This window comes from Phocoena sinus, chromosome 4 (assembly GCF_008692025.1).
Source record: "Phocoena sinus isolate mPhoSin1 chromosome 4, mPhoSin1.pri, whole genome shotgun sequence".
NCBI classification, from domain to species: Eukaryota; Metazoa; Chordata; class Mammalia; order Artiodactyla; family Phocoenidae; genus Phocoena; species Phocoena sinus.
In genome coordinates, this window is record NC_045766.1 from 29,248,393 (window position 1) to 29,320,481 (window position 72,089).

The 72,089-nt window shown below is 40.9% G+C and overlaps 2 protein-coding genes across 3 annotated transcripts; both read right to left on the reverse strand.

Moving 5' to 3' along the window:
• Nucleotides 1-851: 851 nt before the first annotated feature.
• TM4SF18 (transmembrane 4 L six family member 18) lies at nucleotides 852-28,793 on the reverse strand. Its single transcript, XM_032630636.1, has 9 exons — nucleotides 28,676-28,793; nucleotides 27,325-27,454; nucleotides 22,608-23,715; nucleotides 16,369-16,467; nucleotides 16,085-16,278; nucleotides 13,304-13,393; nucleotides 5,876-6,018; nucleotides 2,005-2,185; nucleotides 852-1,236 (listed from the first exon to the last, which is right to left on the reverse strand). Exons 5-9 carry the CDS (start codon nucleotides 16,259-16,261, stop codon nucleotides 1,222-1,224), a joined length of 606 nt encoding a protein of 201 aa, XP_032486527.1. The 5' UTR covers nucleotides 16,262-16,278; nucleotides 16,369-16,467; nucleotides 22,608-23,715; nucleotides 27,325-27,454; nucleotides 28,676-28,793; the 3' UTR covers nucleotides 852-1,221.
• Nucleotides 28,794-58,076: 29,283 nt separating this feature from the next.
• Nucleotides 58,077-66,412, reverse strand: TM4SF1 (transmembrane 4 L six family member 1). Of its 2 annotated transcripts, XM_032631447.1 has the most exons (5): nucleotides 66,095-66,407; nucleotides 64,489-64,578; nucleotides 64,252-64,397; nucleotides 61,661-61,841; nucleotides 58,082-59,838 (listed from the first exon to the last, which is right to left on the reverse strand). In XM_032631447.1, exons 1-5 carry the CDS (start codon nucleotides 66,269-66,271, stop codon nucleotides 59,824-59,826), a joined length of 609 nt encoding a protein of 202 aa, XP_032487338.1. In that variant the 5' UTR covers nucleotides 66,272-66,407; the 3' UTR covers nucleotides 58,082-59,823. The 2 variants fall into 2 exon arrangements, with proteins under 2 accessions (XP_032487337.1, XP_032487338.1); XM_032631446.1 differs by having other exon boundaries at nucleotides 58,077-61,841; nucleotides 66,095-66,412.
• Nucleotides 66,413-72,089: the final 5,677 nt, after the last annotated feature.

Sequence of the window (72,089 nt, forward strand, 5' to 3'; positions counted from 1 at the left end):
TTTTACTTTAAAAACTTTTTTAAAATAAATATTTAGTGGTAACTCTCCATGAAACAGGTATCAACTGGTCAGTGGTCACTTTCTATAATCCACTGAGCATGTCCTCAACTGCTCATTCATTTCAAGTCTACTTCTTGTAGCTCATCATACTCACCACCAGGAGTAAAAAAATAATGTCAATTAGCACAGGGAGATCAGCTTGGTGGTTTGTGACCACCTAGAGGGGTGGGATAGGGAGGGTGGGAGGGAGGGATTTGCAAGAGGGAAGAGATATGGGAACGTACGTATATGTATAACTGATTCACTTTGTTATAGAGCAGAAACTAACATACCATTGTAAAGCAATTATACTCCAATAAAGATGTTAAAAAAATTAAAAAAAATAATGCCAAGAGCTCAATTAGATTATATAAATTTGTGTACAACATTTTGTGGCTTATCTATCTCACTGCTTTCCCCACTGAACATTGATTGAAGTGTTATTCTGTGATGTTTACAGATAGTCAATGTTGGAAAACATTTGGAAAAAGTGTATTCCTTTAAAAGTTGGAAAAATAGCAAACCTTTTAATAGTAAAAATATGTTTTTTTAAAAAAGTATTTTAATAATAAAACATAATAAAGAAAACTTGGAAAATATAGACAAGTAGGAAGGGTCACTTATGACCAAAATCAACCACAGCTGACATTTTTGTGTAAATCCATCTAGATTTAGTTTTTATTCTGTATTTTGGTTATTTGGTTTTGTTTTGTTTGTTTTGGATAGTTACGCTTATACTGTAAACATAAATTTGTAATCTGCTTTTTCACATAGTACTACTCATAATCTTTAAATCATCATTTTACATAATATTACAACCAAAGTACCATGTTTTATTTAATCTTTCCCCTAAAGTTAGACTTTCTGGGTATTTCTAATTTTCCAGAATATTAAATAATTTTCAAATATATGTAGTTGCATAAAGTTTTATCTCATATTCTTATTTATTTTCATAGGATAGGTTATAGAAATTGGATTTATTTGATCAAAGGGTATGAATATTTCTGAAGATCCTGACACATATAGCTTTAGAAAAAAATTCTAAATGGAAGGCACTTCCAGTGAGGACAATAAATACCAACTGGAGAAAAAAGCCATCATCTGAATATGGCCCTCAAGTCCAAACAATAGACACAAGGTAGATGACCATATCTTGATAAAGAAAAGCATTCTTGTTCTTATTCAAATGATTCCAGGCTATAAAAAAAAAAAAAAAGAAAGAAAGAGAAACAAGGTGAGTAAACTTGACTTGATTAATAATCCATAATCCAAGTAGCAACTTAAACTTATAGTTTATATGCAAAACATGATAGAATAGGAAAATATCTACTTGAAACTACCAGGAAAGGTCTTATACATTATATGTTGTTAAACAAGGTATAAGATGTCTCATTCGTGATTTCTCTTTACTCTGGACTTGCTGGATAGGTTTAGCAGTTCCCACCATAATTAAATTAACGTTAATATTTTAGCAGATGAAGCAGAAGTAATTTCAATAGGATAAAGACATATTTCTCTTCTTCAAAACCACTCACTAATGACTCAATATAAAAAAGGATTATTTGAATGTAGCAGCATTCAAAAGAGAAATTATATCACTGGGATTAGGTTGTGAGCCTTCGACTATTTTATGAACAGGGACATTCTCAATAAATGGTAAGATTTCTTTGAGCTTTGAGTTATTTCTACATAGAAACATTGCTCATTTAAAACACCTGTGGTGTTTTCACCATACAACATGGAACGTGATTTTATAGTTATTCCATCGATTCAATCCACTTAGATAAGCCAACAGACACATCGGAATATTAGAAAAAATTGAGGTATTAGAGGTTGAGTAAACATGAGGGCAGTAGGAATAGAAAGAAAATGATGGAATTCTATAATCCTTCCAACAAGATCCATTGAGTCCTGGACAGTGGGGGTAAAATGGAGGAGGTACAGGTGCCAGTGGGGTTCTGTTACCTGGATGATGACTGAATAGGTTCCACACAGTATCTTGGACAACTGAATGACTACTCTGACGAGGCAGACAATCACTTGAAGACCACTGAGAGCTATGAGAATAGAAAATAAGATGATGTTCCACTCCACTACATGTGCTGGTTCCAGGCACTGAATCCATACGCTAGAATCTGTAAGGAAACTGAGAGAGAGGAAGGAAATGGTCAACATGATGTATGGCCAAGCCTAAAGACTTGGTCCAAGGAAGAAGGCTACAAGTTTTCATATGTTTGGGAAATTAAGATACTGATATATGATTAAAAAACAATATTATTAAATGTGAATGCATATATAAAATTATTCAGGCACACAATTGAACACGTAGTATGCACAGCACAGGGCTATGCTTATTAGGAACATGGTGCCTGCCTCAGACAATTCTAATTCACTTAGGAGGCGAGATGCATACTGAAGAGTTTCAACAGCAATGAAAGGCCTCACATGTCAATACCAAGAGAGGTAGAGATTGCCCATTTCCCAGGAGTCCAAAGTTAGCCTAGGCTATCAGGGACAGGGCTGAGCTAGCACTGGATATAAAATCACACAGGTGGTAAAAGAGCAAAGAGAAATGATGCTATTATTCTTAGACTCTGTCCCAAAGCCTTTTAGAACAATGGTTCTCAAATTTGAGCATACATCAAGATTATCTGGAAAGCTTGTGAAAATGCAGATTGCTGGGTCCCAGCCTAGAGTTTCAGATTCAGAAGGTCTGGATGGGGTGGAGACTTTGTGTTTCTATGTTCCCAGGTGATGTTGATGCTGCTGGTCTGGGGTCCACTGTGTGTTCTGCAGCTCTTAAAAAGATTGAGATTATGAGGTGGAAAAGCAAAAGACTGAATGGTTTAATCAGTCTAGCGTAGCACAGGATTTTGAGAATTAAACCACCTCCACGTTTAAGATAGTCTTAAAACCATGCTGAATTATCCTGTCTTTTGCCCACTTCCAGGTCAGCTATGGCCCTTAACATTTCTCCAAGAGTGACACTCTCTTTGTTGAACTAAATGGAAAGTAAAAACTGGTCTCCTCAAAAAAAAAAAAAAAAAAAAATCCCCCCCCACAAAAACAATCAAGCCCAGTTACAGGGCAGAGCTGTTTGTAAATATCTTGTTGATAGCAAGATGTCTTTTTACAAAACAGAAATTCAAGCAACCTTGGTGCCAGCCAAGTGGTCCTTAACTCTCTCTTTCCTCCCTTTCTTTATTTCTTATTCTCTATGCTCTGGGACATTCAGAGGCACTCTGAGAATTTCTTGGTATTGTTAACGGACCTTAGGTCTCAAGGGATAAACAGCACTGAATATGGAGTCAGAACTCCTGGATCTGTAGGATCTGGGGCCAGGGATTTTACCTCTTTGATCTGGGCAATGGGTATAAAATATCTAACCCTAGGGTTATTGTGAATATTTGATGAGACGTATGTAAAAATGCTTTGGAACCTATAAAGCACAATACAGATGTAATTTCCTGTTATCATTTCCTTAGACCCACTTCATACACCCTCCTACTCCTAACTCAGTCTCAGATCCTTACTCTAGACTGTTCCCAGTATATACTCTGCACAGATCATCCAACACTTTAAAGCAAGATGCCTTGCAGGATTTCTCTTTTTCTCCTAGGATACGGTCCTATTTATTCTTCTTGTATCAATGGAATGAGTCATAAATGCACTATCAGGGTTCTGGAAAGGAATAGAGAAATTTGCCCTGATACTCATTCTCTCCACAATTTCTGTACATCGTTCTAACAAAACATATACTTCGTTATGTTGTAATTCTATCTATAGCTATATCTGTATATCTGGTTCCTCACTACACAGTGTACTGTGAGAACTCTGTTGTGATTTATGCATCTCTAAATGGCCATGTCTAAGGCCTAAGGCAGTGCCTGGGGCATTGCAAAGATCAACAAATGCTGGTTGAATGAAACTGATGCAGGATCCTCGCTGGTCACCATGCCAGTGGCTGAACTTAATGGCTGAACTTGCTGTCAACTTGGCAGATGGAAGACCATCATGTGGTATAGAAGGTTATGCAAAGTAATGATTTTAATAATAAAATCTGGCATGTCGAGAATTTATTAAATCTAAGCTGTGCTTTACTTCTGTTTAATTTTCAGTTCTGTGAGGTAGGAATGATTATTATCTCCAGTTTACAGAGGCTCAGAGATATCCAGATATTTGTCTAAGGCCATACAGTTTGTAAGTCGGAGACGGGAGACTTCAGCCCAGATCTACAAGCACTGAAGCTCTGTGCTCTAAGGGCAATGTTCATTCTAAGGCTTCCATCTCAGCAGAATGTTCTGTCAAATCTGTGTGAGTTTCTAGAGGGAAGTGAACCTGTGTAATTTATCTTTGATTGTCTAGCACCTAATCCAAGTCAGGGACATAGTAGGCGCTTAATAAATATTTGTTGAATAAATGTACACATGAAGAGGTGATTTGGGCAATTTTCAGCTGATTTGTTCAACATTAACAGCTGTTCCACCTTGCATTCACCAAGCCTTGGAAACTTCTTTAGGGGCCCAGAAACTTAGCTTCCCTTCATGGCCTCCAATTTTTCACCTCTAAACACTTTTATAGAGCTGGAATCAGGTGAATACAAATATCTAGGGCAACTTTAAAGGAGGAATGAAAAGGCATGTGGGCAGCCTGAGATTCCTGCATTGAAATTGGAGGCTTACTTGTTTTGGGGGTGGGGAAAAGTTCAGGGGCTGGTGGCATAAAGAACGACTCTTTGTACACAGTGGGACTTTCTACATTAGGGTCCCCTTTCCTGAGCCCTTTCAATCCCAAAGGAGTGTCTCCTTCAAGTGTTCAGAAAGACCTGAATTAATTTTCTAGGTTCTCCTGACCTGAGGGAGAGCTCTGCTCACAGCATGGGGTACCTCGTGGACACTTGAGAATAAAGGCAGCTATGGGCACAGAAGCAGTTGTGCTGTGCAGGCTGAGGTGAGCAGGTAAAACTCCAAATGGATGTGGGCTTTGAACAATAGAGCCAGCCATGGGGATTTGAGAAGAAAGTGTAACTTCCCCAGGGAATGGTACCGACACTCCTTCATTTTATTCCATTGGAATTGTCTGTGCAGTACAAGACAGGGAGAGATTGAGTAGATCTTCTTGTATCTCTGTCTGGGCCCTGCTCCCTCCCGAGCTGGTAGGGCCATGAGCCAGCACAATGCCAGTGTGAGGCATTCTGTGATCCAGGACTGGGTCCCTCAACGCTTGACTGAACTACCAGCCTTCGGAGCAAGGCTACCCTTAGGACTCTTGTTCAGTACATGCTCCATAAGCTCTTGGCTCCTTCCACAAAATCCTGCACCTACTCATGTCCCTGGATCTCACTTGGCTGCCCACCTTGCCTGGTTCTACCTCCGCGTGACCCCAATTGTATAGCTCCGGATGGCACCATCCAACGGCATTGTGATTCTCTCCCAGCCAAGCCCTTTCACATCTGTAACAGACTCCATGTCCAGCCTGGCCACAAAACAAGACTGACTTCCCAGAGCCACCCAAGCCCCAAGCTCCAGCAATTACCAGACCCCAATAACGACGAAGCCCTGTTCTGCAGTACGGCAGAAACACGCCTTTCATTCGGAAATGTCCACGACAGCCTTAAAATAGTGAATGCATGTGACATTAAAAGACTGGAGAAAAAAAAGATCTAAACAGAGTTCAGTGTAGGAACCAACTGGTCTGGACATTAGTAAACTATTAGGAACATTCTGGACTAAGGTAGACACAGAACCGCTAAGTGATCATGGAAAATAAGTATAGGCATGCAGCCAGGTGTTTCTGACTTTCAGACCTCCTCCCAAATCAGGGAATTATTCCTTACCGTCCTGCAGTGCCTTCAAAGGCATACTCCCAGCCATCAGGGGTGCGGCAGTAAGGGCCCTGAAGAAGGCCCAAAACAGATATGACCAGGCAGTATCCAGAGAAAGCAATTCCAAGGGCAGAAAAGATCATCGACAGCAGTGTCTAAATTAAACATAGAAGGAGGTTAGTGCCATAGAATGAGACAAGGGGATATTGTGAATACGTGATCAGATAGGTAACTTCCCCAGTCATCCAAGCCTACTGCAGCCTGTGTAATAACAAATGCCCACAGAAAAAAAGGAAACATTTAATCCAAACCCACTTGATCTTAAAAATAAGTTTTTAAATGATATTTTTCTTTGGCATTCCATAGAGAAAATTAGTTGATTTACTAAATTTCTCCCCTTTTTTTCTGGAGCTTTGATATTGAAATAATGATCAACTCATACATAAATGCAATGAAAGGATGTGATCAATCAATCTATACTTCTTTATTGAAGACAGGTTATTTTCTAGGTAGGGTGGGTTCTCTAAGAATCAAAATCTATGATCCTTGTTTTTCTCTTATGAAGATGATATTTGAATATGTTCTCATGCAGGAATATGTGGGGAAATATCATGTGTTAGCCTAGATGGTCATGTTTATACTCAAGTGAGCATGGGATTGAAGGGGAGGTGGGTATTTTCATTTGAGTAGAAAGAATGAGCAATGTTCACCGCCAGATCCGTACAAGCTAAGTTGTGAGACTAAGGAGATTGATCTGATCTAAAAGGGATTCCTACAGATGAGTAGAGGGGAGAAGCTTGGCATGGTGCTAAAACTGAGAAAGCAGGGCTAAGGGATAAGACACAATCCAGCCCTTATATCACTTATAACATGAGTGTAACTTGGGAGATCCAGGCAGAAGGTGGCCTTGGATGCTGGATCAAGGAGACTGGACTTCATCCTTCAGAGTAAGTGGATTTTTCTCCCACAGCCTTGGATTAAAATTTTTTTTCAAATCTACAAAAAAGTTGAAAGTATAGTACCTTTTTCTTAGACTCAACTTTTGTGACTATGCTACCATTTTTGCTTGCTCTCTCTCTGTATGTATATGTACATCGACAAACACATATATTTATTTACATTTTTGTCGCTTAACCATTTGAAAGTAGGTTGCGGACATTGGGATATCTCACCCCTAAACGCACCAGCACTTATGTCCCAAGAATAAAGATATTCTATTATTCTGCAATTGTTATTCCTTTTTTGTACAGGATCCAACGAAGGTTTAGGCACAAGTTTACATCTCTTTGGTTTCCTTTAATCTACACTAGTCTTGCTGCCTTTTTTCTTTCAGGATATTAAATTGTTTTTAAAGAATCCCAGCCAGTTGTCTTGTAGAAAGTCCCACGTTCAGGGCTTTTCTGATTGTTTCCTCACAATTGGACTTGGATTAAACACTCTGACGAGAACATGTGGGGCTTCCCTGGTGGCGCAGTGGTTGAGAGTCCGCCTGCCGATGCAGGGGACACGGGTTCGTGCCCCGGTCCAGGAAGATCCCACATGCCGTGGAGCGGCTGGGCCCGTGAGCCATGGCCGCTGAGCCTGCGTGTCCGGAGCCTGTGCTCTGCAACCAGAGAGGCCACAACAGTGAGAGGCCCGTGTACCGCAAAAAAAAAAAAAGAACATGTGATTGGCATGGGTACATTATGGGCCTCTCACTTCTACTGATGATGCTAAATTTGATCTCTTGGTTAAAGTGGTGTCCTTCAGATCTATAAATGTCCATTTTCTACTTTGCTATTAGGAAGGCATTTGTGAGGTAATACTTCGAGACTGTGTCATATCTTGTTCCCTAAAGACATGTCAACAGGTGGATTTAGCATCTACTGATGACCCTCATGTTCACTGATCACCGATTATCACAATAAGCGATTGTAATGTACTGCTTTTCTAATTTTTCATTTCTCCTGCATTTGTAAGTTATCATTTTTCTATACAGAAGAACTTCTATTTCCCATTTCTCTCCTCTGCCCCTCTCTTTCTGTAATATTGTGGACGCATGGATTTTCTAATTCATTATGTTATAACTCATAATTGTTATTATTCCTTTCGATGCTCAAATGGTTCAAGGGAACCCTTGAACATCCTTGAACAAGGAACATCCCTTCAAGTCAATTCCTGTACCCTTCAACATACTCCTATCATTCTTTGAACACTTCCTTGCTTCCTGGCACAAGATGTCCCAAGATCAGTTTGAATTTATGCTGCCTTAGACCTGGAATAGCTCTTTTTCTAACAAGCCGTGGAATTAGTTTTTGAGCAAGGAAGTGACATGAACCAATAAATGATTTTGGAAAATTACTCCGGCAGTGGTGGCACACCAGCCAGAAGTGAGAGAGCCCCCAGATAAGAATTCCATGTGGAGAAAACATCAAGTTGTGGCAACAAAGACACACACTGGACAAAAAGACATTGAGGAGGAAATGAGTAGCTGGAGATGGGCTGAAAAAAATTCCAGAGTTTGGGACTTGAGTGAAAAGGAGACAGAAATAGGGATGCCGAGAAAAGCAGTATTGTTTGGGAGAAAATTTAATTTAGTTTAAAAAATGTCGATTTCGAGTGAGAGTAGGATGGCCAAACAGAAACATGCAGTGGTCAGTTGATAAATTCAAAAGCTGAGACCAGAAAAAGAACAAAAAACCTGCAAGTTTTGGAACAAAGTTTATATCAAATTATATTTCTTTGCTTGGAGTTATTTTATAAATGTAACATCAATACATGATCATTATGGAAAATCAGAAAAAAAGTATTTTTAAAACACAAAGAAGGAAAGAACAATTATGCTTTTTTCCTATTTGATACTAGTAATCTCATTGGCAACTTCACATATGATGGAAAGCTCTTTCAAGTTATGTTTTCATATTGATTGTTAATAGAGTTTTGCCTTGTCATGGGATGAGATAAATAGTTTTTTTTTAACAGTAGATTTTCTGTTAGTTTATACTTTGTAAAAAAGTATTTACCTATTTGCCAGTGTCATCTTTGAAAAAGGAAGAAGGACGTTTTCAAAAGATTGAGCTCCTTATTTACCAAATGGCCTTAAGCAGTTTGCTGGAAAGATCAGTGAAGAATTTCTCCATTTGGTGAATTTACAGCCATAGCATAATATATATATGTATGTATACATGTATAAATTACAATCTAATGAGTGGATACAATTGCACAATCGAAGTAAGCCTCAAAATAAAGTGGGAATAAGAGTCTCTCTGAGTCACAGTGTCATTGTCCGTAAAACGTAGATGATGTAGATGGTTACAGCGCCTACATAATAGGGCTGTTTCAAAAATTAAAGGATACAATGCATATAAAAATTATTTGAAAAGTGAAAAGCATAATCAAAATATTATCTATTATTTCAAGTGCCCTTATTTGGCCAGTATTTGTTTTCCAGTGATAACAACCCACAGAATGTTGGCAGAAGATGCAACACCACAAAGGAATGGGGTTCAGGTCGTGCTGCTCCAAAACATGGCATCTTGGCATACTAATATCTTAAGCCGAAGAAGTTTGTGGAAATGGCAGAAGAGGGAAGTTCACTCTAACCTCCCCGACCTTCTCACCCTTCTTCCCTGAAACAGGTCATAAAACGCCCAGGTGAAAGATACCCTCCCTGCACCTGGAGGAAGGAAAACATTCTTATTACCAGAGACTAAAATTTGGGGCCAAGAACTCTGTATAAATAAGTGTTGTTTAACTAAACCTTATTTTCCTAGTTACTTCTTCACCTTTTTCTATTCCTAACCCAAATCTGTCTTGTCAATTCTTCACAAAGTTCTTATTTCTTTATCTAAAAAGTTTAGGTGCTTCCTGCTCTAGTCACATCTTCAGGGTCTTCATTCTCTTGTGAAATCACACATGTACATGTAAAAATTCAATAAAATTTGTATGCTTTTCTCATGTTAACCTGTCATCAGATTAATTTTCAGACCCAACCAGGGACCCAAAGAGGGTTGAGGAAACTTTTTTTCTCCTCTACAAAATGAATCTTAGATGACCTAAATTTCCATTCCAGAGCTTCAGAAGTTACAAACTGGTGCAGACTCAAATCTGGCCTGCAAGATGTGTTTTATTTAGTTTCAATGAGAATTAATTGCCAACATTTTATAGTTGTGAAGTTTTATTTAAAACTCCATATTTCTACTTCCTATTGAAAATTGAGAATTATTGCCCAATATCGTAGTGGTAGCAATTGGCTGGACCTGAGTAGCAGCTCCCTCTCTTCCTTAAATAGAAAATTTGCTCTAATGTCTACATATTTCACTGCCATCAGCTATTTGGCATCTGGGGGCATATCAGTTAGGACCCCTATCCTAGAGCATACTTTTTTTTTTTTTTTTAAACATCTTTATTGGGGTATAATTGCTTTACAATGGTGTGTTAGTTTCTGCTTTGTAACAAAGTGAATCAGCTATACATATACATATGTTCCCATATGTCTTCCCTCTTGCGTCACCCTCCCTCCCACTCTCCCCATCCCACCCTTCCAGGCTGTCACAAAGCACCGAGCTAATATCCCTGTGCCTTGCGGCTGCTTCCCCCCAGCTATCTACCTTACTACGTTTGTTAGTGTGTGTATGTCCATGACTCTCTCTCGCCCTGTCAAAACTCACCCCTCCCCCTCCCCATACCCTCAAGTCCGTTCTCCAGTAGGTCTGCGTCTTTATTCCTATCTTACCCCTAGGTTCTTCATGACATTTTTTTCCCTTAAATTCCATATATATGTGTTAGCATACGGTATTTGTCTTTTTCTTTCTGACTTACTTCACTCTGTATGACAGACTCTAGGTCTCTCCATCTCATTACAAATAGCTCAATTTCATTTCTTTTTAAGGCTGAGTAATATTCCATTGTGTATATGTGCCACATCTTCTTTATCCATTCATCCGATGATGGGCGCTTAGGTTGTTTCCATGTCCTGGCTATTGTAAATAGAGCTGCAATGAACATTTTGGTACATGACTCTTTTTGAATTTTGGTTTTCTCAGGGTATATGCCAAGTAGTGGGATTGCTGGGTCATATGGTAATTCTATTTGTAGTTTTTTAAGGAACCTCCATACTGTTCTCCACAGTGGCTGAACCAATTCACATTCCCACCAGCAGTGCAAGAGTGTCCCCTTTTCTCCACACCCTCTCCAGCATTTATTGTTTCTAGATTTTTTGATGATGGCCATTCTGACTGGTGTGAGATGATATCTCATTGTAGTTTTGATTTGCATTTCTCTAACGATTAATGATGTTGAGCATTCTTTCATGTGTTTGTTGGCATTCTGTATATCTTCTTTGGAGAAATGTCTATTTAGGTCTTCTGCCCATTTTTGGATGGGGTTGTTTGTTTTTTTGTTATTGAGCTGCATGAGCTGCTTGTAAATTTTGGAGATTAATCCTTTGTCAGTTGCTTCATTTGCAAATGTTTTCTCCCATTCTGAGGGTTGTCTTTTGGTCTTGGTTATGGTTTCCTTTGCTGTGCAAAAGCTTTGAAGTTTCGTTAGGTCCCATTTGTTTATTTTTGTTTTTATTTCCATTACTCTAGGAGGTGGGTCAGAAAGGATCTTGCTGTGATTTATGTCATAGAGTGTTCTTCCTATGTTTTCTTCTAAGAGTTTGATAGTTTCTGGCCTTACATTTAGGTCTTTAATCCATTTTGAGCTTATTTTTGTGTATGGTGTTAGGGAGTGATCTAATCTCATACTTTTACATGTACCTGTCCAGTTTTCCCAGCACCATTTATTGAAGAGGCTGTCCTTTCTCCACTGTACATTCCTGCCTCCTTTATCAAAGATAAGGTGTCCATATGTGCGTGGGTTTATCTCTGGGCTTTCTGTCCTGTTCCACTGATCTATCTTTCTGTTTTTGTGCCAGTACCATACTGTCTTGATTACTGTTGCTTTGTAATATAGCTAGAGCATACTTTGAAAGAACCAAGCAGAAAATCCAGGGAATCCTCTCTCCCTTCCTCCTGCTCTTTCCACTGAGATGCCAGTCATCTCATCCAATGTTGACTATGACAGTGTCCAGACTCTACGCTATTTCTAGCATCCATTTGTGCTGGAGATGCTAATAATAAGTTAAGGCAAATTGAACACGTGGATTTTTATTAGATACTTAACGGTACAAACATTTCTTTTCTAGAAATTCCCTGAGTACATAGGTTAAAATTTACCTGAATCCATTGCTTCACCTAGACCATTTTGAAAGCTTTTCTGTAGTATAATACCAACAGTTACTGGGGGATGTTTGATTCAACTGGTTAAGAAAGTAGACTCTCACACACACACACACACACACACACACACACACACACACACAGGGAGAGTATTTTGGTCTTCTAATTCTTCCCCACTATGGGCACAATGGTGAATTAAACAACGAATTTAATCTTCCAAAAGCAGCAGTCAAATAAAGTAAGCCATACCATCTTGGCCACATATTTAAATGTAATTGCACCTCGGACCAACTAAGTCAGAGTCTCTGGGCGTGGGATTCTAAGGCCAAGCTCCCAGATCATTGCAATGTGCAGACAACATGTGGAACCACTGCTGCAAAGAATGCCTCCCAGACCTCTGGCAAAGCTCCTCCTGGTTAATGAATCATATTCTCTTTGAGTCACAGGTGACTCATCTATAAAACAGGAGTAGCAATGATATAATTCATTGGGTAAATGTGAACAAACTATGAAGTGCTATGCAAATACGAATAAATGATGATGACAGGAGGAGGGGGAGGTGGATGATGGTGGAAATACAGGAACCCAGTGCCTGTGTGTTGAGCATAGGTTTAGCAAATGTGGTTGTATTGTTCTCTCTTGACTCTATTGTAATTATCTTTAAAGTTCTAGCTTTAAAAATGTACATCGTATATACCCAACTCTGAGATAAATCTAATGCTGTGTGAAAGAAGCCAGATACAGAAGACAAATACTGTAGGATTCTATTTATATAAAATACAAACTAATCTATAATGACAAAAAGAGATCAACAATTATCTTTTGGGGGTGACGAAAATGTTCCATATCTTGACTATGATGCTAGTTTCATGGGTAGAGTCAACTGTCAAAACTCATGGAATTTTACACTTTTAATGGATGGCATTTATTATATGTAAATTAGTCTTCAATAAAGTTGATAAGGGAAAAAATAGACTCACAGAAACCCAGTTCGGAAAAGGTAATCTTATTTTCTAATTTCATGTATCTTTAAATATTGAATTGCTAGAAGAATATCAGTAGAACAAAAGTGGAGGAAAACGGTAGACAAAATAGATAATATTTGGAGGAAACTCTTGGGCTCTGAACTGAAAGGATGATGGAGAGGGTACAATAGTGTCAATATTTTCACGTCCCCAAGTGAGAGGAAAGAAAGCCAGAGCACACTCAACCATCCTCAAAACACTATTGTTCTTACCATGTATTTTTTGCTGCAGTTTTCACTCTGGCAACATTTATAGTTGTTATCATTCTCCAGTACAAGAAGAATTGCTGCTACTATAAGCATCTACAGTAGGGAAGAGAAAAGATATCAGAAATGGAATACTAGTTTGCAGTCATGCTCATAATCAGAGCACAGTGTTTCAGAGCGTAGACTCTGGGATCAGGTAGCTCTGGGTTCAAATCCCACTTCTGCCACTTAATATCTGTATGCACTCCAGAGTCCTTTCCTACAAAACGATGCTGAGAACTCACCTCTTGGGGTTGTTATGAGCTATTGTACGTAAAATTTTGAATAGTGTGCTTGATTCATAACATGTGATTGATAAATGTTAGCTGTTATCATAGTTATCAGTTATCAAGAGCTAATGATTGAGGAGGGGCAAATGGTACGGACATGAGAATAGCACCCTCTGCAGCAAGCACGCACTTCTCACTGACTCAGTTGTGGAGGACAAAGGAAAACCATTCACCAGACTTTGCCATTTGCCAGCCTCTTTCTATTTACTGCCCTCTGGGAATCCAGGTGAAAGGTATGGTTACTCTGAAACTAAATCTCTTAATCCAAAATAAAGTAAATTCAATGTCCCCGAGTATTCAGATCATCTTAGATTCAGATTTTCCAGTGGGTTTTGTCTGTATGAAGCCAACAAACTGGGAGAATTCAGTGTATTCTACTTCCCTTTCTTGGTATCTGGGAGAAAGGGCTCAAGTTCAGGAAAGAACATGGATTTCTTTACTATTGGGTTGGCCAAAAAGTTTGTTCAGGTACAGAAAAATCCGAACTATCTTTTTGGTCAACCCAAGATTATAGTCCTTGGTTTGGGCAGGTATGGACTGTGAATTGCTTCTGGCAAATTCTCCACCTATCCTTTCCTTCCACTGTTCAGTACTGAATCTTGTAGTTGAGTTCATTGTTATTTTACTCCTTGTAGTGAATATTTCCACTTTCCAAATTCCTTCAGCCATCATTTATTTATCTATCCATTTAATTATTTATCTATATTCCTCTCCTTTCTCCAAAAAGGATTTGACCTTGAAAGAATATTTTTCAAGAATTCCTAGACAGTGAAAACTAGAGAATAGGTTCTTCTTACAGTTTTAAATTTTACATGGAATATAAGCAAACAGTCTTACATTCTCCTCCTTTCAACACCATTAATTAACACAATTTTAAAGAGATTCTGGTTTAACTTTAGTAATGTCTTGCAAATCTTCCACTTATTACAATTATATATTGAGAGAAACAATGACAAGATAAGCCACAATAAACCAGGTGCAGTAACCAGCCTCATTACAATATTGTTAGAAATAATTAGACCTAGATCCTAGAGTCCTGTGCCAAAGGAGAAACACAGGCATAGCCCGTGTTTAAAGAGAAATTTCTCTCCCTTTTTGTTGTAAAATATAGCTGCAATACAGAGGGCTCAAGAATAATGGAGGAAAATTACCCCAAATACCACTACTCTCACATGTTTTTAAGTATGTACTCCCACATGTGTATATTTTACATAATTTCAATCATAATGTATTCACAATTTTGTAATATCTTTTATCACTTAATATAAAATAACATGTGTTTTCCATGTTGCTACATGTTCATAACTACAATTTTCATCCTTTATAAAGTGAATGGACCATAATCTATTTTGCCATGTCTATGCTAGGATGCTTCTAGTTTTTTGCTATTATAGATAATGCTGCCACAAACATCTATGGATACATTTCTTTCCTTATTCTGGATTATTTCCTCAGAATGTATGCTCAGGTTTAAGATTACCAAGTCAAAAGACATAAGCATTTTCATGGATCTTAATATATCATATGAAAAATGTCTCCCAAAGGCTTGCATTTATTTATAGTACCACCACCAACAGTCATTATGTACCTAGCACATAGCACCTTCAGCAGCACTGTGTATTCATATTTCAAAGTTTATTAATTTAACGTGCAAAATGACAAATAAATGAAACTGCTTTCCAACGTATTTATTCAAATATTATAATAATTAAACACCCACAGAGATGTAGAGATAGATTATAATGGATTTTCTTTTTTTTTTTTGCATTCTTGTTGGTATAGAAAGCTTACAGTACACAGTGTGTTTTTTTTTTTTAGAAATGATATGATCAGGAAAAACTTCTTTTCCTCTGAGTTGCCCACATGATTTACTATCAGTTTGTTTTTAAAGAGCACAAAGTCGTCAGAAAAACATCCGTGGATTCTTACTATGGATACTTTGATTTAGTTTTCATCAACACCCACCCAAAGACATTGAGTAACTTGTTTTAAGGTCTCATGACACAAATGACAGAGCTTAGACTGGAACTCAAGTTTGTCTGAATCTTCAAATCTCTGCTTTTCCCACTGTCTTAATACCACTCCAAGCTAGAGAAATCCTGAGTACAGACAGAAAATCCTTTCTAGGAAAGAGCAATGCCACTGGAGATTAAATAGCATAAGTGGACACACAGCTTTCACGAGGATATGCTATTTCTATAGGCCAGTGTCCCACCAACTTTCATTAGGACTAATTTCCCGCATTGCTGGAGCTACATAAGTAAGCAGCTTACTGAAAACAAAGCTACCCTCCAAGTCCTTATGGACTACCTGCCTTTTCACCCCCATCCATCTTCCAAACCCAAACCAAGGATTAGAAGAATGATTTTTCCATGATTCATCATTTTCACTAGGAACAAGTTCATGCTTAGTAAAAACTCCCCCTTCTGCAATCCCAAGTCTCCAAAGTCACACTTACCATAATACCTGAGAAACAGATTCCTTCAAAATACCAGACGTAGTTGGTGAGTTTATTGCTGGATGCATAGGAAGCTTGCCCATTGGGGAAATACAATAATATGTTTACAATTATACTCCAAAGTGCAAGAGGAATCAGCAGACTACTCAGGCAGCTTCCACATTTCCAAGACCCCATGTTACCCTGCTCAGAACCTGCAGGAGATTTCAAGAGTGTAGAATTACATCAAGCCTGTTTTTCTTCCTTACCTGTCTCCCCCCTGCCCCCTCCCCGAGATTACCTACCACTTTCTGGGTCAGAGCCCTTCAGTTCATATTCATGAGGAGTCCAGGACTCGGACAGAACTGCAGCCTGCAATCTGTCGGTGTGGAAATAGTGGTTTACTGTTTGGAGAACAATAGACAAAGATCAACGGCTGAAAAGCTGAGCTGGTCTTCATCCTGTGCCAAAGGAATGTGGTGTTTTTACTGCTTTTTAAAATAAGTCATTTTCCTCTGGATTAGAGCACTCAAGACTGAATCCTGGGCATGTTTGCAGAAGGAAGTTGGAGGGGGGTGGCTGGAATGGAGTCTGGCAAATTTCACCCCACAGTGGACAGGGAGGTTAAAGAGAAAACTACCAAGGGATCTTATATTGGCACCGGATGTGCGTTTTGCTCAAATATTCTGACTTTATGTATCTGTTTTTTATTCAGTGTTCTTTATTGTATGCTCACTATTCACCAAGCACTGTTTAAACTGCAGGGGGCACAAAAAGGACAAAGAAAGGGAAAGACTGGTGAGTTAGGAAAACAAGACATCACAGTTGATGAGTTTATTGTTATAAGACTGGTACTGCTTTCCTCTAAAGAGTTCACATCTATTATCTCTACCTCGCAATAAAATAATAACAGGAATAAATTCATATCTCTTACTGCCTAGGAAAAAGAGGTAAAAGAATTTGGGTAATTTGATTAAGACTTTATGAGTAATAAGTTTGAAGTGAATTTAGGAATTCTCCCTTCCAAATTATTATTATTTTTTAAACATCTTTATTGGAGTATAATTGCTTTACAATGGTGTGTCAGTTTCTGCTTTATAACAAAGTGAATCAGCTATATGTATACATATATCCCCATATCTCTTCCCTCTTGCATCTCCCTCCCTCCCACCCTCCCTATCCCACCCCTCTAGGTGGTCACAAAGCACCGAGCTGATCTCCCTGTGCTATGTGGCTGCTTCCCACTAGCTATCTATTTTACGTTTGGTAGTGTATATAAGTCCATGCCACTCTCTCACTTCGTCCCAGCTTCCCCCTCCCCGTGTCCTCAAGTCCATTCTCTACTCCCTTCCAAGTTATTGCCCTAAATTTAAAGAGCTACAGATCCCTGTAGTTCTGATGACATAAGGAGAAGATTATGGGAAGGAATCTTGGCACTAATATGTTAAAGATAATGTAGACAGTGGTGTAAAGAATTCAAGGGTTGGAAAGCAACTATACTCCAATGAAAATTAATTTAAGAAAAAAATAGAATTCAAGGGTTGGGAATTCCCCAGCGTTCCAGTGGTTAGGACTCTGTGATTTCACTACCGAGGGCCCGGGTTCAGTCCCTGGTTGGGAACTAAGATCCCACAAGCTGCGTGCCACAGCCAAAAACGAAACAAAACAAAACAAAAGGATTCAAGGGTTGCCTGACCTCATTGCCACTTTCTGCTGGCAACCTCAGAACCCTGCTTAACTTAACTTTCTCAAGTCTCAACTTCCTAAGTTGTGAAATGGGGATTAAAAAACAGTACCTTCCCCACAAAGATAATGTGTGGGTTAACAGGATTATGTGTGCAAAACACAGTATCAGGTGATAGAGAAGGAGCAGGCAGTAAATGGGAGCCGTCATTAATAATAAAAAAGCAGTTATAGGAACATCATGGTCAAAATGGTACAGAGCTCAGAAGTAAAGTCTGCTTATGTATTCCTCTCAATACCCAAAGAGTTTTGTATCATGAACCCTGAAAATCTTAACCCTAGAAGTATTTTTTTTTAATAAATTTATTTATTTATTTATTTATTTTGACTGTGTTGGGTCTTCGTTTCTGTGCGAGGGCATTCTCTAGTTGCGGCAAGCAGGGGCCACTCTTCATCGCGGTGCGCGGGCCTCTCACTGTCGCGGCCTCTCTTGTTGAGGAGCACAGGCTCCAGACGCGCAGGCTGAGTAGTTGTGGCTCACGGGCTTAGTTGCTCCGCGGCATGTGGGATCTTCCCAGACCAGGGCTCGAACCCGTGTCCCCTGCATTGGCAGGCAGATTCTCAACCACTGCGCCACCAGGGAAGCCCCGGAAGTATTTATATTTAATTTGTATTATCCTCCAGAAAGTATTAACACTCCATAACATAACTGCTTTTAATTCAAGGGAATAAAAATTTATTTTTACATGAATACTTTAAAATTGTATTATATTTTTTAAAAAATGGAGCTACTTGGAGCCACATTGGGATTCAAATAAAACAAACTAGAAACTAGTAGTCAAACTATGGTGGGTTCCAAAGAGGTTTCGTGGCACCCGCTAATGGATGTGATTTTTTTTTTCTTCCTGTAGTGTTTTTAGCAAAGTGCATCAACAAAGTCTGGTCACTAGATTCCGTACCCCCTCTCCCCAGGGACATAGAAGCAACCTAAAATCACATTTACTAGAGCTTTGGGGATGATGGGGAGAGCAACAACGTCTTTGGTTGAATATTTATTGAGCACCTGCTATGTGTCAGGCACAGTTCTAAGAGTTGGGGAGAGAGATCAGTGAACAAGAAAGTCCAAAATCCTTGCCCTCATGCAGCTTACATTCTACCATAGTGGAGACTAACAATAAAAAATATGTATAAGTAACACATATAACTTATCAGGTAGTGGTAAGTGTGGCTAAAATAAGTCAAGGAAGGACAAGCAAGAGTGCCAGAGAATGGGGCTGGGGATGTCATTTCTGTTGGGGTGGTCAGGGAAGATCTTGCTGAGAAGGTGACATGAGCAAAGAGCTGAAGGAAGCAGAGGGTGTGAGCCCTGTAGAGGACTTGGGGCAAAGCACTGTAGGCAGAGAAAATAGCAAGTGTGCAAAAGCACTGAGGTAGAATGATCCCCAGTGAGGAGACTACTGTCGCTGCAGCCAAGAGAGGGAGGGGAAGAGCAGTAATATCTGAGATTAGTTTTGAGTAGAAAAATGACACGTTAAAAGGCTCACTCTGGCTGCGGTGTTGTGATTAGGCTGTGAAGGGTATGGGTGAAAGAAAGGAGATGAAGCCATTTCACCAATCCAGGCTTCCCATGGGGGATAGTGGCTCAGACCTTGATAGTAGTAGCAGAGATGGTGAGAAAAGGCTGGATTCTGTCTATATTTTGAAGATAGAGCCAACAGTATGTGGTGACAGCTTGAATGGAAGAGAAAGAGAGGAGTCAAAGATGGCCACGTGGTTTGGGGCCTGGGCAACGGGAAGAAGGAAGTTGTCGTTTACTGAAATGAGCAAAACAGCAGGTTGAGCAGGTTGGAAGGGGAAGATGAGGTGGTCAGTTTCAGACATACCAAGTTCTGAGACACTTATTAGAAATCCAAGAGGAGATGCCAATTAGGCTGTCGGATACACAAATATGAAGTTCAGGGAAGAGGTCTGGGATGGAGTATGTGAGAGTTGTCAGTGTATACATGGTATTTAAAGACATGAAACACTATGCACGAATGAGTGTAGTTAGGAAAGAGACCCAAGGACTAGGTCCTGGGAAGTCCAGTGAATCGAGTTTGGGGACAAGAGGGGGAGTCAGCAAAGGAGACTGAGAAGTGGCCAGTGAGTTAGAAGAACGAAGAGCTTATCCTGGAAGTCGAGTTCCTAGTTGAGAAAGAAGTGATCAATTAGAGTTAAGGCTGCCTATAGAGCAAGTAATGTGGGAGGACTGAGAAATGGCTATTGGACTTAGCCATGTGGAGGTCATCAATGAGCTTGATAGGAGGACCTTTAGTGGTGGGACAGACATGAGTCTAACTGGAATGTGTTCATGAGAGAATGAGAAAAGAGGAATTGGAAACAGAGAGAAGAGGTAACACTTTTGGAGAGTTTAGCTGGAGGGAAAGTGGGAGTCCAGGGAAAAAGCTTAAAGGAAAAAATTATAGCACATTCCTATACTGATGGGAATATTCTTGTTGAGGGTTGGGAAGGGGAGGGGAGTGGAAGAGAGAAACTGGGGAGAATTGCTAGAGCTGTGTTCTTGAGTAAATGGGAAGCAGTGGGAGTGTGTGCACAGATGGAGGAGCTGGCCTGAGCTAGCAGCCTGGGCAGCTCTGTCTTAGGAACAGAAGGAAGACAGAGCATAAGGAATTGGAGGTGTGGGAACTTCTGATTGCTTCTGCTTTCTCAGTTAAAACCAGAAGCAGGCTTATCAGCTGAGAATGAAGACGGAGAGAGGATGTTACAGGTTCCGAGGGAGAGGAGAAGGTGTGAAACAGTTGCCTAGGAAAGCAGGATGGTGAACGGTCTAGAGAGATGGGGCAGATGCTGGCAGGCACTGAGGGCCCTCTTGAGGTCATGAATTTATAGTGAGACTAGGCAGCATGGTCAAGTGCTTTTCCCCGTGAAGTTCAACTGCAGAGGTGTGGGCAGAGAGTAGTAAGAAAGCTGGAATCAACCAGGATTGGGAGTTTGCCAGGCAAGTATCATAAAGAGAGGGAAGGGGACAAAGGAATCAAGAATATATATAAGAGAGTGATTATAGTGATGGACTGTGGAAGGAAGAAGGAGGGAAGTAAGGACAAAAGAATATGAGGGACAGTAAAAAAAGGGGTTGGATTTGTAGATTGTGTGTCCCAGTGTGGTTGAAGAATTACTGGTTTTGAATAGCAGAGAGATAAAGAGCTGGAAAGATGCAGATGTAAACTATTGCATATGGAATGGATAAGCTACAAGGTCCTACTGTATAGCACAGAGAACCATATTCAGCATCCTGTGATAAACCATAATGGAAAAGAGTATAAAAAAAGAATATATATATATATAAAACTGAATCACTTTGCTATACAGCAGAAATTAACACAACATTGTAAATCAACTATACTTCAATTAAAAAATGGAATCAAAAGAGATCTGGAAAGATAGAAGGCAGTGATTGGGAAGAAGGGATGCTGGAATTAGAGGTTAAGATGTTTCAGTAATTGGTGGAGACAGTCTAGAGGTATATTTTGGGCTGAATTTTGCTCCCTTGAAATTCATATGTTGATGTCACATAACCTCAGAATGTGACTATATTTGGCGAGAGGGTCTTAGCTAGAACAAGGCTGGTAGAGTGGGCCCTAATCCAGTCTGACTGATGTTCTTGTAAGAAGAAGAAATTTGAACACACAGAGAGATACCAGAGGTGCCTGTGCACAGAGACATAGGAGGACACAGCAAGAGGACAGCCATCTGCAAGCCAAGGAGAGAGTTCTCAGGAGAAACGAAACCTGCCAACATCTTGATCTTGGACTTCTAGCTTCCATCGATGTGAGAAAACACATTTCTGTTGATTAAGTCACCTATTCTGTGGTATTTTGTCATGTCATCCCTAGCAGACTAGTAGGTGTGACCATGGGAGTGAGTGGCCTAAGTAGGGTGGAAAGCAGGAGGATTGGAAGAAAGCAACTGAGACGGCTGGATATTGGAATGGTTCCTTGCAATGAATATTAAAATCAACTATTATAACAATGGTAGTTTGGGAGAGAATGACTGCATTTGGAGAGCCAGCTGCTAAACTCTTCAAGGAACCAAAGAAAGCAACCTTGAGGGAGAATGAACTGAGGGTGGGAAATGATCACAGTATCATCCAGCATTGAAATTTACAGTCTCTCCAGTCAATATTTAACCACCCCTCTCCCATCAACTTTTAAGCAAAGATGTTAAAAAAACTGAAACTGTTTAATTTGGCTTTAAATATTTCTCACCTTGAGACATCAGTCATAGAGATTCTAACAGGCAATGAAATAAGGTAAAAAGGAAGGGGGAGAACAGGATAATCTCTGAAGAGGGTAACTGGCTACCAAGAAACCCAGAAAGAACAGTGTTTTACCAACTTATTTGCAAGGTTCTAAGAGGGTTTAGTTGAGACTTCATAAGTTTTTATTGCCAATATTTTGTACTTTGGAGAGGAGTGATTAGGAATACCTTTTGTTAATGGGACTTCCCTGGTGGCACAGTGGTTAAGAATCCGCCTGCCAGTGCAGGGGACACGGGTTCGAGCCCTGGTCCGGGAAGATCCTACATGCCGAGGAGAAACTAAACCCGTGCGCCACAACTACTGAGCCTGCGCTCTACAGCCCATAAGACACAGCTACTGAGCCTGCGTGCCACAACTACTGAAGCCCACACACCTAGAGCCCATGTTCCGCAACAAGAGAAGCCACCGCAATGAGAGGCCCGCACACTGCAATGAAGAGTAACCCCTATTCGCTGCAACTAGAGAAAGCCCGTGCACAGCAACGAAGACCCAACACAGCCATAAATAAATAAATAAGATACAAAAAAAAAAAAAAAAGAATACCTTTTGTTAAAATTTATGGAGGGTAGAATCCTTGAGCAGTTCCCACCTATCAGTGCTGTGGCTTCCAGGAATTTTCAGTGTCAGTGACGTGAGCTCCAAATCAGGGCCCCCCTCAAAATAATCATGATAAATTGACATCTCTTGAGTATCTTTGTGCTAGGCACTGTGCTAGAAGCTTTCACATACATTAAAAACAAACAAAAAATAAATTTTCACTATGACACTAAACTGAAGGCATTAACTCCATTTTGCATGTAAAACAATGGATCTAATTTTTTAATCTTCCAGGAGCTAGAAGTTAAGCCCAAGATTTAAGACATATTCTTTGAACTCTTCCACCATGTTCACCCTGGCCTGACACACTTCTAGGCGTTAACTCCCTCTTCTTCACTGCAAATAGGTTTCAAGTTTAGATATTTGGATTCTTTGGTAGTGGCTGCCTACATTGCTATTTTGAAGACACACTGGTTTCAGTGGGAGAAATATACAGGCCAGATAAATTACTGATGTCTGCTGTGGAGACGGGGTCAGGGAAGGGAAACATGCATGACTAGTATATCCCAGTCTTGGTCAAGCCCCAAAAGATGTCTCTAATGATGCTTTCATGTCACAGATAGTTATGAAGATTTGGAGGGGCGTGGTGCAGTACCAAACACCATTTGGAAGACTGTTCAGCAAGGGTGACAGAAGTGAATGAAGAGGATATGACTGGCTGAAAAACTTGATAAAATTGTGAAAAGGGGCCGTAAGCAATTTCTTTATCTATGGTTATCCCATTAATCAGAGCATCTAATGAAGTCTCCCTGGACAATTTAAAAAATTACTTAATTTCCCTCCTAAGAAAACTCTTTCTTAACCTGCCTCCTGGAAAAAAAAAAAAAAAAAAAGATGTGTACTCATTAAAAACAAAAAACAAAAAACCTTCCTGAAGCCATTTGTCTCCAGTGAACTCCCGATTTTCTTGTCAAGGAATTCTTCCTAAATCAGGATTTTCGTGCTGGTCCTCCAGGAACCGGGAAGAGTCACTGGGCTGCTGTGCTTATTGGCTGCTTTTGGCCTTGGCTTCCTGTTCTCAACAGCAGAGCTGAGGAAATCCGCAGGATGCCTGCTACCAAGGGACAAAGTGACTCAAGAGGAAACACTCCACCTAAAATAGTCCTTGTGTACAGTCTCAGAGTCACTCTGGAATCAGAATTAATATATCATCCCGGAATTAATTCCATAGGTGGTTAGAAGTGGAGAAGAAGGAGGTAACTGAAAGAAGTTTATCAAAGAAAAAGATTTGCCGCAAAGATAAAAGCTGAACTGCAGAAAAGGCTAATATTCAGAAAGAGAGTTCATCCTGGGAGTTCAGAGTGGATGCATAGTGATTTCCCCCATTCACCGTGGGCACAAAGCTCTGATCCCGGTCCAACCTAGGGACCCACTGGGAGTGGATGTTTCCTTCAAAACACGGTAGGAAAGCAGCAGTAGAATAGCTACGTAAACAAAAATGGACCATTGGGATGCAGTCTCCTTCGTTTTTGTGTTTATAATTCTTTCTCTAGAATTATCTGGCCCAAAATGTGCATAGTGTGGCTAGATTCTAGATTTGTTTCCAACTAACAGTAAACATCTAGCATATTGCCTCCTGAGAGACGGGAAGTCATATACGATTCATACCCAAAGTTCCCTGAGCAATATTCTACATTTGGAATGACCTCTCAGACTCTTGTCGTACCTGCCCTTTACCCTCTTCTCCCTGACTCCCAGCCCTCTAGAGTCCATTTATTTATTCCAGCTCTTCACAGTGAAGAGAAACCATATTCCACCATTTATTCTTTAAATAGGTATTGAGCAATTACTACGTAGTGGGGAGACTTCTGAGGCGAAGAACACCCGTCCTTGCCCTCAAGATGCTCTGCTCAGAGTCCGATAGGGGAAATTCAAAAGTTCAAGAGCTTTGGAGTACAAAATATTGAATCTCCAATAGATTTAAGCATAGGCTTCTGGGAAGTACAAAAAGTCCCAGGAACTTTGAATGGAGCTGGGGTTTCACAGGAGATTCCTAGGAAGGGCAGGGACAGAACTGAGTCATCTAGCTTAACAGAAGCATGTAGCTGAGCAAGCTGAGACTCAGTCAAAGATAAATATACACTGGGGGATAAATGCAGTGTATAAAGCTCATTGGATCTTGGTCTGGAAGACAACACGATGAAATACATTTTGGGGACAGTTGGAAAAATACCCACATAGATAGTGTTAGACTATATTAGAAGTTGTTTTATTTTGGGTGTAGAAGTGGTGTAGTTATGAAGCAGGTTGTTGTCATTTTTAGGAGATAGATACACCTGAGAGTGTATTTAGTGGTTTAGCAGAAATATGAAATTTGAAATAGCTTTGCAGAAGAAGGGGGCGGAGGAGGTGAAGGATGGATATATGGTAGATAAATGAAGCAAATGTAACAAAACGTTAACAATTGTTGAACTGAATTTGGATGTTCATTGCACTCGTTTTTCAACTTTCCTGAATTTTTGAAAATGTTAATAAAACATGGTTGAAGAAAAAAAAAAGTTCCCTGGTAGATAGTTGCATAAATGCCAACACTACCCAAAATTCAGAGGGTGCTTTCATCTTGGGAATACAAAGTAGAAAATAAATGCTCTGCCCAAACAAGTGCCTTAGGTTGCACAGAAGCACTGAGGCGGGACACAGAGTGGTCCACTCTGCAACTCGGAGCAAGTAGAGCTCGGCTCTGTCCAGCTGCCCGAGTGGGACACAATGGATGGATGTTGTTGGGAGGGTGCGTGAGAAGGAGCTCAGAGCTCGAAGAGTCTGAGCTGTATGTCAAGCCGGAGAGCCTGGATCTTATCCTGAGGAAGTCAGAGCCACTTAAGAATGGAGGGCATTTTAGAGGCTTGTTCTGGTTTCAGTTTGAAGGATGGATCAGAGTTTGGAAGGCATGGAACGAAGAGGTCATTCCAGAGACTACTGCAGTAATTCCATCATAATTAAAGAAGGCCAAAGGCAGAGCAACAGAAATTCTCATCTGTTGCTGGTGGGAATGCAAAATGGTACAGCCACTTTGGAAAACAGTTTGGCAGTGTCTTACAAAATTAAGTATACACATACCGTACAACCCAACAATCTCGCTCTGAGATATTTACTCAAGAAAAGTGAAAACATGTATAGGAATGTTTAGAGCAGCTTTTTCATAATCACGAAAACCTGGAAGCCTCAACTTGTAAATGGGTAACTAAATTTTACCTTCATGAATGAATACTATGCAATGAGAATGGAGTGAAGTACTGATACTACAGCATCACGGATGAATCTCAAAAGCATTGTGTTAGGTGAGAGAAGCCAGACTACATACCGTATGACTCTGAAAAAGACAAAGCTATTGGTATAGAAATAAGATCAGTGGTTACCAGGGGCTGGGGTGCGGGGAGGAGTTGACTATAAAGAGGCACATAGAACTTTCTGGGGTGATGGAAATACTTTATATAGTATTTTTATTGTGGTGGACTTGACACAGTCATATACGTTTATCAAAATCGTATACCTATAAAGTGTGAACTTCATTATATAGAAATTATATCTCAATATGCCTCACTTTCAAAAAAGGAAAAGAAAAAGAATAATATGACCTGAGGACTGACTGGAGAGAGAATAGGGGGAGGAAGAGCAAAATATGTTTCAATGGTCTAGAAAACAGACATATTAATAAAAGAAGTGGTACCTGATACAGTCATTTAACTGCTGCAAGAATGAGATGCTGAATAAAGTTACATTGAGGAGTATTTCAGAATATATTAAAACATTTTCAGCCATTTTTATATGACTTTAGCGGCCAATTTGGCACAAGTGCGAGGAAAATGTTACTAACTTTTAAAAGCATGTAATGGATTCTCGAGAAGAAATTGATGCCCTGGGAACACATAAAGTTTCTGTGTGTGTATATATATGCATGCCCATGCCTGTCTCAAAGCATCTGATGATACTCTTCCTTGGAATATGTTTTTCACGGATTTTACATGTTCTTTAAACAATTAAAATGTATACAAAATGCTTTCTTAGTTCTAATTAATGAAAAATACTAAATATTAATTTTTTAAAAAGAAAAATGCCTATAATACAGTGGCAGAAGTGGACATGGAAATAGTTTGGAGAGAATTTAAGAAGGTAGAATTTTTCCAGGAAGTGATTTTTTCAGATAAGGTATGTTTGCACATAGGGATATGGACCTATCAAGTAAGAATACTACTATATTATTTGTGAAGAAAAAGACTGGAAATAATCTCACTCTCTATTAATAGGAAACTGGTTAAATAAATTATGGCATAATTTATGCCATATAATGGCAATCTATAATAATGGAATACTATACAACTGTTAAAAATGAGATAAATCTATATGCAATGATGGCTGAGTTAGAAAAACACTGTATATAATATTGCTATTTATATAACAAAAAGGTATGATCTATCTATCTGTCTATCTATCATCTATCTTTACACACACATTATATAGGCATAGAATGTCTCTACTACAAGGAGCTGTTTTATCTGTCAGGATCCATTCAGGAGACAGAAATTACACAATAATTTGAATAGTGAAGGTTTAATATGGAAAATGATTAATAATTTACTAAATGGGAATAAGAGAATTCTGAATAATACCCTAGGGCTTCCGACACTGAGAACACTTAGCTGGTTTGAAAAGCAGTGGAGTTTACCTTAGGGCTGTGAGAAACCAAGAGTCCACTCTTGAAAACTGTGCTCACAGCATGGAGGCAGCAGACAGAAAACTGCCTGGTGATCAGGCTTGGCTTGCCAGGATCACCCCAGCAATGTTTTTTTTTGGATCTGTCACATCAGGCAAGGGAAACAAAAGAAAAAATAAGCAAATGGGACTTAATTAAATTTAAAAGCTTTTGCAGAGTGAAGGAAACTACCAACAAAATCAAAAGACAACCTACCGAATGGGAGAAGATATTTGCAAATGTTATGTCTGATAAGGGGTTAATATCCAAAATATATAAACAGCTCATGCAACTCAAAAAACCGAATAACCCAATTAAAAAATGGGCAGAAGACCTGAGTAGACATTTTTCTAAAGAAGACATACAGACGGCCAATAGGCACATGAAAGGATGCTCAACATCACTAATTATCAGAGAAATGCAAATAAAATCCATAATGAAATATCACCTCACACCTGACGTAATGGCTATCATCACAAAGACCACAAAACAACAAATGCTGGAGAGGGTGTGGAGAAAAGGGAACCCTTGTTTACTGTTGGTGGGAATGTAAAGTGGTGCAGCCACTATGGAGAGCAGTATAGAAATTTCTCAAAATATTAAAAACAGAACTACCATTTGACCCAGGAATTCCATTCCTGGGTATATATCCAAAGAAAATGAAAAAACTAATTTAAAAAGATGTATGTACCCCAATGTTCATAGCAGTATTATATACAACAGCCAAGTTATGGAAGCAAACTAAGTTTCCGTCAACAGATGAATAAAGATATATATATGTGTATATATATATATGAAATATTAATGAAATATTACTGTCATAAAGAATGCAATTTTGATCTTTGCAGCAATGTGGATGGGACTGGAGTGTATTATGCCTAGGGAAGTAAGTCAGAGAAAGACAGATATTTTATATTTCACTTACACGTGGCATCTAAAAAAATAAAATGAATGAATATAACAAATAATAAACAGACTCATAGGTATAGAGAACAAACTAGTGGTTACCAGTGTCGGGGGGCAAGATAGGGAGAAGGGATTAAGAGGTACAAACTACTATGTATAAAATAAATAAGATACAAGGATGAAAGTACAGCACAGGGAATATAAACAATATTTCATAATAACTTTAAATGGAGTATAATCTATAAAAATATGGAGTCAACTGTGTTGTACACCTGAAACTAATATAACATTGTAAATCAACTATATACTCCAATAAAAAATAATGATAATAATAAAAAAGAATACACTAGGTCTGAGAAAGGGTACCCAATAAAGGAAAGAACCTGGAAGAATGAGATCCTCAAGGTTGGACACAGACCTCCTTGGAGAGGGGGCAGCCCCTCTGATGGTGTAGTATTTTGCTGGGTTGCCTCAGGTCGCAGCTGGCCCACAGTTGACAAACTATAAGTCACAGGGCAGGCTGACAAGCTGAAAATTCCTCTACTGGGGAAACTGTAGGCTGAGGCTGCTGGGAAAGAAATCACTAGCTGGGGGTGCTGATGAAACTCAACGGGAAACTGCCTCATGGCAGTGGAACTTGTGGGAAGCTGGCTGGGCCATGACTGGACTCACTGGAAAGCTGCCAGGAAGCTGCTTCACAGGCTTGTCGCTGAGCTGACCCTGGGGAACCGGCGGGGGCACCCACGGAACTTGCTGGGGTGAGATCCATCGTTGTGTCTCCCACACACCAGCGCAGCAGCACAGGAGCAAGAAGAACGGAAAGCCCACTAAATCCAGGAAGAGAAGCCCATTTTTCCTCCACAGTCCCTTCAGCGTCCCCTACTGGCCAACTTTAACATCGTGTCAGCTGGAAAAGGAAAGATGTGTCATTATCACCAGCAGAGAAATGAAGGGGGGATTTGGGTCTAAAAGGCAATAAATTCATAAATGCCACGGCTGGTGACAATTGTATCTGGGGAGAAAAACTGGTTGATTAGGCTCAGATGTGAGAGAAATTTACTTTTCATTGCACATCTTTCTCCTGTTTGATTTGCGGGAGGGGCATCACAAATTTTCTTTAATGCATTATGCTGAATTTCATACCGTAAAATAAGAATGCTGTTGATGATGGTAGTATGCCAGTCATTATTTCAAATGCTTTTACTGTATTAAATCACCTAATCTTTCCCCGAAGCAGTTACTCTTATTAGACCTAATTTTTATACTGGAAGAAACTGAGGCAAAAAAGAGATTAAATAATTTGCCCAAGATTAGCTGGCAAGCGATTGAACTGTGATTGATAATCTCGCTGCAGAATCTGTGCTCTTAATGACTAAGTCCTACGTCTGTCAGTGTTTACTTTGGCATAAAACATAATGAACGAGTTATGAGTCCCTTATACTACTCATCAGATATTCCCCTACCTCCCATCTCTGACTCCCCTTAGGGGTGAGGTGGGTCACGTGATTAATGAGTTGTGTGTGTTCATTTCATGATTTGTGAGGGAGCCCCAGTAACTCCCATTCTCCTTTTGCACAGACCCTCTGTGTAAACTGTAATGGTTAGAGAACATGAGCAAGAAATAAACTTTTGATTTTCTAAGCCCTTGATACTTCGATGCTGCTTCTCACTGAAGCAAAATCTAGCTTATTTTTACTGATATAAACGATGTGTTTCTGATTAGAGTTAAATAGCAAACTGTGTTTTATAAAATGCCAAATAAGATATATTACTTATCCTAAACATTTTTATCCTGAAATATTTTGAACTTAGAAAAATTGAAAACGTTAGAATTATACAAAGGTCACTGGTTATCCTTCAACTAGATTCACAGTTGCTTATGGTTTACTCCCTTTGCTTTATGTTTATCACTGTATTTTTTTCTCTCTCTCTCAATCATTTAAAAGAAAGTTGCAGACATCATGAAGCTTCATTGGAAAAACTTCCACAGGCATCTTCTAAGACCAAAAACATTCTACGTGGCTGCACTGAAAATCTTAGTTCCTAACAGCATTAACATACTTACTTTTTTGCTTTATTCTACAATATATAAAAAACAACTTTAGAATTACAATTCTGATATTAATACCAAACATAAATCTATGAGGTAGAGTTTAAATATTTTGCAATCCTTCTTTTCTTTAGAATATAAGGCCCTCAAGGATGTGTAATTGAGGTACTGCGTTTAGTACAGAGCAGAGTAATTCAAGTAACTTTGAACACAGTCTTCTGTAAATCCTTAGTGAGACATGTTCTGCGGTAAAAAGGGACTGCAAAAAAAAATCTTGATAATAATTTGGTACAGAGGTTCATTTGCTTCTTTTTATAGTCAATTTTAGGGTTTGCTTTTTAAAATCTTTTTATTACATTTTTTTTTTTTTTTGCGGTACGCGGGCCTCTCACTGCTGCGGCCTCTCCCGTTGCGGAGCACAGGCTCGGGACGCGCAGGCTCAGCGGCCATGGCTCACGGGCCCAGCCGCTCCGCGGCATGTGGGATCCCCCCGGATCGGGGCACGAACCCGCGTCCTCTGCATCGGCAGGCGGACTCTCAACCACTGCGCCACCAGGGAAGCCCTTATTACATTTTTTTAATGAACAACTTTTACTTGGTTCCAAAGTCAGAGCAATATAAAAAAGTATACTCAGAGAAGTGTTACTCTCATCCTTCCTCCACTCTGACCTCTCCAGCTTCATAAACAGATATTTTCCTTAGTCTCTGTTTTATCCTTCCTGTGTTCCTTTCTTTCTTTCTTTTTGAAAAAACAAGCAAATATATATACATATCCTTACGTTCCCTTAGTTTTTAAATGGTAGTATACCATATGCACCTCATTTTCTTTTCGCTTAACAATACATCCTGGAAATCACTCCATATCAGTTTATAGAAATCTTTCAAATTTTTTTGTTATGACTGCATAAGGCTCCATCATGTAGCTGTACCACAGTTCGATTTATTAGTGGCTGCTTGGATTGTTTTCAATATCTTACTATTACAGACAATATTGTAATGAAGAACATTGTACGTGCATTCTTTCATAATTGTCGAGGTTTACTATCGAGATAGTTTCCTAGAAGGGGTTTTTCTGGGTAAATACATAATTATTGTTAGATATTGCCCAATTCCCTTCACCAGGGGTTTTACCATTTTGCATTATCACTCGTACTGTCTGACAGTGCTTGTTTCCCCATAGCCTTGCCGGCAGAGTGCGTTGCCAAATTTTTGAATTATTGTCAACCCGGCAGGTGAGAAATAATATCTCTGTATAGTTTTAATTTGCATTTATCTTATGATGAGTAAATTTCAACAGCTTTTTATATGTTTGAGTCATCTATGATACACCTGAAACTAACTCAATATTTTAAATCAACTATACTTCAATTTAAGAGTTTTCTCTGTGCTCCACGTCAGCAGCTGGGTTCGTGCAGAACTAACTTGACTGTTTAAAGACGGGCGACATTACTTCAGACTACTCATCTTGCTGATGCCATTGGGAGAATTGGAACCAAGATGGCGAGGTAGAAGGACGTGCTCTCACTCCCTCTTGCGAGAACACCAGAATCAGAACTAGCTGCAGGACAATCATCGACAGGAAGACACTGGAACTCACCAAAAAAGATACCTCACATCCAAAGACAAAGGAGAAGCCACAATGAGATGGTAGGAGGGGCGCAATCACAGTAAAATCAAATCCCATAACTGCTCGGTGGGTGACTCACAGACTGGAGAACAATTATACCACAGAAGCCCACTCACTAGAGTGAAGGTTCTGAGCCTCACGTCAGGCTTCCCAACCTGGGGGTCCAGCGACGGGAGGAGGAATTGCTAGAGAATCAGACTTTGAAGGCTACTGGGATTTGGTTGCAGAACTTCGACAGAACTGGGGGAAACAGAGACTCCACTCTTGAAGGGCACACACAAAGTAGTGTGCGCATTGGGACCCAGGGGAAGGAGCAGTGACCCAAGGGCAGACTGAACCAGACCTACCTACTAGTGTTGGAGGGTCGCCTGCAGAGGCGGGCGGTGGCCATGGCTCACTGATGGGACAAGGGCACTGGCAGCAGAAGTTCTGGGAAGTACTCATTGACGTGAGCCCTCCCAGAGTCCACCATTAGTGCCACCAAAGAGCCCAGGTAGGCTCCAGTGTTGGTTTGCCTCAGGCCAAACAACCAACATGGAGGGAACCCAGCCCCACCCATCAGCAGTCAAGTGGATTAAAGTTCTACTGAGCTCTGCCCACCAGAGCAACACCCAGCTCTACCCACCACGAGTCCTTCCCATCAGGAAACTTGCATAAGCCTCTTAGACAGCCCAATCCACCAGATGGCAGACAGCAGAAGCAAGAAGAACTACAATCCTGCAGCCTGTGGAACAAAAACCACATTCACAGAAAGATAGACAAGATGAAAAGGCAGACGGCTATGTACCAGATGAAGGAACAAGATAAAATCCCAGAAAAACAACTAAATGAAGTGGAGATAGGCAACCTTCCAGAAAAAAAATTCAGAATAATGATAGTGAAGATGATCCAGGACCTCGGAAAAAGAATGGAGGCAAATACCGAGAAGATGCAAGAAATGTTTAACAAAGACCTAGAAGAACTAAAGAAAAAACAGAGATGAACAATACAATAACTGAAATGAAACTACACTGGAAGGAATCAATAACAGAATAACTGAGGCAGAAGAACGGATAAGTGACCTGGAAGACAGAATGGTGGAATTCACAGCTGCAAAACAGAATAAAGAAAAAAGAATGAAAAGAAATGAAGACAGCCTAAGAGACCTCTAGGACAACATTAAACACAACAACACTCGCATTATAGGGGTTCCAGAAGGAGAAGAGAGAGAGAAAGCACCAGAGAAGATATTTGAAGAGATTAAGAGATTATAGTTGGAAAGCTTCCCTAACATGGGGAAGGAAATAGCCACCCAAGTCCAGGAAACACAGAGAGTCCCATACAGGATAAACCTAAGGAGAAACACGCTGAGACACATAGTAATCAAATTGGCAAAAATTAAATACAAAGAAAATTATTGAAAGCAGCAAGGGAAAAATGACAAATAACATACAAGGGAACTCGCATAAGATTAACAACTGATTTCTCAGCAGAAACTCTACAAGCCAGAAGGGTGTGGCATGATATACTTAAAGTGAGGAAAGGGAAGAACCTACAACCAAGATTACTCTACCCAGCAAGGATCTCATTCAGATTCGATGAGGAGCCAAAAGCTTTACAGGCAAGCAAAAGCTAAGAGAATTCAGCACCACCAAACCAGCTCAACAACAAACGCTAAAGGAACTTCTCTAAGTGGGAAACACAAGAGAAGAAAAGGACCTACAAAAACAAACCCAAAATAATTAAGAAATGGTAATAGGAACATACATGTCGATAATTACCTTAAATGTGAAGGGATTAAAGGCTACAACCAAAAGACACAGGCTTGCTGAATGGATACAAAAAGAAGACCCATATATATGCTGTCTGCAACAGACCCACTTCAGACCTAGGGACACATTCAGACTGAAAGTTAGGGGATGGAAAAAGATATTCCATGGGGATGGAAAAATATATTCCATGCAAATGGAAAACAAAAGAAAGCTGGAGTAGCAATACTCATATCAGATAAAATAGACTTTAAAATAAAGAATGCTACAAGAGACAAGGAAGGACACTACATAATGATCAAGGGATCAATCCAGAAAGAAGATATAACAATTATAAATATATATGCACCCAACACAGGAGCACCTCAATACATAAGGCAACTGCTAACAGCTCTAAAAGAGGAAATCGACAGTAACACAATAATAGTGGGGGACTTTAGCACCTCACTTACACCAATGGACAGATCATCCAAAATGAAAATAAATAAGGAAACAGAAGCTTTAAATGACACAATAGACCAGATAGATTTAACTGATATTTATAGGACATTCCATCCAAAAACAGCAGATTACACTATCTTCTCAAGTGTGTATGGAACATTCTCCAGGATAGATCACATCTTGGGTCACAAATCAAGCCTCAGTTAATTTAAGAAAATTGAAATCATATCAAGCATCTTTTCTGACCACAACGCTATGAGATTAGAAATTAATTACAGGGGAAAAAACATAAAAAACACAAACACATGGAGGCTAAACAATATGCTACTAAATAACCAAGAGATCACTGAAGAAATCAAAGAGGAAATCAAAAATACCTAGAGACAAATGACAATGAAAACACGATGATCCAAAACCTGTGGGATGCAGCAAAAGCAGTTCTAAGAGGGAAGTTTATAGCTATACAAGCCTACCTCAGGAAGCAAGAAAAATCTCAAATAAATGATCTAATCTCACATCTAAAGGAACTAGAGAAGGAAGAACAAACAAAACCCAAAGTTAGCAGAAGGAAAGAAATCATAAAGATCAGAGCAGAAATAAATGAAATAGAAACAAAGAAAACAGTAGCAAAGATCAATAAAACTAAAAGCTGGTTCTTTGAGAAGACAAACAAAATTGATAAACCATTAGCCAGACTCATCAAGAAAAAGAGGGAGAGGACTCAAATCAATAAAATTAGAAATGAAAAAGGAGAAGAGCCAACAGACATTGCAGAAATTCAAAGCATCCTACGAGACTACTACGAGCTACTCTATGCCAATAAAATGGACAACCTGGAAGAAATGGACAAATTCTTAGGAAGGTATGACCTTCCAAGACTGAACCAGGAAGAAATAGAAAATATGAACAGACCAATCACAAGTAATGAAATTGGAACTGTGATTAAAAATCTTCCAGTAGTGGGATTGCTAGATTATATGGTAATTCTATTTTTAGTTTTTAAGGAAGCTCCGTACTGTTCTCCATAGTGGCTGTATCAATTTACATTCCCACCAACAGTGCGAGAGGGTTCCCTTTTCTCCAAACCCTCTCCAGCATTTGTTGTTTGCAGATTTTCTGATGATGCCCATTCTAACTGGTGTGAGGTGATACCTCACTGTAGTTTTGGTAGTTTTGTAGTTTTGGTTTCTTCTCTTCTTCGCTTAGAGAAGAGCGAACACCCATCCCTCTCAAACTCTTTCAAAAAATTGTGGAGGAAGGAACACTCCCAAACTCATTCTATGAGGCCACCATCACCCTGATACCAAAACCAGACAAAGATACTACAAAAAAAGAAAGTTACAGACCAATATCACTGATGAATATAGATGCAAAAGTCCCCCCAAAAATACTAGCAAACAGAATCCAACAACACAAAAAAAGGATCATACACCATGATCAAGTGACATTTATCCCAGGGATGCAAGGATTCTTCAACATACACAAATCAATCAATGTGATACACCATATTAACAAACTGAAGGAGAAAAACCATATGATCATCTCAATAGATGCAGAAAAAGCTTTTGACAAAATTCGACACCAATTTATGATAAAAACTCTACAGAAAGTGGGCATAGAGGGAACCTACCTCAACATAATAAAAGCCATATACGACAAACCCACAGCAAACATCATTCTCAACGGTGAAAAACTGAAAGCATTTCCTCTAAGATCAGGAGCAAGACAAGGATGTCCACTCTCACCACTATTATTCAACATAGTTTTGGAAATCCTAGCCACGGCAATCAGAGAAGAAAAAGATAGGAAAGGAGTACAAATTGGAAAAGAAGAAGTAAAACGGTCACTGTTTGCAGATGACATGATACTATACATAGAGAATCTTAAAGATGCCACCAGAAAACTACTAGAGCTAATCAATGAATTTGGTAAAGTTGCAGGATACAAAATTAATGCACAGAAATCTCTTACATTCCTGTACACTAATGATGAAAAATCTGAAAGAGAAATTAAGGAAACACTCCCATTTACCATTGCAACAAAAAGAATAAAATACCTAGGAATAAACCTACCTAGGAAAACAAAAGACCTGTATGCAGAAAACAATAAGACACTGATGAAAAAATTAAAGATGATACAAACAGATGGAGAGATATACCATGTTCTTGGATTGGAAGAATCAATATTGTGAAAATGAGTATACTACCCAAAGTAATCTACAGGTTCAATGCAACCCCTATCAAATTACCAATGGCATTTTTTACGGAACTAGAACAAAAAGTCTTAAAATTTGTATGGAGACACAAAAGACCCCGAAGAGCCAAAGCAGTCTTGAGGGAAAAAAACAGCTGGAAGAATCAGATGCCCTGACTTCAGACTATAATATAAAGTTACTGTAATCAAGACAATATGGTACTGGCACAAAAATAGAAACATAAATCAATGGAACAAGATAGAAAGCCCAGAGATAAACCCATGCACCTATGGTCAACTAATCTATGACAAAGCATGTAAGGATATACAATGGAGAAAAGACAGTCTCTTCAATAAGTGGTGCTGGGAAAACTGGACAGCTACATGTAAAACAATGAAATTAGAACGCTCCCTAACAGCATACACAAAAATAAACTCAAAATGGATTCGAGACCTAAATGTAAGACCGGACACTATAAAACTTTTAGAGGAAAACATAGGAAGAACATTCTTTGACATAAATCACAGCAAGATCGTTTTTGATCCACCTCCTAGAGTAATGGAAATAAAAAAAATAAATAAACAAACGGGACCTAACGAAATTTCAAAGCTTTTGCACAGAAAAGGAAACCATAAACAAGATGAAAAGACAATTGTCAGAATGGCAGAAAATATTTACAAACAAACCAATGGATTAATCTCCAAAATATATAAACAGCTCAATATTAAAAAAACAAACAACCCAATCCAAAAATGGGCAGAAGACCTAAATAGACATTTATCCAAAGAAGACATACACATGGCCAAGAAGCACATGAAAAGCTGCTCGCCAGCACTAATTATTAGAGAAATGAAAATCAAAACTACAGTGAGGTATCACCTCACACCAGTTAGAATGGGCATCATCAGAAAATCTACAAACAACAAATGCTGGAGAGGGTGTGGAGAAAAGGGAACCCTCTCGCACTGTTGGTGGGAATGTAAATTGATACAGCCACTATGGAGAACAGTACGGAGCTTCCTTAAAAAACTAAAAATAGAATTACCATATAATCTAGCAATCCCACTACTGGGCCTATACCCAGAGAAAACCATAATTCAAAAAGACACATGTAGAGAGTCATGGACATATACACACTAACAAACGTAGTAAGGTAGATAGCTGGGGGGAAGCAGCCGCAAGGCACAGGGATATTAGCTCGGTGCTTTGTGACAGCCTGGAAGTGTGGGATGGGGAGAGTGGGAGGGAGGGAGACGCAAGAGGGAAGACATATGGGAACATATGTATATGTATAGCTGATTCACTTTGTTATAAAGCAGAAACTAACACACCATTGTAAAGCAATTATACCCCAATAAAGATGTTTAAAAAAAAAAAAAAAAAAAGACACATGTACCCCAATGTTCATTACAACACTACTTACAATAGGCAGGTCATGGAAGCAACCTAAAGGCCCATCGACAGATGAATGGATAAAGATGTGGTACATATATACAATGGAATATTAGCCATAGAAAGGAACGAAATTGGGTCATTTGTTGAGATGTGGATGGACATAGAGACTGTCATACAGAGTGAAGTAACAGAAAGAGAAAAACAAATATTGTATATTATTGCATATATGTGGAACCTAGAAAAATGGTACACATGAACCGGCTTGCAGGGCAGAAATTGAGACACAGATGTAGAGAACAAACGTATGGACACCAAGCGGGGGAAAGCGGATGGGCATGGGGTGGTGGTGTGATGAATTGGGTGATTGGAATTGACATGTATACACTGATGTATATAAAACTGATGACTAATAGAACCTGCTGTATAAAAAAATAAATTAAATTAAAAAATTAAAAAGTATTTAAAAATTTAAGAGATTCATCTATGTCTTTCCTTCTGTGAATTGTCTGTTTATGTTTTTGATGATTTTTCTATCATGTTTTGGATTTTATTCTCTTTTATTTTTAGGCATTCTTTATATATTAAAGAGATCAGTCCTTTTTCTACAATATAAGTTGCAAATATTTTCCACTAATTTGTAATTTGCTTTTTGACTTTGCTTATGATGAAACAAAACAAAACAACCTTTGTTTTTATGTAATCAAACTTATCAAGATTTTCTATTGTTGTTTTTGGATCTTGTTTTATAGCTTTGAGACATTCTTTCGAAACCCAATTATGTTTTCTTTTAGTACTTATGCCTTGTCTTTTTTACATTTACATTACTGATCCATTTGAAATTTATTCTGGTGGCATGAGATAGGGATCTAATTTGACCATTTTTGAAATGGCTATCCAGTTGTCCCTACACCATTTTTTAAAGAGTTAATATTTTCACTAGTGACTATCTCAATCATTTACTAAATTTCCATATATATTTGGGTTTATTTTTGAATGTATAGTCTATCCCATTGGTCTGTATATCTATCTATTCATACCATATTTTTTTTAATTGAGGTTTAGTTGATTTACAGTATTAATGGATGGAAAGCAAACTTCTGGTTACCAAAGGGGAGACGGAAGGAGGAAGGGACAAATTAGGGGTATGAGATTAACAGATACAAGCTATTCATACTATGTTTTTAAAAATCATATGCAAATGTTACTCCTCATTCTTCTTGAAAATAATTTTTTTTATAAAAGTGCAATGTCCATGGACTTGGTGACTAATTGAATGTGGAAGTTGGAATAGAGGAAAGTGTCCAGGCTAAGTCCCAGACTTCTTTCCTATTTGCCTTGAGTGGGGAATAAAGCCTTTCGTCAGTAGGTGCCAGGGAGAGGGTGTAAGAAGAGCATATCAACAAAGGATGGAAACCCTGGATCACACCAAGAGTATGCCCAGGAAGAGGAAACCAGGAAGAGGACTGAGAATGTACAGTTGAAGAGATGCATATTAGTTTCCTAAGGCCGCCATAACAAATTACCACACACTGGGTGGCTTAAATCAACAGAAATGTATTGTCTTACAGTTCAGGAGACTGGAGGTCCAAAATCAAAGTGTCAGCAGGTTTGGTTCTTTGGCGTTTCTGAGGCAGAATCTGTTCCATGCTGATCTCCCAGCTTTGGTGGTTGCTGCCAATCGTTGGCAACCCTTGGTTTCAGCTGCATCACTCTAATCCCTGCTTCTGTCATCACATGGCCTTCGTCTCTCTGTGCGTCTTCACACCGACTTCTTATAAGAATATTAATCATTGGATAAGGGCCTATCCTAACCCATCTAACTAACCATCTTAAATAATTACATCTGCAAATACCCTATTTCCAAATAAGGTCACATTCTGAGGTTCTAGGTAAACATGAATTTGGGGTGGTAGGGGGGACACTATTCAGTCCACCTAAGCTGGGAGAAAACCAAGGAGTAGGCGCAACATGGAAATCAAGAAGAGATAATTTCAAGGTTCAGTAGGTCCAGTGCCTTGGACAGGTCAAGTGAAACGTGCCCAGAGGAGCATCCTTTGCTGGCCATCCTCTTGCCTTCCACTATCCAACCACCCAAACTGCCTTCCAGTTGCCCCAAACTGCAGAGTGTGTCCTGCCCCCAGGTCCTGTCCTTGCTGTTCCTACTTCCTGGAACTCCGTCCTCACCTGTCCTGGCTCATGGGCACCATCTCATCCTTCGGGTCTCATCTTAGAGCCCACTGTGCAGGCTTTCCATCCATCTTAGACAAATGTTGTATATCCAGTGCCTTTCACTGTGCTTGGCACATAGTTGATTCTTAATAAATATTTTTTGAATGAATGAATGCATTAAGTAAATGACATTGTACAAAGCACATTATTCAATAAGTTGCTTGTTTGCTGTTGTCATCATTTGCTATTTTTTTCTTCTTAACACTAAATCAAACAGCTTACCTCCTGGTACTGATTTACATGATGAAGCTCTGCTCTAACCTCCCTTGGAGTGTGGACTCTCAAATTGGATATTTCATTGTTCATTTCTCACCACTAAGCTGTCAGTTAAAGTTAAGTTAACTCTTAGAGTCTGCCTATACTGAGGCATCTTAAAATAAATTACAGATGATATAATAGTGGGTTAAAAAGTATATTTTAGTTAGCACTTATAAGATGCTTACAATGTTCCAGATGTTTTAAGCATTTTATCAATATTAACTCATTTAATTCTCATAAAAATTTAATGAGTTTTATGTACTTTTATTATCTCTATTTGATGGAAGAGGAAACTGAGGCACAGAGAGGTTAAATTACTTGCCCGAAGTCACACAGCAGGTAAGAATTGAAACCGGGATTCAAACAAGGCAATGTGACTCTAGAAGGAGTCTGTGCTCTAGCCTGCCTCTCAATATACCTTTGACCTTTCCTCAGATGGGCAGCTGCCTTTTTCATATAACCTTTTTCCTGCAGCGTGAGATGGAGATCAGCCTGCAGGTTTCCCCTATGGTCCCTAACAACAAACTGCACCTCTGCGTCCAGCTGTTCAGCACAACACACGTAACCCCATAAGAACACACAATAACACGCAAACGCTAGACAGTCCCAATCAGACTTAGGAAAGTGTTAAAGTAGCCAGACTGGGCCCAAGATGGAGTTTGCTTCCATGTCAGCAAACCAAAACTTTAGCTAAGTTTCTATGCTGGGCTCTCCCAGAAAAGGAAGGTCTACATCAACCAATCACTGCTCACCTGCTCTGCACAAGGTACCTGGCCCTGCTCTGAGGCTTCCCTTTGCTCTCTGTAAGGAAATAGCCTTGCAATAACCAATCTGCTTTTGCCCACTGTAACCTCCTTGTTCCTGCTCACATTGGTCTATAAAACCCCCTTGAACTGTACAACTAATTGGAGCTCCTTTCTATCTGCTAGATAGGGTACTGCCAGATTCATGAATCGCTGAAAAAAAGCCAATAAGATCTTTAAAATGTAGTCAGTTACATGTTGTTCTTTAACAAAAGAAATGTTTTCTAAAGTCACCATAAACTGGAAGGAAATAATTCTGCTAAAAAAAACCCTAAAAACCCAAAACCAAAACAAAACAAAAAACCCACTCGATTTACATAACAAATTAGACCCCTTAATTTGAATGCTGATTACTTTTCATCCTCAGTAAAATTGCATGGACCCTTTATATTTGCATAACAGAAACTCATTACAGTAATTATTTTTCTGCACAAAAAGGAGTCATTTTACCAAGCAGGCCCACCCCCTAGACAGTGCTTTGCAAAAAGTTTATCATGATAAGTTACTGATTAGGATAGAAAATAGAGTGCACTGCAGTATTGCTTTTGTGAAATCCTGCATAAAGAATTGCTTTGTAAAATGGTCTCAATTATCACAACTTTACTACAGTGTGGTGGAAAACTTAGCTCAGGACAGCAGAAACCATAATATACAATTTTTTTTACAGTCTCATAAAATGCAATGTCTAATCTCTACTGGGTATTTGATTTCATTCCCATAGTATTTTATGATTTACAAAGTATTTTCTCAACATCATCTCAGTGACCTAAGAACAGCTCTGTGGGGTTTGCAGAAGAACATTTTCATCTCGTAAACACACAGATAACCAAACCAAGATGGCACAGGCATACTGACTTGCCCATACTCTCTTGGCTGGGCTATGGCAGAGCTGCCCCCGGAATCCATCGTTCTAACTTCAGCTGTTCCACGCATCCCAGAGCTGCTGGCTGAGGAACGTGCCCTGGTACCAAAAGGACTCACAAAAGCCTCATGGGGATAGAATTATTTGGTACTTCAGTCAATTTTTAGTGCCAGTTTTTTAGCACCCTCTCCCACTGCTTGTTTCCAAGACAACTCCTAGCTCAGAATGTGGATATATAAGGAGAAAGACATCAGCAACTTCCCTGGTTGCCTGTGACCCAAGGACAGATCTGCTCACTCTTCATATTCAGTTAGACCAGCGGGTCGCAACCCTGGCTGCACATCCGTTCATGACTGAAAATCCTGAAGCCCGAGGCACACTCCAGACCAACTGCGTCAGACTCTGTGGGGTTGAAGTCTGAGCATCAGTAGGTTAAAAACCCCCCAGGTGAGTCTAATATGTAGCCAAGGTTGAGATCCAAAGAGTTAGAGAAATACGATGAATCTAATCTGGTCTAAAACCACAACTCTTTATTAAATGGATCAACTCTTGATTTGAACATAACGAAAATACGTCGAAGATCTGATTGGTCTACAAATTTTTGACTCACTATCATTATTACAGTAAAGCTCAATTTATAGAGCAGTTTTACTCTTCATTACACTTTGCCAGTATTCTCTGATTAAAACCTCCCTGGAGGTGGGTATTCTCTCCGATTCACAGGAAGCTGAGGCACTTGGGGCTCAGTGACATGCCCGAGATCACACAGCTGCTAAGGGGTGGAACTGAGATTCAAATCCAGTACTTGACACACCTAACTTCAGAGCAACACTGTCTCCCGTGCGAATGACTGATTTCAAGGGCTAGTTCTATGTTTGGTTGTTGGCATCTGTCTATCTATGCCTCTCAATATCAGCGGTGGCAACTGACACTGGCTCGGATCTTCCTCCTCTCTGCCCTTCCTGTGCTTGCTTCCTGCCAAGCAGGCTCCTTGATGGAGGGCCTATGTTTTGCTCTGTACCAATCTACCTTCCAAGCCCCCAAACATGGTGGGACTTCCATGCCCAGCCCCACCTGACACATGGTGGGGCTCACATGCTCCCTATTGTTTGAATGTATGACATTCCAAGCTACATGGTCTATACCCATTTGACTAGTTTACACAGTCATATTCCTAATAAATCTATAAATGCTTTGAGAAATCGATACTGTGGTGTTCAGCTAGAAATCAAATGAAACATTTCTTAACTAGAAGCCTGTAGTGAGTAGCATGAATAACTTTCCCAGGAGATTCTTAAAACATTAAACAGTTCCATAGAAAAATGTAGACACTTGCACTAAAGTTACCTTAGAGGAAAATGTAATGACCCCAGAGGAGTCCCGTTTGAAAGTCAAAAATTGGGTCCTTCCACTCTTCCCTCTTCCCCCTTTTCAGAAAACAAGTTGGCACATCATGCGATGAAAGAGGAAACGAAACAAAGCTTGTGTTCAGTGGCCTGGAGTGCGATGCTCAGGGCTCCAGCAAAACCTGCAAAAGTCAAACTGACATGGTTATAGATTTTCAGAAATGTAAGTAAAGTCTATTTATAACCTTTGTTTTAGAATGTATGTAACCAGTATGAATTGCTCCAACAACTCAAAGTATCAATACTGAAAAAAATCGCTGTAGCCCCACCTGGCCTAGAACAAGAGCGTCAGTGTCTCCCTTTTGAAGTGCACCCTCTCTCCAGTCGTTCAAGTTTGGACACAGGTTCACCAGGCATCCTCAACCCCAGGGGCAAGGCGATTGGTCCAATGCTGTCCTTCCTTCTCTCGACCACACGGTGTCACTGTTGAAGACCAGTTGGTTCACCTTAAAATGCTTTCTTTGAGGTGCCCTCAGGATGCCAGTCCCTGAAGGAGCCACAAGGGCTCTTCACGGAGGACAGTGCCCTCCCTCAGCCCTCCGTTTTGCCAGGGCCCCCAACGTGGCTGCCCTTTCAACTAAGCTCTTTTAGTTTCTGTATACCCAGAGCTGGTTCCTGAAGCTCTGAATCAGAATGGACTCCACTGTTCACAGAACTCCCTCCCATCCTTTCTCTCTAGTGATGGCCAAAGGGCAAGGTGCCCCCCAACTTCCCAAACATAAAGGGTCTCTCTTTTTTTTTTTTTTGCTGTACGCGGGCCTCTCACTGTTGTGGCCTCTCCCGTTGCGGAGCACAGGCTCCGGATGCGCAGGTTCAGCGGCCATGGCTCACGGGCCCAGCCGCTCCGCGGCATGTGGGATCCTCCCGGACCGGGACACGAACCCGTGTCCCCTGCATCGGCAGGCGGACTCTCAACCACTGCGCCACCAGGGAAGCCCCTAAAAGGTCTCTTTATATTGCCTTTCCCTAGGCAGTCTAGGCTACTCACCCCTTACTTACGTGTCTGGTGTGGCTTAAATGATATGTATCCTCTTAAAGGAAAACTCCCTCCAGGAGTCCACAAAGCTATTTTCCATCCTGGTCCATAAGGGAAAGTAGCTTGTACTTTTTTCACTAAAGAAATGAAGAGATACAAGAGATTATTCTCCTTTTACAGGGTTAAGATAAAATAACACGAAATATATTTCCATTCTATCCTTTTTACTTTTCAATGAAGTTATAGATTTATAGTACAATAACTTTGTGATAGTAAATGTATCCAACTCCTTGAAGGTGTTTTTCCTTCTGTTTCTCCCCAGCCCCAGCCCTGTCCTTGCTTTTTACCATATTCTGCTTAACTATGGTCTGGTCTAACGCCGTGTTTATTGAGAAGGGAGTGAACTTGATCAAGTCAGGGGCAAACCTGGGACTCAAGGTCCTGACTTCTAGTCCAGTGCTCTTTCTGCCACACAGCTTTGCATCTCTGCCTCTGGAGAATACTCCCAGGCTGGGATGGTCAAGGATTTTCCTAGAGGCTGGATGAGAGATGGAAATGAGTCAAGGTTGATGGTCAAGGCAGACCCCTCAGCACCTGTTCTAGTTTTCTGCATCCTTCCACTGAACACACATGTCTTTTTCCAGGGACCAATGAGTTCCAACTGCAGCTGACCTTTGGAGAAGCCTCACCCTGCTGTCTACTTTCTATATCTCTCTCTCTATCCCAGGCACATAGTACCACCATGTGGGGTTTCCATCAAAACTTCTAGCAAACATGTATGATTGTCTTAGCCACCTGGAATTCCCCTTCTCTCTGCTTGGGGAACTACCCTCTAGCATTCCATGGGATTCTGGTGGGTTTGGGTAGTCCCAACCACCCCTTGTGTAAACACATGACCCACGCCCAGTATCAAGGCCGAAAAGAACAACCAGCCTCATCTGAGGTCTTAAGAATTATAATTCAGGGCTTCCCTGGTGGCGCAGTGGTTGAGAGTCCGCCTGCCAATGCAGGCGACACGGGTTCGTGCCCCGGTCCGGGAGGATCCCACATGCCGTGGAGCGGCTGGGCCCGTGAGCCATGGCCGCTGAGCCTGCGCGTCCGGAGCCTGTGCTCCGCAACGGGAGAGGCCACAATGGTGAGAGGCCTGCGTACCGCCAAAAAAAAAAAAAAAAAGAATTATAATTCAGAAGACACAGATTCAAATAAAACTGAGAGTGTTCTAGGGAAGAGAAAAAGTCAAGGGCTTATAAAGACATAAAGCACAAGGTGGTTAAAGTTGCCCAGAGAGGATTGTGATCAACTCTGATGCAAGTCAGGACGTATTTGTCCTAAAGGAATCACAACTAATTTTAGGGTAGGGGCTCGATAAGTAGATAGGCCATCATGAGTTATTTTAGAGTAAGTGTCCGATAAGGATCTGGAGTAGGACAGTGCATGGTCAAAAGGTCAAATTCCATACAGGTTGAGACATGCACGAGTCATACTTTTTCAATGGCTTCCTGGCTCCATTTTAGAGAGTTCTCTTGGCAATATTGACTCCATTTCTATTTTCCTTCCACACCAGACTGTCAAAATACCCTAACTCCAGGGCCACAGCAAGTTGGTCTTTTGACCCAAGCAAGGCAATATGGCCCTTCCCTGGGATTTTATTTATGGACACTAGGAGAGATGAGTCTTTCCTCTGGGATCACTAAGCTGGGATGATAAATCATTTAATTGAGGGATTATTTGACACTATGCATTCTGCCCACACACTGTCATCTGTAATAAATGAGGTCAACACGCCAGGTGATGCAGAGATAGGAGACGGAAGAAAGGAAGAGAACAAAATGTATAGACAGCCTTGGGGGAGGCCAGTTCAGAGTCCCTTGAACTGATTGTCATGCCAGTCGAGTCTCTATTACATTTAACATATTTCCCCTTTCAGATTTTTCCTCTGTGTGGTATAATAAGAATATATTTGGTCCTTTGTCCCTGATTCTGGGCTCCTAAAACGCTTGGAATTTCCTGAGTGATAGGAATGTTTTTGTTATTCACAATGAACCCCTTTTGGTCACACCTGAGCTTGTGCTGATGCAGTGACTTAGGGTGAGGCCCCTAGAGAGCCTCGGGATAGAGCTGGTCACCAGAAAGACGAAGCAATTCAAAGGTTAGAAGATTTAGCCCCACCCATTGACCTCCAGGAAGTAGGAGGAAGGCTGGACATTAAGCTTTATAAAAACTCTTGAATAACAAGATTTGATGAGCATCTCAGTTGGTGAGCACATCAAGGTACCGGAAGGGCGGTCCAGCCAGAGACGGAGTGGAAGCTGTGCCCATCCCCTGGACCTTGCCCTAAGCACTTCTCCCATCTGGCTGTTCCTGAGTTATATCTTAAGAGTAAACTAGCAAACACTGAGTAAATTCTTTCCCCGAGTTCTGTGAGTCATTCTAGCAAATTATCATGCCTAAGAAGGGGATGGTGAGAACCTGCAACTTATAGCCATTTGGTCAGAAGTATGAGTGACCAGGATTTGCAACTGGTATCTCAAATAGGGGCAGTCTTGGGGGATTGAACTCTTAAATCTGTAGAATCTGACACTAACTCCAGGGACTTAGTATCAGAATTGAATTTAATTATTTGACACCTGATTGGTGTCCAAAGAATTGCAAAACTGTTGGTGTTGGAGAATACCCCATATTTTGTCAAATATACATATACTAGGTTTCCTTTGTTCGAGACTCTAATTTTATGAAGAGAGCTGCATAGCTACTCTGTGCTGGGAATAGAGGTGTGAGTGTGTCAAATCCCTAGCCACCATATTTCCACTGTGTCTTCCTGAAACCCATCCATGGGTGCTCCCACACTCCTTCAGATGGGTAACACCCCCATCCCAGAAGCCATCCCAGAAGTCCTCTGTGTGCCCCTTCCTGCACAGTCCACATCTCCTTCCCTCTTCCCTAAAAATAACCATCATCCTGACTTTAGAGTAATCATTTTTTTACTTTTCTTTACAGCTTTATCACCCAAGTGCATCTCCAAATACTAAAATTTATTTTTGCCTTTGTGTGTGTTTGGGGGTCGGGGTTGGGTATTGGAGAAAGACTATGTGTTATATCAAGGAAGAGGGTTTTACAGCGGGCAGTGGTTCTCCAGCTTTTCAGGGCAGTGGTTCTCAAGCTTGAATAAGCATCAGAATCACCTAGAGCGTTCATTAAAACACAGATGGTCTTACCCCTAGGCTCAGTAAGACAGGAATAAAGACACAGACCTACTAGAGAACGGACTTGAGGATATGGGGAGGGGGAAGGGTGAGCTGTGACAAAGTGAGAGAGAGGCATGGACATATATACACTACCAAACATAAGGTAGATAGCTAGCTAGTGGGAAGCAGCTGCATAGCACAGGGAGATCAGCTCGGTGCTTTGTGACCACCTGGAGGGGTGGGATAGGGAGGGTGAGAGGGAGGGAGACGCAAGAGGGAAGAGATATGGGAACATATGTATACGTATAGCTGATTCATTTTGTTATAAAGCAGAAACTAACACACCATTGTAAAGCAATTATACCCCAATAAAGATGTAAAAAAAATAAATAAATAAAAATGCAAAAAAAAAAACCACAGATGGTTCACTGGGCTCCACTCCCATGTGGGCTGATTTACTACATCTGGAGTGAGGACTGAGAATTTGCATTTCAAACACCAGTTCCCAAGTGATGCTAATGATGCTGGGTCAGGACCACACTTTGAGAATCATATACTCAGGATATGCGGGGTTCTATCCAGGGATGCCATAAATTCATCTTATAATAAGCAGGCTTCTATTTCCAATAATACTGTGAAAATCTGGATTCGATGGCTCCAGAATTTTATAACGCACCTGTTTATTCTTTCCACTATGCTGAATGATGATGATTTGCTTAACCCCTTGTGCCCGACCAGAAGAGCCTAGGTCTGAGATCCTGCGAGCTCTTGCTGTATGTAGAGCTCCCATCTGGTGCCAAACAACTACTCTTCAAAGGCCAGAAGAACTAGGGTGGCCAAGTTCTCTTGGGTGACTGGCCCCTAGAGTTTGGATGCATTTCTTTCAAAAGAGAGATTACTGAAATCCTAAGATTCTCCATTTTGCTCACAGAAGCCAGAAAGAAAGATTCTCGTTTCCAACCACACCAAATAGTCAAACACAAAATGTTCTTTGCAACATCCTTTCACCTTCATTCTATTTGCCACTCCAGCGATACCGCTGAATAAACTGAAACTATGAGTTTGATGGTGGTACAAACATAAGTGCAGACTCAATCTCTTCCAACAAAATTCATATGAGGTAAAAAGGAAAGTGCTACAGAAGGGGGAAAATCTAACATTTTTTCCTTACTTTCTTTTTATTGCTCCACGTGTTGGGTGTTGTGGTAGCCAGTCTCCAAGATGGCTCCAGTGATCCCTGCCACCTGTGTTGTCCCCTCCTATCTTATACCAGGGCTGGCCCGTGTGACCAATAGAATACAGCAGAAGAGATGGCATGTAACTTCCGAGATTAGGTATAAAAGCCTGCAGCTTCCATCCTCCATCCTGGGCATGCTCTCTCTCTCTCTCTTTCTCTCTCTCATGACTCATTCTAGGAGGAGCCAGCTGCCTTGTAGCAAGCAGCTCCGTGGAAAGCGCCACATTGCAAGGGACTGAAGCTTCCTGCTGAGAGTCACATGAGTGATCTCGAAAGTGGATCCTCCTCCCCCCAGTCAAGCCTCGGATGACAGCAGACCCCGATGACACTGTAACTACAGCCTCTTGAGCCATCCTTAGCAAGAACCTGAGCTAACCTGCTCCTGGATTCCTGGCCCCGTGAGGGAAAGAAAATGTTTATGGCTTTAAGCTGCTAAGTTTAGGGGTAATCTGCTATGCAACAGTTAATAATAAATGCAGGTGCTTTTCCAATGATACCCCACTTAAGCCTCTAACAACCCTGAGGGATTGTTATTGTCATATTTCACTGAATCTAAGATGCCATTGAGGACTTCCCTGGTGGTGCAGTGGTTAAGAATCCGCCTGCTAATACAGGGGACACGGGTTCAAGCCCTGGTCTGGGAAGGTCCCACATGCCGCGGAGCAACAAAGCCCGTGTATCACTACTGAGCCTGTGCTCTAGAGGCTGTGAGTCACAGCTACTGAGCCTGCGTGCCACAACTACTGAAGCCCGTGCGCCTAGAGCCGACGCTCCGCAACAAGAGAAGCCACTGCAAAGAGAAGTCTGTACACTGCAACGAAGAGTAGCCCCTGCTCGCTGCAACTAGAGAAGGCCCGCGAGCAGCAACAAAGACCCAACGCAGCCAATAAATAAACGTTCCTTTAAAAAAAAGAAAAAAGATGCCTCATTTATTCAATGAACCATTAAGAAAGGAAAGAAATGCTGTTAGACTATGACATGCCTTCACTTGTAAGATGTGCTCCAATTTCAGGTATGTGTAACAAAAATGTGCATCTCAGAATTGACAATGTTATCTGCTTTTTCTTTAATTTATGTTTTACCTACTTTCAGATTTATTTACTTATTTATTTTTACATCTCACATATTATCTGCTTTTTAAGGCAGGAATTTCTTCTCATGCACTGGGGAAATGAAAGCTTTCTCTTCATCCCCATTATTTAGCTTTCTGTGGAGTAGCTACTTAGTATACATCCGTTAAGAGGTTTTGTTTTTACTAAAAAGGTCAACATGACCTCTAGGGCAAAGCTGGACTCAGCACAGATCTTGTTCTTAATTATAGATCTACATGGGAAAATTCTAAAAGACATAAGTTCTCCTAATTCTCATGTTAGGTTCCTTTCTCAGGTTCCTTTCTGGATTCTTAATCAACGCTGTCCCGTACATTTCCTCTTTGTGATGTGCAAATGTACTGCATATGTGGCCCTTTAACACCAGCTGGAGGCAGCTCCCAGCTCCTTGGAAGAGCTGACGTGAGGGTCCACACCAGCATTCTCGCTTACTTTATCTGAGCCAGACATTATCACTCCCACTGGACGTATGAGGGAAGACACATACATTAAGAAACTTGCTTAAGGTAACAAAACTAGAAAGCGACAAAGGCTGGGGTTCTAGGAAGCTGTTCTTACTGCTACGTCTCCCACGTCACGAGGCCTTCTCCAAAGAGCAGTGGTGTGGCCTCTCTCCTGACCTTAAATGATATTCACAGCAAAGCACAGAGGGCTGCCAATTCCTGTGAGAGTTTTCAGTGGTCTCTGAATGTGCCTTTTACATGAATAGCATGCTGTCTTTCATCTTGGGAACACAGAGTGTTTCGTAAATGTTATCTCATTAGTCTTCACAGCACCAGACCTTTTCAAACAAATGAGTTAATGTTTGCAGAAAAGTCCTTGAGATTTGAAGACTATAGGCACAGCATGAAGGTACAACATTGTTCTAAAGCCTGAAAAGCTGTCGTGGAGTCACAGCTTTGGAGACCTCTTCTATGAAAATGTCAGACTTTCCAAGAGATGGAGATAGAGGCAGAATTGGATGAGATAGAGGCAGAATTGGGGGACATAGGGGCAGAATTGGGGGAGGCAGAGCCAACAAAGCCATCTGTGGTTTGGAGAGGGAGTAGATCTATTAAGCAGAGCTGCCAAAGGGGATTCCGTTGGCAGCTCTGATCAGTTATTAGCGATTGCCTGATAAGCTGAGTATGGAAGGATTCTAAGGCCCTGTCTGGGCTCATTGGGAATGATTGGTGATGTCTGCCATGGGGACAGGACTGGAGAGTTTAAAGCATATGTTCCAGGAAGTTGCCCTTCTTGCTACAGATCAACCTGGGCTGCATATTAGAATCCGCTGAAGGGCTTTTTAAAAAAATACTGGTACCCAGGCCTCATCCTAGACCAAATGAATCAATTTCAGGGAGTGAGGCCTGGATATCTGTATATTGATATTTTTTAAGTGCCAGGTGATTCTAATTGACATCCAGGTCTGAGATCCACTGAAGTGAGATTATCACTTTCTAGGGCAGTATTTCTCAGCCTTGACTGTACATTGGGATTACATGGATTGTATTAAAAATTTATTGATGTCTAGATTGCTAGCCTGTATGTCCTGATTTAATTGATCTGGGGGGTGGTCTAGACACTGGGAATTTCAAAAGCACAGCAATTTTTTTTTATAGACAATTTTTTTAGAGCAGTTTTAAGTTTAATTTTAGCAAAATTGAACAGAAAGTACAGAGAGTTTGACTCACATATACCCTCTGTCCCCATGCAGATACAGCCTCCTCCATTATCAGCATCCTCCACCAGAGTGGTACATTTGTTACAACTGATGAACCTACAAGACACATCATAATCACCCAAAGTGCATTGTTTACATTAGAATTCACCCTTGGTGTTACACATTCTATACTTGAGCACCATTCTCCCATCTGGGACATCTCCACAAACCATCAAACTCTGATGTTCTCTCCTGCATAGGGAGCCCTGAGGATGTGGACATGAATATTTCTCTCATTATACAAGATGAGACTCACCATTGCCTCTAGGGTGACACTTCCCTGGGCCAAAGAAACACCCAGTAGTTCACAGTTTACCTGACTCAAAGGGCTCCCTGACCCTCTGGCCATGGGCGCTGAAGACTGATTCACCGAGCTCGCCTTTGCAGGAACTAGTTACTAATATGTCATTTCATTTCTGTCTCTTTCCAGCCTCCAGCTTTGCCTGTCATACAACCATGGCATGTCCTTTCCCCTAGTACCTCTGCACCCATGCACAAGGGGAAGTATTGGCAAATGCAGATGGAAGTTGTTTTTCAACCTTTGCAGGGCTTTGTAGGTTTCATATACCACTGCCCATACTTACATACAAGCCCACCTCGTGATATACACATTTGGACTCAGAAATGGAGTTGGTGGGAGAACTGGCTTGACCCTAAATTATGGAGGGATGAAATATCTTATGATTGGGTTATTTATATCTCTGAAATTCTCCTGTCTCTCCTACTCAGAGAGGTCCCCACTTGGAGACTAAGGCAGCTACAATAGAAATTTTTTCTCCAAAATTGTGACATTGGAAGTTAGGACTCCCCCAAAACCTAGGGAGCTGGATTGCTTAAAGGGTACATAATATTTTCCTATAGAACTGGAGCAAGATGTACAAAGGTGGTACCCTGCAAACCTATTCAAGAGCAGAAGAAATGAACAGAGTACATATCAGAGATCCTGTCCATTAAACAGGCAGCAGCTAATTATACTAAAATTTTTCTTTTCATCCTAAGCTCCCCATTGTCATTGAAGGATTCCTCTGACCTCTAACCTCTATGGTTCTTTAATGAGTTTATCATGTTTCCAGCTCTGTGCTTTCCTTTTCATCTGCTGTTCACTTTCTTTCCAAAGCAGCAACCCTAGGGTCTGATAGTTAAATAATTTGGGAAGTTTTGAGTTAACCAGGCTTTTACAACAAGAATTCTTAGAGCTTAGGAAATGCGTGTGATGAATTTTCAGGAAGATTTGTATTGAATGCACTCTTTTCCAGGCTTTTTTTCTTTTTTTTTTCCTAGACTTTTTCAAGGACATGTCATAGGATATCTGTTTAGTTTAGAAGATGCTGATGAAGTTTCAGATAGAGACTGCTATCTCTTCCTCTGTTCTGAGTTGAATTGTGTTCCCTCAAAAAAGACACACTGAATTTGTAATACCCAGCACCTCAGAATGTGACTCTATTTGGAAATATGGTCTTTATAGAAGCAATCAAGTTAAAACGAGGTCATTAGGGTGAGCCCTAATGCAATACTACTGGTGTCCTTGTAAAAAAGGGGAATCTGGACACAGAGATAGACATATACAGAAGAAAGATGATGTGAAGAGGCACGGGGAAAAGATGACCTTCTACAAGCCAAGAAATTCCTGAGGCTACCAGAAGCTAAGAGAGGCCTGGAACAGAACCTTCAGAGGGAGTTTGGTCTTGCTGACACCTTGATATCAAACTTCTGGCCTCCAGAAATGTGAGACAATATATTTCTGTTGTTCTAAGCTATCCAGTTGTGCTATGTTATTATGGTGGCCCTAGGAAACTAATACATCCCCTAATATCCATTCCTCTAGTTAGATGGTAGGCAAATTGGGTTCATTTTTTCTCTCTCTACTTCTTTTTTAAAAATTTGAAAATTTTTATAATAAGCTTAAAACTAACAAAAATATTCATTTTTCTCCTCTTCCACTGTCATAGAATATCAACTTTGAGCTAGGCAAATGGGCAAGTAGGCTAGAGGTCAGCAAACTCTTTCTGTGAAGGGCCAGATAGGGACCTATCTTAGGTCTTGTGGGTCATGTGTTCACTGTCACAACTACTCAATTCTGCCATTGTAGCAGGAAAGCAACCATAGACAATATGTAAACAAATAAGCATGGCTGTGTCCCCATGACTCTATTTACAAAAACAGGCAGCAGACCAGATTTGGCCCATGAGCCATAGTTTGATGACCCCCGATCATTGAGCATCTATTGCATGCTAGGCTCTGATTCAGGAGCTGGGGATACAATAGTAAGCAATATAGTCAAGAACTCTGTCTGCTGGAACTTGGAAAGCTCCAAGCTGTGTCTCCGGCACCTTGTGCAGTACAGGGCACACAATGTACAATCCAGAAATATTGAACCAGTAAGTGATTGACAGTCCCCTGGCAGGAAGAGATGAACCAAGCTTTGGTGTCACTGGGCCAAGGGGAAACTCTGGGCCCCCTGAGATGCTAACTAAAGCCCAAAGAAAGAATCTCCATTGACAGTTTGATTCCTTGACAAGGCAGAAACAAACCAACCTACATCAATAAGTTCTTATATGCACCACAAAAAAAAAACATGGACAAGAATGATCATAGCGACATATTTCCTGGAAACAACCCAAATATCTGTTAATAGAATTATGGGTAAATCAACTGTAGTATATTCAAACAACGGAACACCATACAGCAAAGGAAACGAGCAAACTACTGCTACATGAGGTGACACAGATGAATCTCAAAAATGTTGCAAACTGAAACCATCTACTCCCCACCCTGAGCTTAGATACTGAGGACTGACACCATAAACCACTCCAGGGCTTACTGTTTATTAGGATTTTATTATTCCATAGTCTTTGTTAGCATAGCTTTACTATTCCAGGACACTCTTGCCCAGGCAAACAACTTTATTGTTCATTATAGGAACTTCCTGAAAGACCTATCATCTCGTCAATAGAAAACATCAACCGTTTCCATCTCAAGAGTCTTTGAAGCTCTCACCTCAAAATTCTCGCCTTACTCTTCCCAACAATCCTAAAAGATATCATAATTCTTGTTAATCCTATTCAAGCCTTCCCATCAAAAGACTCACCTTAAACCAGAATTAAAATCTCAAATTCAACTTTTCCTTCCCCCTCAAACACACTACCAAAGGTCTTTCAAGGTGGTGTTCTCCCTGACGGCAGTAGGCAATACACTCAGCTTTGTCTTATGAACAGATTGTCCTGGTGATATGCCAGGAGCCAGCATTCAACAGCATAATGTGTAGTGAGAAAAACCAGACACCAAAAAAACATGCTTTATGCTTCAATTTATATTGAGTTCAAGAATAGGCAAAAATAATCTATGCTGATGGAAATCAGAACTGTAGCTACTTGAGAGGTACGTATTGCCTGGGAGACGACATGAGAGAGTTTTCTGGATGCTGGAGATGTCCTGTATCTTGATCTAGATGGTGGTTACATGAGTATAAACATAAGTAAAAGTTCGTTGAGAAGTACATTTTGTGTGCATTTTACTGCATGTAAAAAAAGGAGGATTTAATAAAAGATTAAAATTTTTTTGTTAAAGTTCAAAATTTAATAGGTGTCAGAGATTATGAGGAGAGCTGACTGTAGTTTTTAAATTATTGCTTTAGTCAAGGGGTCGCCTTAAATGACGTGGAGTCAGGTATTGTGAGAGATCCCAACATGGCGACCTCGGTTTTGCTTTCAAACCCTTCTAGGCATCATGTACACCTGAGACAGGAAAGGTCACTGCCATTGGCCTTGAACCCTGCACACGAATCGGTGATATTTGTACACATGTAACAAAGGAGGTTGTGGTGAGAATTAGCAATTGGAACACACAGTCTTCCACGTACAGGATGCAACTTGTGAATATAGACATCTTGAAACAGCCCTTCTTAGGGACTTACAGTGTTACTCCTATAAAAACCTAATGTGTGGGATATTGCATAAAGGGATTCACCACCCCTTCCTCTATTGTAAGGATGTGGCTACATCAGTTAAGATTACATCCAGAATTGTGTTGACAAAATTGGGGGTAGAGACAGTGTAGATGGGTTCTGCTCTCATTATTTGAGGGATTCACCCATGTTGTCTCGTTTGCAGTAGTCTGTTCCTTTTAATTGCTATATAGTAGGAAAATGTGTGTACATATGTGGTGAGTGTGTGTCTGTGTGTGTGTGTGTGTGTGAGAGAGAGAGAGAGACAGAGAGAGAGAGAGAGAGAGAGAGAGAGAGAGAAAGGAAGGGAATCTGTTTGATCTGTTCCAAGAATTAACATGAAATCCAGCTCCAGAAAGGCCTAGCAGACTTCTATAACTGCAGTAATCAAAATAAGTATCTAAATTGACAAAGATATACACACACACACACACACACACACAGAAATATTTCATGTGAAAAGGGAAGGAGGAACAATTTGTACTACTTTTGGGTAGGTGACTCAGTTCCTCTACTTGTTCAAACGCGTTGGATCATTTTCACGAACCAGGCTGAGCCAAGTCCTATAAACCCACGCTGTTGTTAACCCTCCTCTCATCTCAGAAAAGTAAAATGAGGAAAATTCGGGCTGTGCTACAAAATGTCCTGATAAAAGGCCAATGCTTAAAGTAGAAGTATTTCATTACTTTCATTTTTAAAATGAAAAAACAGATACGTATTTGATATTTATAAAACATCTCATTTAGTAGCTAGACGACGTAGATACCATGTACTTATGTTTCCCAAACACAGAGTGGGAATTATGGTTTTCCCCATAATATTTTTAGCCTGCAGTCACTGCCAATCTCACCTGGCTCATCCCTCCACCTAATTGCAGACACAATTATTCTCCAGTGTTTACCAGGGAAGGATTCCTCTGTTCACCCACAAGAACAATGGTTTTCTCGTACACTTGGCAAGTGTCCTTTAAAGACTGTGGACTGTTCCCTGAATTTTAGGAGCTGAATCGTTCTTTTCTCTTTTTTATTTTCTTCCCCAAAGTAGTATATGTTTATAGGAGACGCTTCAGCAAGTATAGATAAGCAAAATGAATCAAGACAAAAATCACCCAGAATCTGATCCAAATTACTTTTTAGTGTATGCATATGTTATAAATATAAATATGCATAATATTTTACTGTGTTGACTACATTTTATCAAACCAGTTCCTTGTTGTCAGACATTTAAGCTCTTGTCATTTTTCTAGGTATAAACAATACTCCCAAAATTATCCCTGGAAACCGAACATCCTTGATGATCCTCTTAAAATAAGGGTCTAGGGTTTCCCTGGTGGCGCAGTGGTTAGGAGTCCGCCTGCCGATGCAGGGGACGTGTGTTCGTGCCCCAGTCTGGGAAGATCCCACATGCCGTGGAGCGGCTGGGCCCGTGAGCCATGGCCGCTGAGCCTGCGCGTCCGGAGCCTGTGCTCCACAATGGGAGAGGCCACAGCAGTGAGAGTCCCGCGTACCGCAAAAAAAAAGGAAAAAGGTCTAAAGGTAAAAATATTGGGTTAAAAAGGATGGGCAGACTTTCTAGATTGTCGCTTTTCTGAAAAATTGCACCAAATCCCATACCCGTTCATACTAGGGTAAGTGTCAGAGGAAACGTAATCAAAGAGATCTCACATACGTACAAAAAAGAGATTGTAGTGAAGGTACCTTTCCATCAATTTCCTTAGATTTCAATTCAAGAGATTTCCTTTATGCAGGTGGTTATTCGCAAATCTGGTAAGTACGGTAAAATGATCCTCAGAAGGAACTATCTAACCTTGAGGCCATGTGTGCTATTCAGGTGATTCAGTTTCTACAGAAATCCTTGTTTTTATGTTGCCAGGTGATGATAAGCTGTTTCGGTACAATCCCTGAGGGAATTTCCAGCTGAATTGAGGGGTTTAGAATATTACAGACCCAGAGTGTGAGCTATGAATAGAAATAAACTAGGGTAGAAGGGAACTTGTGTGAGCTATTTCCTCTGGACAATGGCAATGTCTACTGTGAAAGGATTTACAAACTAGAGGAAACGTTGAGTCACTCAAATCTGGGCTCTGATGGAGATGACTGAGGTCACAGGGGTCTGTCAAAGCCCCCTTTGCTGGGCGGAGAGTCTGAGTTCCAGTATTGAAGGAGACAAGACTCCAGCACCTGGGCAGGGGCAGCAGAGGAGGTGGAGGGGGCCAAGGAAAGAAGTGGGTTTTCATGTTAGACTGACCTGGATTTAAGCATAGTTTTATCACTTGCTAAAGATGTGGCCTTGGGTAGACTACTTAACCTTTCTGGTCTTAGACTCTATACAATGGAAACAAGTATCCCCTACTTGGGCTGTTGAGAGAGTTCAGTGAAATAATGTGTGTAGAAATGAAGTACAGTAATTGACACAGAACTCAATAGTTGAGTTGCTATTATTACTATCATGGTTAATAATCATTATTTCCATTTCCTTTGAGGATAGATTTAGGAGGGGAAAATGCTTATGACTGATCATTATGCCTCTTTTTTGGATGCACGGGTTCTTAACCCGGTGTCTAAGAGCGCCTAAGAGGCCCATGGATAGATATCTGTGGTGGGAGGAGGTGTTAAACTTGGATGGGAAAAAAATTGTCACTGTTTTTATTAACGTCTAATGAAAATGTAGTATTTCCTTTATTGTGACTGCAGGCAACAAATCACAGCAGTATCAGCAGCACTGATTGTCCTTTGAACAACAATACAAAATTACACACCTTTTCAGTATCACATTAAAATTGTTGCATGTATCTCAAAATATCATTCAATTGGAATCATATTTCAAAAGTACAGTAGGTCTTAGACTCCCCCCTCCTTAGCCCACTGCTAGATCACACGTGATCATTGTTTTCCAGTCTACAGATGTTGGTGTGATGGAGCTGCCTATCAAGACAACTATCTTATAATTTTAAAAAATATTTTGATAAAGTAGTCAGATATCTGGGTTTACTTTGTTGTCCTACGCCTTTGTTTTATGCATTTTAAACAGTATTCCTCAAAGGAGTCCATAAGCTTCACCAGACTGCCAGAAAGACAGAGGCAGGAGACCTGGCTCTTAGGAGGAGTTCTGCTGTCTAACAGCCAGTGAAGCTTCTTTATTCACTAGCTTGTCTGTGGCATAGGCCAATAAACACCAAAAGCTGACAATTTCTGAAGACAATTCCCAATAGGTCAGGGGATCCTGTCACTGGAGAGAGCCTAACGATACAACAGATGTAAGATATCGAGAGAAAATGTCTGTTACATTCCTCAGGAGTTGGATGTCTGGAGCACCCAGTGGAAAGGAAGGTTGCCTAACTAGGATGATGGCCCAAATGCAAGGATAGCAGAGGAAGGTGGAAGAGTAGGGAGATGAAGAAGAGAAAGTGGGATAAAGAAACCAGAAGACACAAAGCCCCTAGCAATGGAGACCGTACAACCTGCAGACTGGGGGAAAAAAAAAAAAAAAATAGGAAGGAAAAAGGAGGAACTTGAAGCAAAGGGTGATGAAACTAAACAAAATGGTAGTGAATACTTTATTTGTTGTATTTAAACAAGCAAATTTGGGGTGGTGGTGGTATTTCCTCATGGTCCTCCCGCCCTTCCTCCCCCACGTTCCCATGATGCTAATCAACTGCTTTATTCCGTTCCCCATCTTTCTTCTTGTACAATTATCCAGGCCTTTCTCTTTTTAAATTCATGATCCTCAGTCTTGTCTTTGAAGGACGAAAAGCTTTCCACGTGTTAGGAAAATTCAGGATCTGGTAGTCCTTGCAACAACTCGCTGCATGTGTATTTTGACTCATTCATTTGGCTTCGCGCATTCTCAACCTGTCCTCCCACGCCAGGTAAGTATCTGTCTCTTTTATAACACGAATCAATTCAAAAGGCCCCTTGTTAGATATTTGCAGGCATGCAAATGGGAAACACCATATAAACAGTGAAAAAATACATCTTTTCAGGTTGTTGGATTTTCTCCTTAACGGTCTTAAAAAAAAGCAACTAGAAATCTTTCATTTCATAAACACATGCACATATAAATATTTACAGTAGTAATCAGAATGTGATATTTATCCTTGTAATGTTTCTGAAAAAACATGACCTCGGCCAGAGTTTATCTCAGGTAGGCTGAGAACTGTCACTCAGTTTGTAAATTACCTCCAGAGTGTGGTTTATTTTCTTATTCCTAAAAAAAAAAGAATTTCTTTGCTAAGTTCAAACACTGACATCCCGTGAAGATGCCAGTCTTTACACACACTTATAAAAGAAGAACATGTGCTGTATGACACACTAGTACAAAGTTTTACAAATTATTACAAGTAAATTATATAAATTACAGTGACATTGAGGAAGATTGTAGTTTTATCTTGGGGTGGTTCTTCTAGCAATCATATTGCTGTAAAGAAAATGAAATAAGCATCAGGTTCTGATCAGGCTAAACAATGATGACATTTCAGTGCTTTAAATTCCTGTTTTAAGCAAACGTAAAGCAGACTGATCTCAGCTTCAGCAGAGGTTGGGTCAACAATACTGAGAGCTTTGACAATGCTCACAGAATGGTTCCTAAACAAACCAGACTGTTGTCCTTCCCCAGTAAAAGCTGCAGAAAGAGGCCATGGAAACTGCAGTTTACGATGCTTGGCTGGCTTTGAATGTGCTTGGGGTGGGTTTTTAATCTCAGGGATTTAAGAGATAATGCCTTGGGAGTGTCACACTGATGGGGGCTCAAGGCAGGCAACTTTTGAATTAAATGCTACAGAGTTACAGATTTGACTCATCTACATTAAAAACCTTGCTCTTTGAAACTGTCTTTTGTCTTACAAACAAACTTAACAGATCTGACCTGCAGTGTCTGGGAAGAAGCCTCCCTACAGTGACTCAGATGGGAAACCCAGTGAGACTCGGTTCCCCCCACTTAGAGGAGAGCGTCATTCTGCCAAACCACTACTGCAATTTTGGTCGTTGACACTTATGCCTGTCCCCCAGATGCACCAGCGCTGAAGTGCAGTGGGTTCTCACCTCATTTAAACTCTGCCTTGTAGGAAATTCAAGGCTAAAGATAGGTTATTTTATAGTAATCCCAAGAGCATTCTTTGCCTCCCCCGCCGCAACCATATTGCCTGGAAACGACTCCAAATTGAAGGCTTTCCACTCCGCTGTTTTCTTGGAAATTTGGCAGGCTCCCAAGGCAATTATTAGTTTTGCTTTATTTGCCTGATAAGGAAATCTAGAATTTTATTTTAACTTCCCCTCAAAAATCGTAGAAAGTTTCCATCTATGTTCAGCAAAATTTTTCACGGTAGCAATGGGCTTTTCGTTTTCATTAGGTTTTGTCTTATTTTCAAAGAAAGTTAGGAGACCTTGAACCAGAGAAGTGAATGCTTAGGAAAATACAAATTAAGTAAGTTTTTCTTTATCTAATCCTGCTTTACAGAATAAGACATTAAAAAAAAAATTGGACCAAAGCTGGACTTCCATCAATTCAGTAATATATGTTTTTTAGGAAAATATAGAAACAAAACCTTTCCTTACTAACAAATGCGTATTTCTCCTCAAAATCATATCCCCAGGAAACAAGTGCTTCCTGGTTTTCTTTCACAGTGAAAGGCTTTTAATGAGCTGCTATTCAAAGGCTACTAGTGATTCTCTAGGCTTAGCTGTTTGGGCATCATTGTGACTCCTTATTAGGAAGGAACTGTAGAAAACCCAACAGAAGAGCAAGTGCTGCGTACAGGTTAAGAGAAGGAGCTGTGGCACAAAATGACCCAGGGTTTGAAGGCTGTTACTTCCTTACTAGGTGATCTTAGAAATGTTGCTCAATCTCTGCATGATAGGCTTTTCTGGAATAGGGGTTTAGCACAATGCTAAGGGCAATGGATGATGGCTGTTACTCGTGTATACTAGTTGGGAATGTGAGAGCAAGCAATGAAAGGACACTTCTTTTGTGTCTCTGCAACCAGAGCAGGGGCAGTGGGTTAGATCCTGAAGGGGCACTCTGTCTATGGGTGACATTGTTTTATATTCACAGGGCCAGCTACAAAAAACCAAGATAACCCAGTGACTGTGACACTCAAGGAAGCTTACTATTGAGTGCAAAACTGAATGCTGTAAATGCTATGCCACAAAAATGGAATAAACACTGGTAGTTGGAGCAGGGTTTGATGTTGGCTTTTTTCTCTAGGATGAAAACTATGGTGCATTTTTACACAGGTTCTTACCTGTTGGCGAGAGCAGCAATAACCACAGATGCCTCCAAGCACTCCGTTTATTATTTGAAAGAGACACAAGATGAATTCAATTCCACCAAGTGCCAAGAGGATAGAAAACAGAGAGACATTCCATTCCACTGCATGCTTGGGTTCAATGCATTGGGACCACGTGGAGCTATCCAGAAGGTAACTGTGGATAAAAAGAGAGACTTCTGACATATGGCCACACCCAGTGGGATGTCTCATAAGCATACTTTTTGTGTGGTGTTCTTTCATTAATCAATAGATTTCTTCAATGCCCTATATCAGATTCTTCCAATCCAAGTCATTCCACAAAATGAGGCATTTAGCCCAGATCTTGTTGCCGTAATAAACAAGAAATTCAACAAAGATTATGGAACACACGGTGTGGGTTAGACATCAAGACAGAGCTGGGGATATAATGGCCTGGGTTCTGTCCTGGAAAAGCATCGCTTAAGAGAAGAAACAGTAGCTAATCTCAGTGTAACCAGTACACTGATCAGGTAAACCAAGGGTAAAAGGGCCATAGAGGAAGGACACCTAACTTAGGCCAGGGAGAAGAGCTGCTTATGCATCTAGTCCACAAGTCTGAGCTCCATGAAGGTAGGAACCAGACCTATTCATCATTGTATATCCAATTCCCAAGCCAGTATCTGACACACAGTAAGTACTCAACACATTGGAAAAGTCATCGAATGATGAATAAGAATCCAAAGTCACTGTGAAATGTTAGCAAACCACACTGGGGTCATTATCTGAACATATATATTCTTCACGAAATAGGGTTCCATCACGTGGGAAAATCTAAGATTGACTTAATTCCACTAAGAGATCTGGTATCCTTCTTTCCTTATCACTTCTTCCTACCACAACAGAACAAAAGGGCTGCAAATTAGAGACCTCGCTTTGGAATGGTTCATTGAGCCAATCAGAAATTCAATTTGTTGATTACATACAAAAAAATTCTGTTCTCCTGGTCCCGTCTTTCTGCATATAAAGTGGAACAAAAATCCATAGTTTCAGAACACAATATAAAAAATTCCTCTGGCTCCACTTGGCTATTGAGCAACTAATCACCGGCTTGTTATTCCCCATATTGAAATCTCTGGACAAGTTGAAATTAGGAATAACACAGAAGCAGGAGGCTTCTTGCAGGAGCTGGGGTGGATCGCGAGAGGGGCTATAAAATTATCAGCTATAAAAATGTTTAATGATACTCTCACCTCTCCTTGGATTAATCATAATGTATTTTAGAGGTGGGATTGTGCAGTAGATCATATGTTTTTGTATACATGTGTAACCAATTTGTACTGGTACATTCGGTACGTTCACAACAAAGCATGAAAAGTATGAGCTGAAAAATCGTGATCAACAACAATTTTGAACACCAAAATTTCAAACTCCTGTGAGTGCCGATTTTCCTTCAGAAGCTACCATTGGGCTGTACCTGTCGAAAGCTAGTAGATAATATTAACAGCTAAGAATGGCACTGCTCATGCTGAGTCAGCTTCTGTGACAAATATTTTATACATAGTATCTTATTAATCCTCCTGACAACTGCCATTGGCTTTATTTTACAGATGAAATAACTGAGGTGCCGAGAGCTGAGTTCACCTTTTCCTGGTTACTGAGACAGTAAATGCAGAGCTGAGATGGAGCCCAGGTCTATCTAATTCCATATTCATGATCTGATGGCTTCATTATATGCTACAAAATTCATGGGAGACAAACATTCTTGAAAATATAAGGGCAATTCAAATTCATTATTCTTATTATTTTCACTCATGAATCTCATTACTAAACCTTTCAAAATTCAAAACAGAATGTCATTCATTTATCATTATGTACATCAGTTTCCATCAGCTATTTCTGTTCTTTTCTCAATAATGGATAAGAAATAAGTATCAACATAAAGCAATGGAGCCCTTACATTTTCCTGATGTTAAATCATGAATAAGATCTGTTTTATACAGCCTGATCACTTTAAATAAAGGGTGTGTTATACACAGTTATTATGTTATATGTGAGTGTGTGTGTGTGTGTGTGTGTGTGTGTGTGTGTGTGTCTTGGGGGGGTAGTATGATTGACCCTGGGCTTTGGTTAAATTCATATGGTTTTCATCCATATTATATACGGATTCCATAATATTTTCTTAGAAAATAGTAAAATTAGCCAATTGCTCTGGCATAGTATACACACTGTATAAGCACAAACTTCACAGCTAGGCTGCCTGGGTTCAAATCATGACTGCCATGTCTTGGCGATGTGACTTTGGATAAGTTACTTCATCTCTCTGTGCCTCCACTTCCACATCTGTAAAGTGGAAGCAATAGCGGAAGTCACCTCATACCGTTATCACAAGGACTGAGTCAGTGAATCCATTCAAAAGATTCTCTGGGTCAGGGACTGGGCATTCATCCTCCGATACCCCTTGCCTAAATTGTGCCTGAGTTAGTGAGAATAAACCTGGTTGAGAGGATGGATGAATGAATGGTTGATGCCTTTTTAGTTTGATGGGTTTACCACTATACACACGTGGTGGATAAGAATGTGCGACCTGATGGGGGTCAATCACTTACCCTCCCTCCGTGTTGGCAAAGGTGTAGTTCCATTGGCCACTGGCATCAAGACATCTTGGTCCTTCCGCTAAGCCCAGAGCTGCCACAATGACGCAGTAGCCAGATCCCGCAATTCCGATGAGAGCGGCCAGTACAGAAGAAAACATCTAGGGAAAGGAGGATCACCAGAAGTGAGGCACAGAGCATTAGCAGCTACCTCTTAGGGACCACTTCCGCACCCGGCGCAGGAAAACCTACCGCGCATCTTTTGCCGCAGTTTTCGTGGCCGCCACAGCCGCAGCAGTCATCCTGTTCCAGCCCCATGAAGACGAATGCTGGCAGGAGCATCTGTTTAGAAAACACGCAAGTTAAAGTCATTGTCTTTCCCCCGGTCCATAGGGTCAGTCAGGCTCAGCATCTTTTGGTAAAATATTTTTCTTTCTGACACTGTTGAATGTCTTTGGGTTAGGTTGACAAAATATCTCAAAGAATGGAAACTCTGAGGAGAGAAAAAACGCTCTAAAGGGTAATATCCCTTTGTTTTCATGTAATGTATCACATTAGGTAGGGTCAGGTTGTAGCATGGGAGGGGTAAAATAATTACCTATACATGTGTTAATCCATAAGAGTTCATAACATAGTTCCAGAGGCAAACTCTGTTCGGAAACTATTAAACCCTGTCTTTTAAGTCCGTTGGTTTGTTTGTTTTCCCTTGAAAGGCATAGAAGATAACAACAAATCTTCAACAGAATAACTGAAACTTTTTTATAAACAAGAGAGATGAAAGCTCTGTATAATAGAGGTGAAGTGCTTCTTTGAAGACACATTGCATGGTTGTAGCTTCACAATAAAGCTCTTAAAATAACATAAGTTTGAAATACTTTGAGTTCAAGATCAAAAGAAGTTTAAACAAGCAAGGTGTTGTCTTAAAGACAAATGATTATGAAATTAACTATACCTCAAAAAATAAAACAAAACAAAAACAGACCTGAGAACTAGTGGGGAAAAAAAAGACAAATGATTATGTTAACATGATGGTAATGCTTAAATTCAAAGCAGATTTGCCATACCATAGTTAGTGTATTAAGTCTAAGTATCTTTTACCTCACTAAGAAAAATGTTCTGTGTGGTATTAGCAATTCCATAAAACTTCTGTTCAAAATTCTCAATCCCAGCATTTCAAAGAGGCAAACTCAAGTTTGTCCACATTATTTCCATGCTGTGGTTGAAACTAATACTTTCAGCTCCCAGGTTGGCAGGCAAATTCCTCTCACTTCACTTCAAAACAAACCTTGGAACAAACAACACATTCCACTATTACCTTCAGACACTGATTTGCTGCTAACTGAAGGATTTTTCCTAAATGCCACACACCAAGCTTACATAAAGGAGAAAATTTATAGTCTTTTCTCAATAGCCGTGCACTCACAATTCAATATTTTTCTCTGTCACTATGCGTGAGAATAAACAGCAGAGAATTTGGATCCAAAACTCTGTTGATTTAGACAGAGAACCAGCGGACTTCTCCCAGCTCCCCAGAGCAAAGGTTAAATGACTACCCGCTCCGGGACTAGAAACTATAGTTTTTCAAATCTGATTTAAAAGCTAGTATCTGTTTCTAGCTGTAAAGTAAGAGAGTTCAGCAAAAAAGTAGTTCACTTTTCATTGAAAGGGGATTTTGTAAAACAACATCTAATAAAATCAATACACTATACCTATCTCAACTTTTGTATAATCTGCTTTCAAAAGAAGAATGAACAAAATTCCTGGATTTGGAAACATGCCTCACAGAAAACTTTCTATGAAAACATCTCGTCTAACAAGAAAGAATTCTTTAAGGCTGGAATGATTCTGAATGACTTACCAGCAAACCTCCTCCTATGATGCCAGAGAAGAACCACACAAAGTGGCTAAGATGGTCTTCAGAAGCGTACTTTGTTTCCCCATTGGGAAAGTACAGCAAAATATTAGCTACAATGCAGACGATGGCGAGCCACACGAGAGAATGTCCGATGCATCGTGCGCATTTCCCGTAGCACATAGTGGCAGAGTTTCTTTCTTCCCCCTTCACTCTGCACCTTGGCTCGGTGATGGCCCAAATCAGATGAGAGCGTGCCCGTCTGCGGAGAAAGCAAAAGACATTCTCAGCCCATTCCTGCAACCTCTTAAATACTCTGAGTTCTAAGTCACCGGGTGGCTGAGGTACTTGGCTCTCATTGGTCCTGATCGCAGGCTCCGGTTGGGGGCGGGGGCGGGGGGGAGGTGGGGGAATGTCCCGCCCTTCCAATGAAATCCTTGGGACGAGCGAAACCAGGGGCAGGACTTGAGAAACAGCCTCAGTCATAGGCAAGAGAGATGATTAATCCTCCACAAGGAATTCACTGTGTAACTCCTTCGCAGGATTAAAAAAAATCCACAGGAAAGTCTAATATAACTTTCCAGTAAGTGCCAAGCGTCCACAGCATGACAGCTCTGGTTGAGGCTGTGATTTTGTTCCATGCAGCTGTCTGGACAGCTTCCAGTCTGAGGGCTCTGTGTTCACTTTCACCTCTGCACTGATTTAATCCGAGACCCTGGGGCAAGTCTCCTGAGCTCTGAGCTCGTCTCCTTGTCTGTTAAAGGCAAGGTGTCCAAGCCATCACCCACGGATTTAAGGATGCTTTTGGGGAAAATTACAGAGCTGCCTTCTTTCCTCTGCCTCTGGTGTTCTCGGCAGGACTGCGCCTACTGTCCAGCCTTCCCGGACATCTGCCTCCAAAACAAATCCGGCACCAAAACAAAGGTGGCATTAGTCAACACAAAGGGCTCGGGTACCGTTTTATTCCTGAGTACTGCTGTCAGGCGAAGGGTTGCCAGGAAGGTCTAAGGGAGGCCTAAAGTCTGGGAGAAGGATTAAAAAGAATAAGAAAGAAAAAGAAAGGAGCAGAAGAGAAAGGAACTTGGCAAGCAGAGTGGGGAAACAAGATTGAGAGAGTCTGGAATTACTGGGAGAAACACACATGGTTGAGCAGGGCACAGGGGCAAGCGGTAGTCTACCAGTCAGATCTGTTGCAGGCTCAAAAGGCAAAGCAGAGAAAGGATGTTGGACTAACTTTCTGGTATGGTTATCTTGCAGAAGGAGGGATCAGATTCTGAATAATTTTAGCCCTTGAATAGCAGGTGACACCGGCCAGCTGGGTGGGGGGAGGACTGGGTGGCCAGGTGAAGCCAGGAGGACTGGAGGGACCCCATCACCGGGACAAAATGGTGAGTACCAAATAGAGGCAAAAGGTCAAGGTGAGGAGCTGTTGGTTCAAAAGAGGAAGGTGAGCTCCACTGGTGAATCTAGAAGCTCAGGCTGAGGCCAGAGTCTGAAGGATTCGGATCAAATCTAGAGGGCAGGACACATACCAAAACTGAGCAGCCAGCTGGGGTTAATGATGTGGGATCCAGACTGGGAAAAGGACCCGAGAGGAAGCATATGGCCTGAGTGTCCTAAGAAGGATGAGTATCCAGAGTGGCCTAAGAAATAGATGGATGGAAAACTGAGTGCAGACAGGGAAGCCTGAAACCACCCACCTACTCAGTTATAAGGAGGCAGGTCTTCACAAGAACATTAATCCATCACCACCATGCATCCAAAAACCAGGCACATGTGCCCTCTGTCCTGGCTTTAAGTCCTACTGGAAATGGGATGCCACTGGTGTCAGGGTCTGGGGTGGCAGTGCAGGTGAATGACTGGGTCCTCTGTTGAGGCATCGTCATTCTAACCCTCACCTCTGAGGACCTATCCCATAGATAGAGGTCAAAAAGGGGGAGACAGATCCTTTGACGACTTTGCCTCCAAGTGCTTAAATCCCCTTCCTTCTTCTCTACCCCACTCCTACTGTCAGTGGTGCAGGGAGAAGAGAGGGAGGGGGGGGCTTGGAAAGAGAAAGTCTGAGGTGACAGCCCAGCTCTGCTCTCTGCCAGCTTGGAGCGTCAGGCAAGTCGCGTACATTCCCGGGACTCTGTTTCCTACTCTCTAAGACAAGGGGCAGGACTCAATCAGTGCTTCTTAAGTTTCTGAGTCTTGCAATGGTATGGACCCCTTCCCCAGAAAAAGAAATGTACATATATGCAAACTCACACATTTTTCTTTCCACTCCTGGGGGTTCACGGACTCCCTGAAGTCCATTAGTGGATCCTTTCCAACGTTTCTCAAGGTGTGGCCTGTCCAGAGACCACTTGCATGACAGAGGCAGATTCCTGTTCCCTTGCTAGACGTCCTGAATAGCAATTTATCAGGATGCGGTCCAGTCACCTGCATTTTTTACAATCATTTCAGATGGGTCTTATGTTCACTCAGGTTTGGGGATCACTGGTCCAGTCCACAGCCCAGGAAAGTCTCATTTGTACTAGATGTTCTCTAAGGCCACTGTCACCTCCGATGGCGCCTCAGCTCTACCAGAAGACAGTGCATGCAAGAATTGTGGCGACACGTCCCAGCTCAGCATAAGGCGCTTTCAGGCTTGAGCTGACAAAATTCTCTTGTAATGTGGAGTCCCTTTCCCTTGCCCACCCTCTGCTTCTACCTCTCAGCTGATAACCTAAAGCAGGGTCTTTTCTGTTTCAGCCCTCGGTTTAGGACCAGATATGGTGTTCTGGACAATTTCTTTAACCACTTGGCTCTGGTCCTAGCCAGACTTTGCCCAACAGATGACCCTGGCCTTCTTCCTGGCCGTGAAATCTCAGTTTCCTGTGCAGACGTGCTATCGCCATGGGTTTCTTTCCACCCTCCAACTCCCACCGCTGGTACTTCCCCCACCTCTACCTTCCTGTCTTCCTTGTTCTGAGTCTTATCTTCTTCCAGGGCTTCAAGCTATAGCATTCTGCTCATACATCACCTCAAAGAGGCCCTTTCCTAGGACCCTACTTTATGATGCTGTGCCCCTCCTCAGTTACTCTTCATCACATGCCCCTGTTCTGTTATCATCCTGGAACTTATCATCCCTGAAATTATTCTATGTATTCACTTGCTTCCTTTTCTGTTGTCTGTCTTCCCCTCTCCTCCTGCATAGTAGGTGCTCCGTAAATGTTTGCTGAAAATTGAATGAATAAATAAATGAATCAATGACTTTTTAAGGCTATTCTTAGCAGGCTGGTACTCCAGCCCCTCAACTCTATTTTGCCTCTCTGTGAGCCCACTGTCTCACTCCAGAGCCCTCTTAGCTTTGGAGTCCATAATACTGCTCCTTGATCCTGCCACTGTCTGGCTGTTTGCTTGGGGCGAGTTATCAACGACTCTGTACCTTAGTTTCTATCATTCGTTTGTTCACCAATGTTTAGTGAGCTCCTACTATGTTTTCTAAGTGCTGGGGATGCAGCAGTAAATAAACAAAAATCCCTACCTTTAAGAAGAGTCCATTCTATCAGAAGGAGACAAATAAAAAGTAGTGCCAAATAAATAAAATGCATTGTGTATTGGTGATAAGTGCAGGAAAGTGGAATGAATGGGTGAGGAAGAGGGCCTCTGAGACAGGATAATAATAGAACCTACATCACAGAGTTACAATGTATGAAGTGAGTCAACGTGTCTAAGGTGGGAAGCACCTGGCATTTAGCAATCACACCTTAAATGTTACTTATTATTACTATTTTCATCGACACACTCTCCCAGGCAAGATGTCTCTACTCCATTTACGATTCATTATATCTACGTCCCTAATATTCCATCACTCCAATATACACTGGATCCCTTTATTATTTTTTGTGACTAATTTTTAAATACTGGAGCTCCCACAGTTATTAAAATTTCACTTTTATCTCCCTCATTGCATCTGGAATCAACCTCAGCTCACAAATACCTTTGGAAAGAGTGGTTTATACTGCACTACAGGACTGCATGTCCCTGAGCACGTTTTGAGTATGCTGTCCCACTGCCAGAGGGCCCCGTCCTTCCTCCCTGCCCCATTCCATCCCCACAGCTTTGTTCCCTAGGCCGAACTCATCACGTTTCCATGACACCTCCCATCACACCCCTGCCCACCTCCCAGAGGCTCATCACTCCCACTTTGCCCTTAACACCCCCCATCGAGCACCAATCAGCATCCTCACCAGCTTCCCCAGCTCACTGAGGTCCTAGAGAGCAGGTTATCTTTTCTCCTTTGAAGGCACAACAGCTAACACAGTCAGGCATTTAGTTGGCCGCCAATAAATATTTGCTAAATTTTGTTCAAATACATAGGGAAGTTGAATATGGTCAGTTCATAGTTGATTTGCTCTTAAGTGAAGCCAAAATGTCGTATGAAAAGTTAGGCAAAATTGGCATTTGTTACGTTTAACTTAGAAAAATTTCAGTTTTACCCGTCATGCACGTAAGCAGCTGTCATGTGCCTCTTATAACGAGCTCTCCTAACCTTTTGACGTGTGGAATGTGACTTCAAGAATAATTCCAAGGGGCTTCCCTGGTGGCGCAGTGGTTGAGAATCTGCCTGCTAATGCAAGGGGACACGGGTTCAAGCCCTGGTCTGGGAGGATCCCGCATGCCGCAGGGCAACTAGGCGCGTGAGCCACAACTACTGAGCCTGCGCGTCTGGAGCCTGTGCTCCGCAACAAGAGGTGCCATGACAGTGAGAGGCCCGCGCACCGCGATGAAGAGTGGCCCCCGCTTGCCACAACTAGAGGAGGCCCTCGCACAGAAACAAAGACTCAACACAGCAAAAATAATTAATTAATAAACTCCTACCCACAACATCTTCTTAAAAAAAAAAAGAATAATTCCGAGGAAAACTCCTTTTGATAATATCAAGATAATATCAATGTAAGCATAGGTTGTAATGTTGGAAGAAGCCTCAACAGTGAATGGTTCAGCTCCCACCCCTTCACAGAATCTTTATGGTCATTTTATAGTTAAACCCACAGGGATTAAAGACTCTTCCCAATGTCATCTAGCTAGTGGGCAGTAGAAAGCGGTTACCTTTAAGAACTAATGTCAGTGGTCTATGATTCTACGTGGTTGTGGGATTCTAAGAGGAAGATTTTAACTCATATCTCTTGCCTCCTGGTTGCTTTCTTCCACGTGTATTTTGCCTTCCTTGTTGGGAAAGCACTAGTTTCTCACTCAACTGACACTTGAAAAACATAACCATTCATAAATAATAACCATACTCATTAGAGCTCTTTTGATTGTAAATAACAGAAGCCAGTTCCAGCTGCTTTAACCAAAGGGACATTAGTTATGAACTCCAAAGGTAGGGATGCAGATGGGATGGTGGGAATCATGGACAAGGGGAACCAAACTGTGGGAAATCCAGAATGTCCTCCTCAATCTCCATCTTATGTTTTTGACTCTTCTGTCCATGACTTCATTCTTCTTTTATTTATTTTTTTTTTCCTGTACGCGGGCCTCTCACTGTTGTGGCCTCTTCCGTTGTGGAGCACAGGCTCCGGACACGCAGGCTCAGCGGCCATGGCTCACGGGCCCAGCCGCTCCGCGGCATGTGGGATCTTCCCGGACCGGGGCACGAACCCGTGTCCCCTGCATCGGCAGGCGGACTCTCAACCACTGTGCCACCAGGGAAGCCCTCCTTCTTCTTAATGAAAACTTGTTTTCTCTCTCACACGAAAGAATATGGCTACTGACGATACCCGAGTTTACATTTTTCTCTGTTCAAAAGACACATCCGAACCCCAGATTCTGAGGGAAGGGAGTTGCACTGGACAAGACTGGGACGTGTGCCCATGCCTGGGGGGCCTGAATAACTTGCTGCAATAAGCCATCTCTGCAACCATGTATATGGAGGAGCAGGCATCTTCAGGGAAAGGTGAGCATTGGACCAGGTGAAGAAGCCAGGAGCTGTTCTTTACTTGAAATTGAAATCAGGGTATCCAACCACAGT

Coding starts and splice junctions, on each gene's coding strand:
- TM4SF18 (XM_032630636.1), bottom strand. CDS start 16,261: ATGGGGTCTTGGAAATGTGGAAGCTGCCTGAGTAGTCTGCTGATTCCT. Junction 6,019..13,303: donor ACTGCAGCAAAAAATACATG/GTAAGAACAATA, acceptor TGTTTAATTTAG/ACACTGCTGTCGATGATCTT. Junction 2,186..5,875: donor TTTGAAGGCACTGCAGGACG/GTAAGGAATAAT, acceptor CCTCTCTCTCAG/TTTCCTTACAGATTCTAGCG.
- TM4SF1 (XM_032631446.1), bottom strand. CDS start 66,271: ATGTGCTACGGGAAATGCGCACGATGCATCGGACATTCTCTCGTGTGG. Junction 64,398..64,488: donor ACTGCGGCAAAAGATGCGCG/GTAGGTTTTCCT, acceptor TCCTTTCCCTAG/ATGTTTTCTTCTGTACTGGC. Junction 61,842..64,251: donor TTTGCCAACACGGAGGGAGG/GTAAGTGATTGA, acceptor TTTTATCCACAG/TTACCTTCTGGATAGCTCCA.